The following is a 72089-nucleotide window of genomic DNA, read 5'->3' as shown; positions in this document are numbered from 1 at the left end:
GGGTTTTATCAATTTAAGATAGTTTTATCAATTGGGTTTTATCAATTTAAGATAAAAAACCTGGTAGTTTTAAGCATAAAATAATTTGCCCTTAGGTTCTTTTTAAAAAATACTTTTAAAAAATATAATTGGTTTACAAAGTTGTGTTTGTTTCTGGTATATAGCCAAGTGATTCAGTTATAATGAATCACTGAGGTCAGCAGTAAAGAATCTGCCTGCCAATGCAGGTGACCTGGCTTCAGTCCCTGGATTGAGATCTTCTGGAGAAGGAAATGGCTACTCACTCCAGTATTGTTGCCTGGGAAATCCTATGGACACTGGAGGCTGGCAGGATGCAGTCTATGGGGTCACAAAGAATCAGACATTACTGAGTGACTAAACAGCAGCAACATATATATGTATAAAAAATAGTTTACATGTGCTAATCCCAAACTCCCAATCCATCCCTCCCCCACCTCTCCTCTCCTTTGTTAACCACAAGTCTGTTCTGTATGTCTGTGAGTCTGTTTCTGTTTCATAGGTAAGTTCATTTGTATCATATTTTAGATTCCATATATAAGTGAAATCATATGGCATTTGTCTTTCTGACTTGCTTCATTTAGTATTATAATCTCTAGGCCCATCCAAGGTGCTGCCAGTGATATTATTCCATTCTTTTTTTTTTACAGCTGAGTAGTATCAGGGTCCATGGAGGAGGACATGGCTACCCACTCCAGTATTCTTGCCAGAGAGTCCCCATGGACAGAGGAGCCTGGTGGGCTGCAGTCCATCGGGTCAAAAAGTGTTGGACGTGACTGAGTGACTAAGCACAACACAGCACAGTATCAGGGTATCCATGTTCCATGCCATGTAACCTATCAGCCATGTATGACTATATCAGGATTAACACTTTTAAGATGACCTGGAAAGGGCTAATGGTAATTAGTAGATACCACTAGATTCATTCATTTTTTTTTTTTTTTTATTGTCAAACCGAAGGTCAAGTTTAATGACTTTGGTGTTAACTATACACATACTAGTAAGTGCTAAGACTTAAAATCTTCTGGTTCAGTTGTGACTCCAGACAGGATCCAGAGAGGAGTTCTAAAATCTCTTCTCTGGGTTTTATGGAGACTTTCTTTACTCTCCTGTGTTAGCCTCTTAAGGCACTGCATCATAGATTCATTCATTATCAAGAATTTGAATATGGAAATATGGAGAAAATTAGTTAATTGATAGCTAGAGGGGAAATAGACAACTGAGCTGTGCTGGTAGCAGAAAACTAGAGTGATGTGAGGACTGTCATAGTGGGGAGGATTAAAAGCTGACCAGATTTTCAGAGCTGTCCTGGTGGCTGAAAGATGGTTTGGTGCCTTGAGGACCAAGAGTGCTGTGGACTGGGAACTTGACTTTTTGTGAATTTCTTTGACGATTAATCATGTGCCTAGGATTCTTACTTTCTTCGTTTGCCTGTACACACTATCAATTAGATTCTTATTAATTAAAATAAATGTTCTGTTTATGAATGATGCACACATACAACCACACACACATGTACTTTATTAACTATTTTCAAATATTTTTGCTATATTCTAACCAAGATTTTAAGGAAATAGCCAGTAAAGTGAAATCAAGCACTCATGAAATCATGAGAGCAATATCTCTAAATTAAGATGACTAAGGAAGGGCTTCTCAGGTGGCTCAGTGGAAAAGAATCCACTTGCCAGTGCAGAAGCCTCAGGATATGCAGGTTAGATCCCTGGGTTGGGAAGATCCTCTGGAGAAGGAAATGGTAATCCACTCCAGTATTCTTGCCTAGAAAATCCCATGGACAGAGGAGCCTGGCAGGCTAATCCATGGGGTCACAAAAAATCAGACAGGACTGAGTGTGCATGTGAAAGTTAGTGAAGTCTCATCAATGTTAATTACTTCATATAGAATGGAAAAAATATAATAGTTATATTTTTTAAAATAATAGAATTGTGGAGTGTACATAAGTTAATTTCTAGATACCTTGAAATTTTAACTGAAGCCATGTCAAATAAAATCAAGCACATTTAATATTATATTAGAAAATATATAAAGAAGCTGGGGAGTATAGCTGCCTATAAAATGAAATTATAAAGACTTTAAGCTTTCATAAATTATCTGTTGTGTGGTAAAAAGAATAAACAATGCTTACCCAGTATTGACTATATGGCCTATACACAAAACTGAATTTTCCAGAAAAACTTTGTTAGACTATTCTTCATCAGTCACAGACACAGAATTGTATGGTGAGTCAGAAATAATCTTAGTTACTAGGACTTGAGAACTTTAAAAGCAAAAGATACTCAGATGCAGTGTTATCACTGCATATAACTTTTAAGTGCCAAAGATTTGAGAAAACACCAGGAAACAGATTTATGAATTATATCTCAGAACCACTGGCCAGTATATGGTCTGAAGTCACTGCAGTCCAAAGAGTCTGACAGTGTTGTTCCTCCTCTGTCCTCCAGTTTGTGAGTTAATCCCACCATATCCCAGCTTGCAAATTTCCCATCCAACTGGATTCAACTCTACTTTTCTTGGACTATCTTGATACATTTAAAAAAACACTTCTATTGAGTGAGGAAAAGGATTGTTGATTTAAATAGTTATAATTATGATCTTTAATATATATATATATATATATATATATGAATATATTCTCAAAATCTGGGTCTGCATTGCTTGGAAAACCTCTATGAAGACAAGGCCCCTCTGCTGGGCACATTTCTCTCCTCAGTGCTTAGCTCAGTAACCAGGCACATAAAAGATGGCCCATAAAGATTTGGTACATTAATAATACTTGAAAATAATTTTAAAGTTTCTCTGCCCAGTTCTCCAACCATGCCATTTTTAATCAGCTGTTCATTCTTTGTTTCTTGACCCTTAATGGCATGGTTTAGACTTACTGGAATCTGATGCATGATAGGAGGGATGATATGAATAATACAGCTGAGGAGATACTTTACAATCTGGCTTTCTAGAACACTGAAATGTACAACTTAATCAATATAATTCTCACAACACTCAAATGTCTTGGAAGTTTTTCAGGAGATTTAGTAGGTAGAGTTTTGATGATTTGCTGAAGTAGCAGTATGAGAGAGGATTAATATTTGAAAAAAATTGTTGATTGAAACTAAATGGAACTAAAGATTCCAGTGCAAATCCTATTAGTTGCAAAGAATTGTTTTTAATACACTGATGTTTTGTATAATATACTATTTACCACTGAATTAAAAATCAGACTTCAAGTAATAAGAAAAACTTTTATTTATATACATATGTTTTCTATTATCGTTCTTTATCTTTTAATTTTTGAATAGTTGCAAGGGCCTGTTTGCTGATTTGGTGGAATCCAAAATGCTTTTATTTAATTTCAAGAACTAAGTGAATTAATGACTATTTTATAGAAAGAAAAGAGAGTTTTACTTACAATTATTTTAACATTTGTTATTTTGTAGATAGTCTTCATGAATAGAAAATATATTTATTGTCTATGGAACTGTCATTATTAATATACTTTTATTATTTTGACTGAATATTGTTTCTATGTTTCACTGAACAAACTTTAAAGCCAAAGATTTTATTTATAACAACTTTAAGATAAAACTTAATCCCCAGAAGTCCTAAATGTTTGCAAAAGGAATCAATATATTTCTCTATAATCTATTTCTTTCCTCTTCTCTCTCTGCCTGTCTGTTTCTTTCTCCCTCTCTTCCTCTCTCTCCTAGTCTTCTCATTATGTTACATTCTGACTAAAATTAAAATGTGGATATTTAGAAGCAGTTTTCTTTACGTTAGAAAGTGAAGTCATCCAATGAGAATGACATGTAAGTAGTGTCCAATTTCACTTTAGATAAATCTTCTCCTTCTATTTTGCCAAACTGGTTTGGCTGCTAGGATTTGCGTTGACCCATCAGGTTAGTGGAGAAAACAAACTTCTAAGTCAGGCAAATGTTGGATATCTGCTTTATTAAAAATTGTCAAAGTTTTGATCTTTGACCTGGCTTAAAAAGTGTCTTTAAGTGATAACATTTGTTTTACATAACTTCTGTTTAAGTAATCTATTTTCTATAAATACTAGCACTGTTTCAGGTAATACAAAAATGGGCGAAAAACAGTTCTGATTCCTGACAACGGGAAATGTTTCCTGATTCCCAGTAACTTTCTACAATATGTAAGTGAAAGTGAAAGTCACTCAATCATGTCTGACTTTGCAACCCCATAGACTGACTATATAGTCCATGGAATTCTCCAGGCCAGAATACTGGAATGGGTAGGTGTTCCCTTCTCCAGGTGATCTTCCCAACCCAGGGATCAAACCCAGATCTCCCTCATTATGGGCAGATTCTTTACCAGTTGAGCCACCAGGAAAGCCCACAGTATGTAAGGCAGAAGTTAAACTACATTCTCTGTTTTCAGTAACAGCTCCTTAGGGGCATGGTTGATTGCGGAGCAGAGGAATGAATCATTGAACATTATTTAAATTCAGCCTGGGAAATGGATTTCTAAAAATCAGCTCACAGATCGAGAGAAGAGAGAAGAGAGAATAAAGGGGTGAACAAACCACGAAGTGAGGCATTCCTAAGAAGCTCCTTAACACTCGTATGTCTAACAGGCAACTGAAAAAAAAAACCAAAAACAAACAAAAAAAACACATATCTGTTTAACATCTAAGTTGGTACACTCAAAGTGGAACTTTTGGATCCATGGGCCAAATCTGATTTTTCCTGCTTCCCTTTGGCTCAGAAAATGACACCTTCATATGGTCAATTGCTTAAGCCAAAAATTTAGAAATTGTTCATTTCTCTCTTTCTGCCAGTCCCATATAGAATCCATCAGCAAGGTCTCCTGGCTTTACCTCCAAAATATTCTTCCTCCCTCTTCATTTACTGCCATCTTGATCATCACCATGCTAGGTCCATCCATTGTAACTCACTTGGATGCGTCACCTACTTTTGCTACCTTCCCTTGCCATCTGTCTTCTCAGCATACATAGTGATGCTTTCAGACTATCCTTGGATCATATCTTTCTTCCACTGAAAACCTTCACTGGCTCCGTATTACACTTGGAATGAAACAGAAACTCCCTGATGTGGTGGATTGATCCATACCATCTCTGATCCTTGCCAACATTACTGGCCTCATCTCACACTTCTGCTATTGTTCTCTGTACATTACTCTGATCTTCTTCCTCTCTTTCTCATCATGCTTGTTACTGCCTCAGATCTCTGATTGCTATTTTCTGTTTCTGCAACTCTTTTCTGGGTCATTTTTGTGGCTGCTGCTGCTGCTGCTAAGTTGCTTCAGTCGTGTCCGACTCTGTGTGACCCCATAGATGGCAGCCCACTAGGCTCCTCTGTCCCTGGGATTCTCCAGGCAAGAATACTGGAGTGGGTTGCCATTTCCTTTTCCAATGCATGAAAGTGAAAAGTGAAAGTGAAGTCGCTCAGTCGTGTCCGACTCTTGGCGACCCCATGGACTGCAGGCTACCAGGCTCCTCTGTCCATGGGATTTTCCAGGCAAGAGTACTGGAGTGGGTTGCCATTGTGGCTGGTTCCTCACAATTCAGGTCTTAACGCAAATAGTACTTTGAAGAGGTCTTTCCTGTCTGAAGGAAAGCTTATGTAAAGTAACTCCCTGTAACTTACTACTGCCTAAGTTTGCTTTTGTCAGCTTACCAGAATTTTGGCTATTCTGACTTTAGCTTACTTATTCATTTGTTCAATTTGTTTTCCATTTTTCTCCCACTGAAAACAGAGCTCGAAGGCAGGAACTTGTCACATCTCAGCTTCTAGAAAGTGCTGAGCACCATACTAGCATTCCATATATACTCAGTGAATGAATGATTGAATTCATGAGTGGACAAAATTATAGAAGGAAGTCCTCCTGCAATGCAGGAGATGTAGGTTTGATCCCTGGTCTGGGAAGATATCCTGGGGGAGGAAATGGCAACCCACTCCAGTATTCTTGCATGGGAAATCCCATGGACAATGGAGCCTGATGGGTACCCTCCATGGGGATTGCACATATATTGTTTAAATATTTATACAAAATATTTAAACAGGATAACATCCCCCCCCCCCAAAAAAAAAAAAAATCTGTGTGTGTTTACCCAAATGTCAGTTTAAGAAGTTAGAGACAGAATGTAGCTGATAAAAATACCTCAGTTGCCTTAAAAGGAGCTTGTACTCTGTCCAAAACAGAGAAACTCAGACCTGAGAGACAGAGCAAGAATAAAGGCTAGAAAGGGCAAAGGATGGATTTAAACATTAGATTAAGATGCATTTTCTAGCAATCAGATTAAGAGTTTGCAGAAACATGTCCCACCACTTTTGAAGTAGTCGTGGAGAGGCTTCATGTTATATTCTATTCTGTAAAGAGAGTGCCTTGTTGAATCCTTCAAAGATAAATAGGTAAAATGCCTCAGAACACCAAGAGAATCTAGAAAATAGGCAGTGTCCTAAGCAAAGGAGTATAGCAAGGGTACCCCCTTGTGGCAGGAGAATATGTATTCTAAATGAAGACCGTAACTAGAATTTGTTAAATCTTTCCTATCTTATACCCAGGTGGCGCTAGTGGTAAAGAACTGCTTGCCAATGCAGGAGACCTTGGAGATCCAGCTTGGATCCCTGCATGGTCGGGAAGATCCCCTGGAGAAGGAAACGGCAACCAGCTCCAGGATTCTTGCCTGGAAAATCCCAGCAACAGAGGAACCTGGTGGACTACAGTTCATGGGGTCGTAGAGAGTTGGACATGACTGAAGCAACTTAGCACAGTCATACCCAATATATTTGAATTATGAGTTAATTGAACCACATTCATTAATTTCATGTCATTATGTTTGCTTTTATTTCCTTTTCTCTCTTTTAAGCAAGTTAAAGAAATATAACACTTATAAGAAAAGTATACAAATTACATGTTGATAAATTGATCATAAATTGAACATACCTGTGTAACCAGCACCCAGATCAAGATTATACTAACACCTACAACATTCCCCTTATTTCTGCTTCTAGTCACTACTCCTGCCAGGGGACCACTATTCTGATTTTTAACACCATATGGTAGGTTTTGACTATACTTGAACATTGATAGATCATTCTTTCCCCACCTAGCTTCTTTCACTTAACATTATGTTTGTGGGATCCATCCAGGTATATTGTGTGAAGGTATCATTCTTTTGTTCTCATTGCTATACAGTATTTCATTTTGTGAATATACCATAGCATATTTATTTGTTCTACAGCCAATGGGCATTTGATAAGTTTTCAGCCTGGGATTATTACAAATGGTGCTGCTGTGAACATTCTTGTGCATTTCCTGTGATGAATAATGCATAGGAGAGCGCACAGGTGGTAGAACTGATGAGTGGTAAGGTACTCTCTGTTCTGCTTTCACTGATAATATAGTCCACTAATTTGCAAAGTGGTTGAACCAGTTTATACTTGTATAACCAGAATTGCTATTGTGCCACATTTTAACCAAAAATTGGTTGGTCTTTTTCATTTTAGTCAATCTGGTAGGTGAATAGTGATATCTTATTGTGGTTTTAATGTTGATTTTCTTGATGATTGATGACATTGAATATTTTGTATATGTCTATTCACCATTTATGAAGCACTAATTTTTCTATTGGTTTTTCTCTCCTGATTTTTAGGTGTTCTTGAAATATCCTCTATATGAGTTCTCTGTCAAATATATGAATTGTAACTCTCCCATCAAAAATTTGTGGGATGTATTTTCATTTTTATTGGTGTGTCTTTTGATAAGAAATCCTTAGTTTTTAATATTTTTCACTTCAAAGTCTGGCAATGTTCTATATAATTTTTTTTCTAAAAGTATGATTGCTTTACCTTTCACATTTCAGATTTGTAATCCATTTAGAATTGATTTTTAAGTATCCAAACCCCTATTGCTAACATGTTCAGTAACTGGAATATCATGTTTTACAGATTTTTAAAAATAATTTTTAATTAAACATTTTTAAAATTGGAAAATAATTAATTTACAAAGTTTTTTTTGGTTTCTGCTGTGCAAAAAGGCAAATCAGCCATAAGTATGTGTATATATATATATATATCCCCTCACTCTTTTTATATGTTTATTTTTAATTGGAGGATAATTACTTTATAATATTATGTTGGTTTTTGCATTTCTGCCATATATCAACATGAATCAGCCAAAGGTATAAGTATGTCCCCTTCCTCTTGAACCTCCCTCCCACCTCCCGCCTCATCCCACCTTGCTAGGATGTCACAGAGCATCAGATTTGAGCTCCCTGTGTCATATAGCAAATTCCCAATGGCTATCTAATATTACATGTGGTAATGCAGATGTTTCAGTGCTAATCTTTCAATTCACCCCACCTTCTCCTTCCCCCACTGTGTCCACAAGTCTGTTCTATGTCTGCATCTTCATTTCTGCCCTGAAAATCAGTTCATCAATAGTATTTTTCTAGATTCCATATATATGCATTAATATATGATATTTGTCTTTCTCTTTCTGACTTACTTCACTCTGTAGAGTAGGCTCTAGGTTCATCCACCTCATCAGCACTAACTCAAATGCATTCGTTTTTATGACTGAGTAATATTCCATTGTATATATGTGCCCAAATTTCTGTATCCATTCATCTGCCGATGGACATCTAGGTTGCTTCCATGTCCTAGCTTGCAAATAATGCTGTGATGAACATTAGGGTGCATGTGTGTCTTTTTCAATTATGATTTCTTCAGGGTACATGCCCAGTAGTGGGGTTGTTGGGTCCCATGGTAGTTTAAAAGGAATTTACATACTGTTCTCCATACTGGCAGTATCAATTTGCATTCCCACCAACAGTCCAGGAGGGTTCCCTTTTCTCCACACCCTCTCCAGCAGTTATTGTTTGTAGAATTTTTTGATGTGGCCATTATGACTGGTGTGAGATGTTACCTCATTAGGGTTTTGATTTGAATTTCTCTAATAATGAGCAACGTTGAACATCTTTTCATGTGTTCATTAGCCATCTGTATGTCTTCTTTGGAGAAATGTCTGTTAGGTCTTCTGCCCACTTTTTGATTGGGCTGCTTTGCTGATACTGAGCTGAATGAGCTGCTTGTATATTTTGGAGATTAAGCCTTTGTCAGTTGTTTCATTTGCTATTAATTTTCTCCCATTCTTAGGGTTATCTTTTTACCTTCTTTATAGTTTCCTTCACTGTGCAAAAGCTTTTAAACTTAATTAGGTCCCATTTGATTATTTATTTTTAAATTTCTGTTATTCTAGGAGGTGGGTCATAGAGGATGTTGCTGTGATTTATATTAAAGTGTGTTCTACCCATGTTTTCCTCTAAGAGTTTTAGAGTTTATGATCTTAAATTTATGTCTTTAATCCATTTTGAGTTTATTTTTGTGTATGGTGTTAGGGATTGTTCTAATGTCATTATTTTACAATAGCTGTCCAGTTTTCCTAGCACCACTTATTGAAGAGACTATCTTTTCTCCATTGTATATTCTTGCCTCCTTTATTAAAGATAAAGTGCCCATAGGTACATGGGTTTATCTCTGGGCTTTCTATCTTATTCCATTGGTCTATATTTCTGTTTTTGAGCCAGTACCATACTATCTTGATGACCATAGCTTTATAGTATAGTCTGAAGTCAGGCAAGTTGATTCTTTGAGCTCATTCTTCTTTTTCAAGATTGCTTTGGCTACTCAGGGTCTTTTGTGTTTCCATACAAATTGTGAAATTTTTTGTTCTAGTTGTGTGAAAAATTGCATTGAATCTGTGAATTGCTTTGGGTAATATAGTCATTTTCATAACATTGAGTCTTCCAGTCCAGGAACATGGTATATCTCTCCATCTGTTTGTGTCATGTTTGATTTCTTTCATCAGTCAGGGCTTCCCCAATGGCTCAGCAGGTAAAGAATCTGCCTGCAATGCAGGAAACACAGGAGATGCAGGTTTGATCCCTGGGTTGGTAAGATGGCCTGGAGGAGGAAATGGCAACCCACTCCAGTATTCTTGCCTGTGAAATCCCATGGACAGTGGAGCCTGGCAGGCTAAGTCCATGGGGTCACAAAGAGTCAGACATGACTGAGCACTAGCATGGATGGATCAGTGTCTTATAGTTTTCTGCATACAGGTCTTTTGTCTCTTCAGGTAGGTTTATTCCTAGATAATTTGTTCTTCTTGTTTCAGTGGTGAATGGGATTATTTCCTCAATTTCTCTTTCTGTTTTTTCATTACTAGTGTGCAAGAATGCAAAGAGTTTCTGTGTATTAATTAGATATCCTGAAACTTTGCTGTATTCAATGGTTAGCTCTAGTAATGTATCTTCTGCTGGCGTCTTTAGGGTTTTCTATGTGTAGTATCATGTCATCTGCAAACAGTGAGAGTTTTAGTTTTTTAACACTCCTTCTGGAGCCTCACTCTCCACATCCCACCCCTCCATGTCCTCACAGATAGTAGCATTATTTACATGGCCAGGACATGGAAGCAACCTAGATATTCATCCACAGATAAATGCATAAAGAAGTTGTGGTACATATATACAATGGAACATTACAGTTGTTTTCATCTTTAGTGTTAGAGTATTAGTCAAAGTACTATTTTTTGCAGTTACTTAGGTTAGTTCTCCACCCGCCCCACCCCCCCCCACCCGCCCTTCTTCAAAGTGGTTCCATTGAGTCAGCAGTGGGGGTGGAGCTCCCGGTCCGCTTTAGCCAGCATTTCTGGCAACCTGGCAGTGGGTCTATGTCCACACTGTCTTGCAGTGCCCCTCCACCAGGCCTGAGCTCCATGCAGTTCAACAAGGAGCCCTTCTGCAGGCTCTCTGGCAGAGATCAAGAACTGGCTCCTGTAGGAACACGACCCTCAGGAGGAGGTGGAGCTCAGAAGCTGGATTGAGGGACTCATCGGCCTGTCCATCGGCCTGACTTCCACAAGGCTCTGAAGAATGGGATCATCTTGTGCAGAAACACAGACTCACAGACATAGAAAACAATCTTATTGTTGCCAAAGGGGAAAGGTGGGGGAGGGATAAATGAGAAGTTTGGGATTAACAGTTACAAACTACTGTATACAAAATAGATAAACAAAGATCTGTATAGCATAGGGAACTATGCTCAGTATCTTATAATAACCTATAATGGACAAAAACCTGAAAAAGAATATATTATATATATTTGTATAATTGAATCACTTGATTCTGTACACTTGATACTAACATAACATTGTAAATTAACTGTATTGCAATTAAAAACACTAATTGTAGTATATACTTTTAAAAAAGAAAAATAAAGTATGAGAATGAATCAAATCATCCAGGATGTGAGAGTGTTGACAGAGAAGTGCATGCAGGTTTGTTATGGTTCCTTTTTTATAAGCAAGAGTAGTCAGCTCTCATTGACTTAAAAGAACAGCAATGTGTTACATGGATATCAACAGGGAAACTGGAAGTAAACTTGTCCAAGAGTCAAGGGAGAAGGGGCCTAGTCAAGCTCCTGTTACTGGAATAGTTTGCTTAGGTCACATGCCCTAACTGCTTTAGGATATACATTGTCCTGCTTCTGGATTCAAAGTCCTTGGTCCAATTCTAAAAATGGAGAGTTCCCCCTAATACCAGAGCATAAATTCCTGACACTCTGGTACAGCCAAATAAATATTAAAAAAAAAATAAAAAAAAAAAGGAAAAGGCAAAAAAGTGGTCAGTTTTATCTCAGTTTTGCTCTTTGAGATAGTCAGAAATCTATGCTGGCCCCCTCTGACCTATATCATTGTGTTACTGACTCCTTTTGAGTGCAAGAAAGGTCTGAAAATGATGGACTGTCACTTCCATGATTAATTTCTTGGCTTTAAAACAGAGATTATCTTCACTGGGTGGGCTCCATACAATCAAGTAAACCCTTAAAAGAAAGGGGCTCTCTCTGAAGAAGATTTGACACAAGGGAGATTCTGCTGCTGGCCTGGAGGATTCTGTTGCCACCATGTCAAGTAAGCCTCTGATGAGTGAGAAGACCATTGACAAGAAACTTGGAGCAACCTTTTGGAGCTTAGAGTGGCCTCACGCTGGCAAAGAATAGGGGGCCTGAGTGTTACACTTTCTCAGAACTGAATTCTGCCATTACCTGAAAGAGCTTTCCCAGAGAAAGAGGAGACCAATGCTGGCCAACACCTTAGTGAGAGACCCTGAGGAGAGAATCCAGTTGAGCCATGCTGGTCTCCTGATCCATGGAAACTGTATGATAATAAATGTGAGTTGTTTCAAAGCCTCTAAGTTTATGGTATTTGTTACAAGCAAGAAACAACAGAAGTTTTGTTTCTAAGACATTCAGTTTTGATTGTGCCACCCCTTGCTCTCAGAGTGTGAATGTTGTCTTTCTGATAAAAATTCAAGTTAAATAAGACTTTTTAGAACCCTGTGCTTCCCTGGTGGCTCAGATAGTAAAGAGTTTGCTTACAATACAGGAGACCTGGGTTCAGTCCCTGGGTTGGGAAGATCCCCTGGAGAAGGGAAAGGCTACCCACTCCAGTATTCTTGCCTGGAGAATTCAGTGGACAGAGGAGCCTGGTTGGCTACAGTCCATGGGGTTGCAAAGAGTTAGACCCTACTGAGCGACTAACACTTTAAAACCCTGATCATCTCTCTAGCCTTGTTGCCTGCCAATCTGATGTCACTCCATTCCAGTCAGACTAAAATAATTGGAGGTCTCATAACACTGCACTCTCTCTTGCTTCACTTCTTCCTTGTAATTCCTGTCTCAATCTAAACTTTGATCTTTTAGCAAGTGTTTTACTAGTGCCCTAAGACTAGTAGGGCTTTCCTGGTGGCTCAGAGGGTACAGCGTCTGTCTACAATGCGGGCGATCCGGGTTCAATTCCTGGGTCGGGATGATCCCCTGGAAAAAGAAATGGCTACCCACTCCAGTATTCTTGCCTGGAGAGTCCCATGGATGGAGGAGCCTGGTAGGCTACAGTCCACAGGGTTGCAAAGAGTCGGACAAGACTGAGCGACTTCACTTCACTTAAGACTAGTAGGGTGAGGCCACCATTATCCTGGTCCCCAGACAATCTAATTCTTATTCCTCCGTTAGGTAGGTAGAATAGGGAAAAGGAGTCCAAAATGGCGGTGGCTAAAAGACAAGAAGGGGAAAAGCCCACGAAAATAGAACAAAGGAAGGACCAAGGACCGGAGTGAGGACCTCAGGTAAAACAAACAGCACTCCTGGCTGGCCCAATTTACATAAGACAGGCCCAGGGAGAGAAAAACATATAAAAAGAGGAGCCAAATCTAGCTCTCTCTCTCTCTCCCACGTACTGGGGCACTTTCTCTTCGCGTCTTTGGATCGACATGCCCTCATGCCTCGAAGATGGATTTTTCTGCTATCTTCCAAATACAATAGAGATATAACACTGAGCTGTAAGACTGATTTGTCTAAGAGCTATAACATGGTCCATTCGAGACCTGAGAGCTATAACACGGTCTGTCCAAGACCTGAGAGCTATGACACAGCAAGGGGGCTTTAATGTCCGTCATTCCAAATCTTTGTTGTGATGAGACAAAGAACCGAGGAGCATACACTTGCGTGACGTCTACAGTGCCGTGACTTGGATTTAACCTGGCTGAAACAACCTGCAGAGGCCAAGCACAGCAGGAGCCCAACTCAGCGAAGCTCCCGCGGTAGAAGCAGAACGCAAAGAAAACCCAGAGCAGGGGAAGGCCCATCGTGCTGGAAACCGGGACAGTGAAAAACAAACTCAGCAGAAAGCTCACAAAGCTCAGTCTCAGATTCCAGAAGACCTCCAGTTAAGGTAGGAGGTCCTCACTCCTATGGCTGGAGGGACATGCCTAATGAAATCTTAATTCCTTTACAATCTCTCATTTCTTGTTTCCTTGAACCTCCCGCGAACAGGCGGGCAGCAGTGGGCACAACTGAGGGACTCTGGAGAGGCTACTCCTCAGCATGTCCCAAAGGCGCTATCTGCTGAGCCCCAGTAGCTGTGACACGTCGAGGGGGCTTTAATGTCTGTCACTCCAAATCTTTGTTGTGACAAGACAAAAACTGAGGAATATACACTCGCGTGACACCTCCTGTAGCCCTTGGCACACTGACAAAACTGTCGGTTTACCTGCCTGCCTCCCTGAGTACAAGGCATGGTCTCTGAGGGCGGAGGTTTTATCTTACTCAGCATTTTGCTTTCCAGGGTCTAAGTTCATGTTGAATGAATGAACTTGTAAATGGGAAAAGAGAATGCGCACTGCCTTACATATGCATTCAGGAAAAGCCCAATCATAATCTGTTCGTTTCCGTGCAGAGAGTATGGGTTTTGAATACCAGCTGACTGCACCACTCTATCAGTTCAATCACTTTGGGCGAAGTCTCTGAAGTTTCATTTTCATACTTTTAGAAATATGGATGCTAGTAAAGTTTACTGTATAAGATTGAAGAAACTAGGGAAATGTATGTAGCCCCATAGATCAGTGCCAAATAGATAGTTAAATGAGCAAAAAATTTTAAACTATTAGTTTTATTGTAATTTCTTATTAATAATTGCATTTCATGCATGCCTAGATGTGGGCTACTGAGGGGACCAAACATCTTTGCACCTTTTTCTTGTGCTGAGCAGATCTCTCTGTCTCTTTTTTCTTTAGGGAAAAAGAAACTTAACAGCAGTTGGCTTGCTGTTTCCTGCTCATTTGCTGCTTTGAGTTTCACTTTCCTTTTTCAGGAACAGGAAGCCACTGATCTCAACAGAACCTTTAGTCTCCAAACTCTGGCTAGTCCATAAGTGTGACAGAGCAGTTAACACTCCATTAAGCCTTGTCCCATTCTGAAAAGCTGGTAAGTGACTTGCTGCCATCCAACGTTTCCTAACTGTGGGCAAAGAAATTTGTTTGTTTTTCTTTCTTTGAAGAAGACTTCCAAGTGAAATTGCTACTAAGATCATGCTTTTTGCTTTTGTTGGTTTTGTTTTTTAATGAATATTTCAAATACAGGGAATACAGAGAATACATAAACTTTACTGTAATCTTATGCAGTTCTGGTTTTTTAAATGATTTGCTTTATTAATAAGAATGGTTTTTTCTTGAAAACTTCAAGGCATTACAGATCTCACTGAAATTATTGATGAATCTCTCTTATATTTTCTTCACTTCCCTTACTTCCTAGAGAGAAACTGTACCCAGACTTTGTCATAAATTATTGTCATGCTTGTTTTTCTGCTCTTTTACTGTATATATGTGTGTATTTAAATGACCTCCAGTATTGCTTTGTAAATTAACAGTTTATTTATGGTATCATACTAAGATTCTCATTCTCCACTTGTTTCTTTCCAGTCAATATGAATTCTTTGAGATTTATCTGCGTTAAGACAAATATGTCTAATTCAGTTAGTTCAATGCTCTTTAGTATTTCCTTTTATGAATATGCAAAAACTTGTACATCCAATCTTCTAACATTACCATAAACAATGATGCTATGCACATTGTTTCCAAAATGATGCATGGTCATCAGGACAATGTAAATATTCTTGAATTGCTATATCCTGGTCATCTGTTTCACTGAACTTTTGTTTGATGTGAAGTGATATCCCATTGTTGTTTAATTTACAGTTTCTTGTCACTAGAATTCTTGAACATTTTTTCATATAGTCCATTAAATGGACTTATAGTCCATTTAAGTTACTTCCACTTGTGAATTTCTTGTTCACATACTTTGACTACTTTTCTATTAGGTTGTTTGTGGTTTCTTTATTGTTCATAGGTGGGATAGTATTTGTAAGATATATGATGTTTTAAGGTTGCATTTGTTGTACCTTTTATTGTAAAATATTTTAAGTTTTAGTGTAGTTAAATTTATTTTTCTTTCCTTTATAGTTTGTACTATTGGTATCTTATTTTAGAAATCCTTCCCAAAGCAAAGGTTGTAATGACAATATCTCATACTTCCTTCTAAAATTTTTTCACATTTAGTGCTTCATATCAACTGGAATTTACTTTTGAAAATGTTATGAGATTATGAGGATGATATGACTTAATTAAAAATTGTTTTCCTATAGAGCTATTACCTCCCCTTCAAGCTGAGTAAACAGTTGTGTTAAGTTTGTATTTGGTTTAGGTTGTTCTTAGTTTCTCTTTCTGCTTTATCTCATGTTTATTTCTTTGAAATTGTACCCAGCAGTAAAGTCTCCACATGTAAACTTGGCATTCAGCTTTGTTTTCCAGGGCACCCCAGCTATGAAAGTGGGTCAGTCTCAGGGCTCTTGACTATCTTAATGCCATGGTCACATTTTCCTAATTATCGTAATTTTATGTAATTCTTAACTTGTTCATCTTTAAAACTCTCTTGGCTATTCTTTGTTCCTTGAGATATCATGGGAACTTTCAGATTATCTTCTTACATTCAATCGAAAGAATGTTCTTGGGCTTTTGATCACCCTTGCGCTGAACTGAAAGATACATTTTGGAGGAACTGACAATTTTTAAGAAGGCTTTTGTCATCTAAGAAAATTGGATAGGTATTCATTTATTTGGGTCATTTTTCATGTCCTTTATAACATTCTTCTTGTAATTATCTCTACAGAAGTTGTTTGTAGCTTTAAAAATTTTTTCTTCCAGGTACATTATTTTATTTGCTGCTTTTGTGAATAAATTTTAAAAATCCACTTCTTTTTTTTCTTTAGGCTTGTTAATATTTTGCTGAAGATTTTAAAAAATATTTATTTATTTTTAATTGCTTGATGATTGGCTTACAGTATTACACCTGTATTTAGGAGTGAGACTAGCTTGCAGTGTTCCTGCTTGCAATGCCATTGTAATGTGTTGGTCTATATTCTCTTGAAGTGTTTTTTTAAGATTCTAATGTTTAGCACTCAAAGTTTGGTTTGGTTATTGGACCCACTTATCTTTGCAATTTATTTGTGGGAAGTCTTTAATGGTGAGTTTTGTTTTTTAGAATAGCTATGGGACTATTCTTTTTTTTTTTTTTCCTATTTATTTTCATGCAGTTTTGGTAAGTTTTTCTCAGAATTGGCCCATTTCAAATTTGCCTGTTTTCAAATTTATTTTTTTAAAAATTGTTCGGCTTAAAAAATGTTTTTACTGTTTGTAGCATATGTCCTGATATTCTTGTCTATGTTCTTGATTTTGGTACATTGCTCCTCCCCCCAACCATTTTTTGTTTATCAATATCAGCAATGTTTTACCGACTTTATTATTTATACTTTTTGAAAACTAACATTGGTTCTGTTAATCTTCTCTTTGTATATTTATTTTTGCTTTATTAAGTTTGGCTTTACTTTTACTATTTACTTCCTTTTGTGTGTGTGTATAATTGGCAACTTTCCCCTGACTTGTGAAGCTGAATTTTATATTATTGATTTTCAGCCTTTCTTCTTTTCTAATGCATATATTTAATTATAAACACTTTTTACAGCATGTTTTAGCTTCATTTCACAAGTTTTGACAATAATTATCATTTATTCAGTTTTCTAGATCTTATTCAGTTTTCTTATTGATCAGTGGACTTCCTAGTACTGAGGGAAGTCACTCAGTCGTGTCTGACTCTTTGTGACCCATGGACTGTGTAGCCTGCCAGGCTCCTCAATCCATGGGATTTTCCAGGCAAGAATACTGGAGAGGGTTGCTATTTCCTTCTCCAGGGGATCTTCCCGACCCAGGGATTGAACCCGGGTCTCCTGCACTGTGAGCAGACTCTTTAACATCTGAGCCACCAGAGATTTCTTTATTTTCTAATGTATTAGGGAATCTATTTTATGTTTGAAATGTTTTGAGACTTACTTGCTTTTTGAGCTTTGTACGACTACTTTGATATCTGCCATATTCTTTCTTTCTCTCATTCTTGGACTTTAGTTGCATAGATATCCTCTCATTTTACTATACTGTCTATTCTCTTTGGTCCTTTGTTCTTTTTCCTTCTCTTTGTCTCAATTTTTCATTTGATATAGCTTCTTCCAACTAATTCTTTCTTTCAAGTGTGTTTAACCTTCAATTTATTTTTCAGAAATAAATTGAATTTATTTCAGATATTTATTTTTAAAGTCTAGAATTCCCTTCAATTCCCACCCCATTCCATTTTCTGTCAGACGTTTAATCTTATCTTTTACTTATTTGAATACACCAAGCTTGTATGCTAAGTTGCTTCAGGCATGTCTGACTGATATCGACCCTATGGACTATAACCTGCCAGGCTCCTCTGTCCATGGGATTCTCCAGCAAGAAGACTGGGGTGCACCACCACAGCCTCCTCCAAGGGATCTTCCTGGCCCTGGGATGGAACCCACCTCTCCTGCAGCTCTTGCCTTGCAGTCGGATTCTTTACGGATGAGCCACCAGGGAAGCCCACACAAAGCTCAGTTGTTTAAAAATCACTGTGGGCTTCCCTGCTGGCTCAGAGGTTAAAGTGTCTGCCTGCAATGCGGGAGACCTGGGTTTGATCCCTGGGTTGGGAAGATCCCCTGGAGAAGCAAATGGAAACCCACTCCAGTATTCTTACCTGGAGAACCCCTGGACAGAGGAGCCTGGTGGGCTACAGTCCACAGGGTCGCAAAGAGTCGAGCATGACTGAGCGACCTTATTTTCACTTTCAACTCAATTATCAGTGTGGATTTCTTTCTATTTTCTGTTTTTTTCTCTTGGTTTTCTATCATGTTGTTTTGTCTGCTCTCTGGTGTTTATGATGAATGTGAGACATTGAATATCAAGAAAATGTAGACCTAAAGTTAAGAAAATTTTCTCTTCACTCAGACAAAATTTATTTTGTATCTGTCCTATATAGCTAGAGACACTGGCAATTCTCATTTGTCTTAATCCTATTATAGATTAGATTGAGAAGACGAGAGATGGAATTAAGTCTGTTTCAGTCCACTGGTGGTTCTTCCCTGTTCAGTTCAATTCAGTCACTCAGCTGTGTCCAACTCTTTGTGATCCCAGGGACTGCAGCATGCCAGGCTGCAGTCCATGTCCATCACCAACTCCTGGAGCTTGCTCAAACTCATGTACATCGAGTTGGTGATGCTGTCCAACCATCTCATCCTCTGTCATTCTTTTGTCCTCCTGCGTTCAATCTTTCCCTGCATCAGGATCTTTTCCAATGAGTCAGCTCTTCGCATCAGGTGACCAAAGTACTGGAGCTTCAGCTTCAGCATCAGTCCTTCCAATGGATATTCAGAACTGATTTATTTTAGGATTGACTGGTTTGAACTCCTTGCAGTCCAAGGGACTCTCAAGACTCTCAACACCACAGTTCAAAAGCATCAATTCTTCGATGCTCAGCTTTCTTTATAGCCCAACTCTCACATCCATACAAGACTACTGGAAAAACCATAACTTTGACTAGACAGACATTTGTTGCAAAGTAATATCTCTGCCTTTTAATATGCTGTCTAGGTTGGTCATAGCTTTTCTTTCAAGGAGCAAGCGTCTTTTAATTTCATGACTGCAGTCACCATCTGCAGTGATTTTGGAGCTCAAAAAAAATAAAGTCTCTCACTATTTCCATTGTTTCCTCATCTATTTGCCATGAAGTGATGGGACCAGATGCCATGATCTTTGTTTTCTGAATGGAGAATTTTAAGCCAACTTTTTCACTCTCCTCTTTCACTTTCATCAAGAGGCTCTTTAGTTCTTCTTTGCTTTCTTAGATAAGGCAGGTAAGATGGTCTGGTATTCCCATCTCTTTTAGAATTTTCCACAGTTTGTTGTGATCCAAAGGCTTTGGCATAGTCAATAAACCAGCAGCAGATGTTTTCTGGAACTTTCTTGCTTTTTTGATGATCCAGCAGATGTTGGCAATTTGATCTCTGGTTCCTCTGCCTTTTCTAAATCCAGCTTGAACATCTGGAAGTTCATGATTCATGTACTGTTTAAGCCTGGTTTGGAGCAGCTTCTGAATTTGACAGATGCAACAATGCCAAGCTTACCTCTCTGCAGTCGCTTCTTTTCCAAATCTTAGCCAATAATATAATTCTTTACTGCTTTGTTTTCTCTCCAATGCTTTCAAATATATTTATATCACAGTTACCCTTGTTTTTAATTTTTCTTATTGAAAGTAATGGCATGATGGCTAGTGTTCTAGCCTTCATGGACTTTCCTATCTATTAAATCCTCTCATGTTTCAATTTCTTTCTTTGTGCACTGTTTTTTGAATTAATTTCTCATTTCTATAATCAGATTCATGGATTGGTAAAATATGCCCTCATTCCAGGCATCTATTTTTGTAAAAAAGTGTCTATTTGAACACTGTCATGAGCTTTGTTTATGACTGTTTTTGCCTTATGTTGGCAAAGTTGAGTGACTGTGGTAAAAACAATATGACCCCCAAATCCTAAAATTTTTACTATGTGTTACTAAGAAAAAGTGTGATGATCTCTGCTCTAATTCATTAATTTTTCTCTACTTTTTAAATCCAGTCTCTAGTTTGTTTTTCCTATTGACTTAAAAAAATTAATGATATTTAAATGTCCAAATTGTCTACTTTTCATATCTACCCATTACTGTTATATATATTAAAATATATAATATATATGTATATGTATACACATTCAGTTCAGTTCAGTCACTCAGTCGTGTCCAACTCTTTGTGACCCCATGAATTGCAGCACGCCAGGCCTCCCCGTCCATCACAAACTCCCGGAGTTCACCCAAACTCTTGTCCATCGAGTCGGTGATGCCATCCAGCCATCTCATCCTCTGTCGTCCCCTTCTCCTCCTGCCCCTAATCCCTCCCAGCATCAGAGTCTTTTCCAATGAGTCAACTCTTCGCATGAGGTGGCCAAAGTATTGGAGTTTCAGCTTTAGCATCATTCCTTCCAAAGAACACCCAGGACTGAGAATGGACTGGTTGGATCTCCTTGCAGTCCAGGGGACTCTCAGGAGTCTTCTCCAACACCACAGTTCAAAAGCATCAATTCTTTGGCGCTCAGCCTTCTTCACAGTCCAACTCTCACATCCATACATGACCACAGGAAAAACCATAGCCTCGACTAGACAGACCTTTGTTGGCAAAGTAATGTCTCTGCTTTTGAATATGCTATTTAGGTTGGTCATAACTTTCCTTCCAAGGAGTAAGCGTATTTTAATTTCATGGCTGCAATCACCATCTGCAGTGATTTTGGAGCCCCCTAAAATAAAGTCTGACACTGTTTCCCCATCTATTTCCCATGAAGTGATGGGACCGGATGCCATGATCTTCGTTTTCTGAATGTTGAGATTTAAGCCAACTTTTTCACTCTCCTGATTCACTTTCATCAAGAGGCTTTTTAGTTTCCACTTCACTTTCTGCCATAAGGGTGGTGTCATCTGCATATCTGAAGTTACTGATATTTCTCCCGGCAAACTTGATTCCAGCTTGTGTTTCTTCCAGCCCAGTGTTTCTCATGATGTACTCTGCATATAAGTTAAATAAGCAGGGTGACAATATACAACCTTGACGTACTCCTTTTCCTATTTGGAACCAGTCTGTTGATTCATGTCCATTTCTAACTGTTGCTTCCTGACCTGCATATACATATGTGTATGTATATAGTTCTTTACACTCCAAGTCCAAATAACATGTTTTAATTGGGTCAGTGACTAAAGAATTCACCGAAACTAGTATAGCAGAAATCACAATACTGTACTGCTCTCTGAAACTATTAAAATTTTTTTTTCCTACTAGATACAGAACAATGGCAGTGACAACCACATTGACATGGAATGAGGAAAGAAGTTTTCAAAAGCTGCTTGGAAATGTTTCTCTGAGACTTCTTTATAAGTCTAGTGTCCATGGAAGAAGCACTGTAGAAATGCAGAATAGGTGCCGTTGTCAAGGACCCATTGTAACAGTGATTTATCATTCCAACAGTATTTTTGGTGTCTTTACACTTGGGCATAGTTCTGACATGTCTGAAAGTTTTACAGAGCCAAATGCTTCCTTCTTTTTTTCACTTCAAAAGAATGAAACAATGGAAATGAAAACTGTAGTTTTAAATTCAACAGTGACATTTTATCGTAATAACCTGACATTTTGTTTCTCTAGTTATTACAATCAAAAATTATCTCTAAATTTTGAAGAAAGTCGCATTTATATACCTAGAATTTTTGAGGAAGAATTAATTGTAAAATCTCACGCAAAGTCCACATTTTTAGAATGTGAAGTTTTTCGAGTTGAAGGTATGTTAATTTGTACATTACTAAGTTCTGATTCCAGTCTTTGTGTTTGGTAACTCATAATTAATCTACAAGAACAAGAAAAAAGAAGACAGACAAGTGAATTTCATATCACACATTTTTTAATAACCTCCAAAATGAAACATGGAAGGCATATAGGTTATGGGGTTATCACCCAGAAAATATAGGCAGCTTTGGCCAAAGTAAGTTGAGAAGTATGAATGAAGGGATGGAGACGGAGAGAGAAGTTTCATTATTTTGACATGTGACACTTTTTGAGTTAGCCCTGGGACTCCTAGGCATAATTATACGAGTTTGCAGAGTGACTTATACAAAGAAGATACTTTTAGCTCCCCTTAATCTCATTATACTGCCAACCCTAATTCCTAACCAAACAGCTCATCTGGGTTATGCAAAAAGACTCAATGCCCTATTTAGAAGTTAGACTTGGTCACATTTAATCAGACAAGCTTAAAAATTGTTATGCCGTGTTTATTTCCTTTAGGAATTAAGGATGAGGCAGGCTACATAAACAGGATAACAAGAGCCACACAGTAAGTTAGTTTCTTGAACTATCTCTTACTCATTTCATTTAGATCAACTGTATGAATGGCACTGACAGTGAGATTAAAAATCATGTTACTTGGAGTGATAAAAATCAGTTACAGTGTTCCTGACATAATGTGTTGAAAACAATTTAGAACAGCAACAAAAGCAAAACCACTACCAGCTAAAACTTTTTAAGATCCACGTGATGGCAGTTTGACTTCATGTTTCACTTTGGTTCTGTTAGATTCAAAGTTTTCCAGAGTTGAGAAGACTATTTTAGATAATTCCTCTGAATCCTTATTTTGAGAATCAAGTTTTCAGAAAAACCTCAGAAAATTTTAAAAACAAATTCCCCTCTTCCCACTTATAGATAAACACTTGCATTGCATATATTTTATTTCTGTTTCCCCTTAATGTAACATTGTCACTGAAAATTCATTTTCAGTGTTGTTATTTCTTATTATACTTATGGGGTCTAAGGCTAATAGTTTAGAAATTATTTGGTTGCTGGTTAGTTTAACTTAGTCAGATATAGATAAGTACATTTTCTTCAAGCACAAAATGTATAACCTTAGACCCTTTCAAGTTATATGAAAGAAGATGCTAATATCAAAATAATAAATAAGTGTTAAAACATGCTTTTTAGCAGGAAGACAAGCTCAGCAGAATTATATTGTTCCTTATGAAAGTTTGGCTGTTGTATTTAACAACAGTACTTTTCCAGGCACAGAAATAGTCTCCTAGCAGATGTCAGAGCCTACAGTCCCTATGCAGACTTGGTTTCAGAAATCCGTATTCTCTTGCTGGGTCCAGTTGGGTCTGGAAAGTCCAGTTTTTTCAATTCAGTGAAGTCCATTTTCCAAGGCCATTTGACTCGCCAAGCCATAGTGGGATCTGATGTCACCAGCATTACTGAACAGGTAAGTTATTTCAGGATTTCCTGAGGATTTTGTTTTATAGGTTACAATTATGAGGTCTGTTAATTTCTTTGGCACTTTCTTCAATAGCTTAACCTCCTAATCTATGAACAATTAAATGCTAAATCAAATGTAAAACAGGAATAACAATTGAATTAGAATTTTCCCCCATGAGTTATATTAGACAGAGAAGCTTTCCATTTTAATGGACATAAGCAGTTTTAAGAAGAATGCTTTTTGGTATTTGAAAAAAATAATAAATGTTTAAAAACTTTGTAGAAATCTTTGTCCGAAAAAAAAAAAAAAAAGAAATCTTTGTCCGTTTTATTTGATATATATATATTTACTCATGTCCCACATGATTTTGCCTGGATTGAAATTATTTTCTTTTTTTTGTAATAAAATAATGAAAATTATGTATTGTAACACTTTTGCATTATATGAGATCATTTAATAGAAAATGATCATGAGAAGCAAAACCTTCATGAGGTAAATCAGTCTACCAACGCTCCTATAAAGACTATCTTATTTGTAAATAAATATATTTAAGGAAATAAGTACTAATGCCATTTTTAAAACTGTTATGCTAAAGATCTTTGATTTACAGTGCAATATTTATCTAGAAGCTTCCATTCTATGCTTGTCAATATTATGTAATCAACAAAAAGAATAAAGGGAATTAATAGAAAATATTAATGTATTGAATATTATCTAACTCTAATTAGAGTTAATTTCTTTCAAGTTGAGGTACCAATAAACCCCATTCACTTAGATCAAAATCTCCAGTGGAATTGCTTTAGGCATTTTTATGAAGCAATGGGTGCTTTGACTCCTTCACAAATGACAATAGGTTACAGAGGAATTCTCCACCTCCTGGTTTGGACTGAAAGAACTGAGTATCATTTGGTGTCTCTGAGAAGACCTTTTCTTTGTGATTCTTCCCAAATCTTCTATAGTTGAGTCTATGTTGAAAGTGTATTTGACCAATAAATGAAATTTTTTCAGAGTTATCCTGAAAAATAGTCTTGGGATCAGATGGAGTGTGTCTAGAAAAGAAGCTTTGTTAAAGTGAAAAGTGAAAAGTGAAAGTGAAAGTTCCTCAGTTGTTTCTGACTCTTTGTGACCCCATGGACTGTCCATGGAATTCTCCAGGCCAGAATACTGGAGTAGGTAGTCTTTTCCTTCTCCAGTGGATCTTCCCAACAGGGATTGAACCCAGGTTTCCTGCACTGCAGGCAGATTCTGCATGCAAAGTGCTCCTAATGCATGTCAAAATATGGTGGTTGTAAGCTGAACTTTTCTCATGGAATATCATATTTGATTGAAAAGACAACTGAAAGACTTGCTTATTTATACTTGGATATTTGGTAGACATTTTGGGGAAAAATGCACGAAATGAGGGTATCACTTCAAGGATAACAACCTACAGTGTTTGTTGTCAAAGATAACATTTGAGCTTTTAAGAAAAAGAGCATGAGGAAGTTTGTATCCACTACTTTGAGCTTGAAGACTTAAAAACTTAAAGACTTATCTAATGAGATTAATGATGGTATTAACAAATATGATATTGTAATATTGTACAATGAAATGTACCAATATTTGGAAGATCCAGATAAGCCAGTGAACCAATACTTTCAAATGACCAATGCATCAAGTTACAAAATCATGGATGGATAAAAAATATATTCAAAGTGTAAAATAGATCAATGAACTTAATGTCATAGTTTGAAAGTATCACAGATTTCACATTGCAGGGAACCTTTGAGAAATTATCACTTGTTCAGCTTTGATGTATTATTAATGAGCAATGTCCAGAATTCTCTGAAAGCTGTTAAATTAAATACTCCCTCCTTGCCTACTACCTGTATGTGTGAGGTCAGATTTTTCATATACTTCAACCCAAACAATATATCACAAGAGATTGAATGCAGAGGCAACTATGAGAATCTTGCTGTTTTTTATTGATTCAGACATTAAAAAGAATTGCAAAAAGTATATCAATCCCACTCTTTTCTATAATTTTTTGAAAATAGTTTTTCCCTAAAATTGTTAGATTAATATATAACAGGTTCATATTATATTTTTAAATAATTTAAGAAATACTAAAAATGTTTGTTTTAATTTCTAGTATGTTGCACATAAATAGATAAGACCTACATGAATAAAATATCTTTGGGAGCCTCAATAATTTTTAAGAAACTTAGTTGATCTTGAGACCAAAATGTTTGAGGACCACAGTATAAATATTAATGGGTTTTTCTTACTATTATTACATCTTGAAGGCTAGTTGAAGAGTGAACTTTTATATTGCTGTGTTTTGTTTTACAGTATAGGATATATTCTATTAAAGATGGAAAAAATGGCCAATCTCTGCCATTTATGTTGTGTGACTCCATGGGGCTGGATGAGAAAGAGGGAGTAGGCTTATGTGTGGATGACATACCCCACATCTTAAAAGGCTGTGTGCCAGACAGATATGAGGTAAGAATCCTTCAAAGTCTAGAACATTTCAAATCATTTTCAGCAATGCTTTTCATTGATATTTTATCACATGCATTTCTAATTTTTATAAAGTGGTTTCAACACCAACCAATACTACTGTATTTTAAATTAAAAAATATTTATGTAAAGAAAGCAGATAACTTCTATTATTTTCTACAGCATTAAGAAATATAACCAAAAGGCAAGATTTTACTCATATAGGTTCCAGGAAAAGGTCAGGAGGAACTGTGTTTATATTACTCTTTGCAATGATTCTAAATACTAGGAAAGGAGTAATATAATCTCTTGCACTTTTATAATCACTTAGACAAAATATTGAAACAACTACTCTTAGTTGATATGTGATGTTACATTGAAGGTGAGCAGGCTTCACTACTTAAATACAGCCTAAATACCTGATTTCAAAGGTTGGCTCTGCTACCAATTAGGTGTGTACCCATAAGTAGGTTACATGCTTGTCTCTGTGAGTTTTTTTTTTAATGTGGGAAATGTAGATAATGATAATGCTGATCTCATAGGTGGCTAAAAAGATTAAATGAGAAGATAAATTCTAAGTTCTCAGAAAGTTAAACATTATTGTCACCTTTCTTTTAGGTATTGGGTGCAATAAAATTAGCCTCAATTTCTAAGCAGTGATTTCCTTTTCCTCAATTGTGCTTTGAGATTTGAAGAGACTGAGACTTGAAATTAGCTTTTAAAGTTTAAAAATAAAATAAAATTTAAAAAATAGCACTGTTTGTACTTTTCTGAAATATTTCCATTATGGATAATTAAGTTGTAATTATATATATATATATATTTTGCCAAAGCAATGAAGTGGGTTGTATTATTTTTTTTAATATAATGATGCCATGCTAACAGTGGAGAGGAAGTATGAAAGAATGCTGTGAACTAATCTGGGGCAGGAGTGTCTGGGAGAAGGGAAGTTTTTGTGTTGGAAGTTAGTGGCGATCATGCTTGAAACATGAATTGTATCTGAAAGAATTCAGCAGAATTCTTGTAAATGAATGAAAGCATTCTCTTAAATGTTACCTTATATTTCTATAACAGTTTAGTCCCCAAAAACCAATTACACCCAAGCATCCTACTTTCATCACCTCTCCGTCACTGAAAGACAGGATCCACTGTGTGGCTTATGTCTTTGATATCAACTCTATGGACAATCTCTCCTCTAAAATGGTGGCAAAGCTCAAACAAATTCAAAAAGAAGTAATAAACTGCGGTGAGTTTCAAAACATTTTTACTTTGAAATAAAGATACATCCACAGAAAATTGCAAAAAGAATACAGCAAGGTCCCATGTCCCCTTCTTCCAATTTCCAGAGTCCCAGTTTGGTTGGTGGCAGTAGCAGATAGAGATCATTCAAAGGCTTTACTGAAATCCTTAAAGACTAGAATGGCTATGATTTTTTCATCATGTGTGATTTTCCTATGGCTAGATAGAGGAATTACCTCCCCATATTAGGTGACTAGACCAGAAAGATTAAAACCAGGAGATACAACACTCATAAGGCATGTTATAGCTCTGTTATTTTGTTACATGGGTAGATTCCAGTAACTACTGCTACATACAGAACTATTCCATCGCCATGAAAGTCTTTGTCATGGTACCCCCCAACCCTCACCAGTTAATTTTTGGCAGCAATTAATCTCTCCTTTATCTCCATAAGTTTTGAGAATGTTATACAAATGGAATCCCAACAGTATGTCTGATTTGAGGCTGGGCTTTCTTCACTCAGTCTAATATCCTTTGAATTACATAAAAGTTGTTATGTATATTAGTTGTTCATTTCTGTTTATTGTTGAGTACTAATTCATGGTATAGATATTCCATAGTTGTTTTAACCATTCTTTATTAAAGGACTTTTTGATTACTTCTGTTTTTGGGCTATTGCACATAAAGCTCCTTTGAATATTAGTGTGCAGGTTTTTGTGTGGATGTAAGTTTTCTTTCTTCTGGGATCATTCCCCAAAAGTGTGATTGCTGGGTCCTATGCTAACTCTGTGTTTAATTTTTTAAAGAAAACGCCAAACCACTTTTTAGAATTACTGCACATTTTCTATTTTTACAATATATGAGAGATCCAGATTCTCTGGATTCTTGCTAGTATTTACGATTATTGCTTTTTTTTTTTTTTATTTAACTTTTCTAGTAGGTATATAATGATAGTTTACATCGCCCTAATGGTGGCTCAGCTGGTAAAGAGTCTGCCTGCAGTGCAGGAGACCTGGGTTTAATCCCTGGGTCAGGAAGATCCCCTGGAGAAGGACATAGCAAGCCATTCCAGTATTCTTGACTGGAAAATCCCATGGATGGAGGAGCCTGGCAGGGTACAGACCATGGGGTTGCAAAGAGCTGGACACGACTGAGGGACTTCACTTTAATGATTAATTACACTGACCATCTTTTAATGTACTTATTTGCTTGTATATGTCTTCTTCAGTAAAAGATCTCTTCATGTCTTTGACCTGTTTTCTATTTGGACACTTTGTTTTTTTTACTGTTGAATTTTAAAAGACCCGTAAATTCTAGATATGATTCATTTGTCAGATATGACATATGGTTTGCAAATAGTTTCTTCCAGTACTCAGTTGTCTTTTCAATATCTTAGCAGAGCCTTTCACAAACAAAATATTAAAAATGTTGGTGAACTCCTATTTGTCAATTTTTTCTTTTAAGGATCATGTTTTTCATTTTGTGTCTAAAATCCTTCGCCAAGCTTTAAGTCTTGGATTTTTTTCTGTTTTCTTCTAAAAGTTTTATATAGTCTTAACATTTTACATTTAAATATGTAATTAATTTTTAGTCACTTTTTGTGTAGGATATGAAGTGTAGGTCCAGGTTTATTTTATTTTTGCCTATGGATATTCAGTTGCTCCAGGACCATTTGTTGAAAAAACTGTCATTTCTCAATTGTATTGCTTTTGTACCATTATCAAAAATCCATGTCCTCACTTCTGTGCATCTATTTCTGGGTCTCTATTCTGTTCCCTTGATCTATATGTTCATTCCTCTACCAACATCACACAGTCTTTATCACTGTGGTTATATAATAATAAAAGCTATAGGTCTTAAAGTGGGTAAAATAATCCCTTCCACTTTATTCTTATTTGTCAAAATTATTTTATCTATTCTAGTTCCTTTACATTTCTGTAGGAATTTTAGAGTTACTTTGTATATTTCTACAAAAAAAGTCTTAATGGGATGTTGATTGTTTATTAGTTCTAGGAAGACTTTTTTCATCATTAAATTCTTAGGATTTCATTTCATCTCAAATGGGGACAATTTTATTCCTTCTTTCTTAACTTGTATGTGTTTTATTTATTTTTGTTTATCTTACCATCCTGGCTCGTACTTTTAGTTGAATAGTGATGAGAACAAATACCCTTGTTTTGTTTCTGAACTTAGGAGAAGAGATTCAATGTTTCATCACGTTAATGTCAACTAATGACATTATAGTTTTTAATAGCTGTTCTTTATTAAGTTGAAGAAGTTCTTCTTTATTTCAACTTCTCTGAGAGTTTGTTTTTTTTTAAAGCATGAATGGCTATTGAATTTTGCCAAATGGTTTTTCTCTATAGATTGATATGATCATGGGAATTGTTTCCCTGTGTAGTCTGTTTATGTCATGGATCATATTGACTGAATTTGAATCTTGAGCCAACTTTGTCTCCATAACACAAAGCCCATGTGTTCATGGTGCATAATTCCTTTTATATATTGCTGAATCCTATTTGATAATATTTTATTAAGTAATTTGGCATCTACATTTATGAGGGATATTGGGCTGTAGTTTTTTTGTTTTGTTTTTTAATTTCTGTAGTGTTTGCCAAGGAGAAGGCAATGGCACCCCACTCCAGTACTCTTGCCTGGAAAATCCCATGGACGGAGGAGCCTGGTGGGCTGCAGTCCATGGGGTCACTAGAGTCGGACACGACTGAATCACTTCACTTTCACTTTTCACTTTCATTCATTGGAGAAGGAAATGGCAGTCCACTCCAGTTCTTGCCTGGAGAATCCCAGGGACGGGAAAGCCTGGTGGGCTGCCGTCTATGGGGTCGCACAGATTCGGACAGGACTGAAGCGACTTAGCAGCAGCAGCAGCAGTATTTTTCAGGGTTTGGTCTCAGGTAATATTGGTGTTATAAAATGAGCTAGGAAGTACTCTTTCCTCTTTCATTTTCTGGAAGGGATTGTATAGAATTTTTTTTTTTTTAAATGTGTGGTAGAATTCTCCAATAAAACCATCTGGCCCTGGAGATTTCTTTTTCAGGGATTTTTAAAACCATGAGTTCAATTTAAAAATAGTTTTAGGGCTATTAAAATGATCTATTTCATATTAGATGAGCTATAGTGTAGTTTGTAGTATAGTTTCAGTCTATTTCATCTAAGTTGTCAAACTATGCATGTAGACTTGTTCATAGTATCTTCTCATTCTTTTTATGTCTTTGGGGTCTAAAGAGATATCCCTCTGTCCTTCTTGGGGAAATAGCTGTTAGTAAAGTAGAACTTTGGTTCAGTTACAACCAGTTATTTACTTTGATCTCTATGGTTTTAGGGAAAAGGCAGGGTCCTTAGTAGAACTGTGAAATCAGTGTACTTCACGTTCACAAATGCTCTCAGACAACTCTCCTTGCTTTCTCTCTTCCTTGGGGTTCTTTTTCAGTCTTTAAGATCCAGCAACCACTTCCCCCCCACTGACCAATTTAAAACACACTGTTTGAATGGGATAGTAGCTGATTGCAACTTAGTATGATTTTAATTCCATTTAGAAATAGTCTCTCATGTTGGAAGAAATAATGTCTCCCATTATAAGAACTTCAGGTCCCATATTGAGATTTCTTGGGAATATTCCATTCTCCTGATCTTAAATTTACCTTACAGAGTACTATTTTCACACATATTTAATTATCTTGTTAATACACTACTGTTTATGATGTAAATTAACTGATTTATCTACTTGATATAGGTGTAGCACAAGTAGCATTACTTACTAAAGTGAAAAATTGCAATGAAGTTCTTCAAGACAACTTCTTAAAGATGAATAAGGCTATGATTTCTCAAAGCCAGGTAAAGAATACTTTTTGCAACTAGATAGAATTGTAATAGTTTTATATTTTTGCATGTGTGTGAATGCTCACACTACATATTCACAGGTAAATGAAGAAATGAATCAATTGGCTGGTTGATTGAAGTTAATACCCTACTTTAAAATAATAATCTGAATTATAATTATATTCAGAAAATAATATTAAGCCATTGTGTTTACTGTTTCTTTCTTAAATTATATTTAAATTCAGTCAAATTTTAGATATAAGACTTACGTTTACTAAATTCTTTTTTCCACAGATACAGAATGTCAGCAAGATACTAGGCATTCCTCTTTCTAGAATATTGGTGGTTGACAATTATGCTTCAGAGAGGGAGATGGACCCTGTAAAGGACATTCTGATCCTCTCTGCACTGAAGCAGATGTTCCGGGCTACGGATGACTTCTTAGAGGATTTGCCTCTTGAGTAAACAGGTGATCTGGCCCCATCCTGCTCCTCTCACAAAGTTTTTGGAAAAACACTAGCTATTTCTCAGTTGGATGGTTGGTACCCATCTGCCTGCAGTAGTCCTGACAGCCATGTAACAATATTGCTTTGTTCTCACCCTTTTTATGTTTTGTTTCCAGATACAACTGCAGGAATGTTCCAGCTCTGCATCAGTTGACTTGATTCAGACACTTGGCCCAAGCTGGAGTTGCCAACAGCCTCTTTGAGATTCTGCCTCTACTCGAGTTTTGCTTTCTGTCCCTGACAATATTTAGCTGATGTTTCCTTCTAAGATCAGCCATACCTCAAGTACAAAGGTCAACCTTGAGCAGTAGTGGGCCAACATATGTCCTATTGCAAACCATCTTTCGTATTTATGCAATATTTACAAATTAATTTCTATGACATCTTTGAATATATCCTCAGAAAAGTTAACTATTTCCTTACTTACTTGTCTTAATTGTTTCAATACTTAATTTAAAACTCAGTGTCAGTACTAACCACACTGAGCATAAAATGGTTAGAGATATCTGCTTCTCTAAATAGTGAGCTTTTCAAGAAGCAGGGTTTGGATTTTGCTTATCTTTGTATTCACAGAAATTCGCACACTGCCTGGAAGGGAGCAAGCATACCTGCTCTTAAGCATATCTCCCGATCTCCCCAGTGTGATAATGTATATTTAAAATTTTCTCCTTATGGAAAGGAAGACTGTGAGAGAATGAAATGCTGGAGATAAATAAAGGAAGGAGAATGTATCACTTAGCTCTGGATGAAAATATGAATTTAAGTTAATTAAAAGAAACAAGTGTTCCCAAGAGATTAACATTTCATTTCTGTGAGAAAAAACAAACATTTTTCCTCTAACGAACCCGTGCCTGTTTTCATTGATTGAATTCCAAACCACCCTAGCCATATTTCCAAAGTAGAGTGATCAAATAAGGTTACTGCTGCTGCTGCTGCCGCTAAGTCACTTCAGTTGTGTCCAACTCTGTGTGACCCCATAGACGGCAGCCCACCAGGCTCCCCCGTCCCTGGGATTCTCCAGGCAAGAACACTGAAGTGGGTTGCCATTTCCTTCTCCAATGCATGAAAGTGAAAAGTGAAAGGGAAGTCTACTACTGCAAGTCAATTATAAGGTTCTTTTATACAAGTACTCCCAAATGATTCTAAAGTTCACTGGATAGCTGAAGAAATTAGAACTATTAATAAAGAAAGATGAAGAATCAGGTTTTCTCTCTTTTTACTTAACTCCTTTCAATTTTCTGTCTTTGTCAAATGAATATGCTTTGGATCAATAGTTCTTTGTATTAATACAATCCAACTTAGAATTATTATCTTTTGGGGGAAGTCCTGGGTATTACAAGGGCAAGAATTCCTTCAGGGTAATTATGGGAAAAAGAATATTTCCTAAATCAAAGCTACAGGTGAAGCCATGTTCTAATGAATGTCCAGAAGCCATAGTTCAATGGAAGAGATGGATAGGTTCTTTAGAAAATATTTGGGAATAGAATGGTCATAAGTATTGAGGAGTAGAGCCCAAGTAGATGTTGGGAACAAAATTAGAGTGGCAGACAGGATAGTTATGATGTGGATATAAGGCACAACAGGTCTGGAAAGTAAGGTATGTTTGCCTCCATGTATTCTAGGGAGAAAAAAAAGCCATAGCTATTGTTGGTTGGAAAAGACCGAAGGTGACTCAGGACCCACCATTGATTTCAGTAACTGTAGGGCCATACTTCATCCTTCTCCAGAGTGGAGTCAGCAAAAATCTGGGCAGAGGAAAGTTTCTCTAGATGTAAAATTAGATTCAAAATGGAACTTTATTTGAAAGGATAGCATGGAATACTGTTATGAGGGAGAAGGAGATGCTGAAAAAGATAGGAAGTAATGGAATTATGAACAGATTTAAGCAATGAGGGACTGTCTAGGTGAGCCAACATTGTTTGAGAATGTAAATACTGAGGTTTTTTCTTTTTTTCTATAAAGGGCAGTGTTAGATAATTGATGTCACAATTCTGAATCCTCTGATTTTACACTACTTTGGGAGCATTTAAACCCCCAATGGAGCTAAATATTTATTTGGAGTTTAGGCTGGAAAGGATTGGTGATGGCAGGAAGCCTCAAAAGGGGTAAACTTCTCTTTAACCTGAGAGAGGACTTTCCCTGACATTGTAGATTCTGCTGATCTTTCTCTACCATCCTGAGAGATAGTAGGACTCACCATTTTGCTGCATTTTAGAAGCCATTCAGCATTTTTTAAACTTTACATAATTTGCAATTCATTTAGTTGTATAGTCCAGCCAAAATTGCTAAAATACTTCTTAGCAAAATAGTGCTAAGGGGCACAGTAGATAAAACAAGGGGAAATATAAGGTAGAATATTGTCTTAAAGTGAGGGGGATGTTGGTGAGACAGTTTAAGTATCAATGCTAGAAGCTTTGTGTGGTAGGTGGGGTAGGTGGATGCCACAACATGTTTCTTAATCTACATGTCCATCAATGGATGGATAAAGAAATGAAATATTATTCAACCATAAAAGAAGAAAATTCTGCCATTTTAGACAAAATAGATGGGCCAGAGTATTGTGTTAAAAGAAATTAGTCATATAGGGGAGACAAATACTGCATAACATTTCTTAAATGTTAATGAAATGGTGGTGGCCAAAGGCTGAGCGGGAGGGAAATGAGATGTTCGTTAAAGGATACAAATTTTCAGTTGTTGCTTAGACAGTAGTTATTAAATATTTTCACCACACATACAAAGAAGGTAATGATTTGAGATGAGATGATGGATATGTTAATTAACCATATTGTGGTAATCATCTCATAATATATGTTTATTAAATCATGTTGAACATCTTAAATTTACATAATATTTTATATCAGTTATATCTTAATGAAATTTGAAAAAAAGTAAAAACAAAAGTAATTATTTCTGACAGAAATTTGTAGCATTGTGCAAATTCATCCAGCATCCACCTTAATAAGAGGGGTAGGTACAGTGGGTGATGTGCAAGCCTGTGTCTTCTTTAGAAAACTAATCTTAAAAGATTATCATGTTGCTTCTTCATAAAAAAGGGAGGCTAATAACTAATTGGCAAAACTGATCGGGGGACTCAAGTAGGCCTCAGATGATTCAGATACCGGCTGATGATTAATCATCTTGTAGGGACATAACTCCATCCGATGCTAAAGTGGCCACCTGATAGCAAGGCTGATCAAAGTCTTTGTGTTAGTTGCTCAGTTGAGTCTGACTCTTTGAGACTCATGAACTATAGCCCACCAGGCCCCTTTGTCCAAGGAGTTCTCCAGGAAAGAATACTGGAGTGGGTAGCCATTCCCTTCTCTAGTGGATCTTCCTGACCAGGGATCAAACCTGTGACTCCTGCATTGTAGCAGATTCTTTACCTTCTGAGCCACAGGGGAAGCTTGATCAAAGTCTTAAGGCATTCCTAAAGCTGTGAGGAAACACAAGCTGGAATCAAGATTGCCGGGAGAAATATCAATAACCTCAGATATGCAGATGACACCACCCTTATGGCAGAAAGTGAAGAGGAACTCAAAAGCCTCTTGATGAAAGTGAAAGTGGAGAGTGAAAAAGTTGGCTTAAAGCTCAACATTCAGAAAACGAAGATCATGGCATCTGGTCCCATCACTTCATGGGAAATAGATGGGGAAACAGTGGAAACAGTGGCAGACTTTATTTTTTGGGGCTCGAAAATCACTGCAGATGGTGACTGCAGCCATAAAATTAAAAGACACTTACTCCTTGGAAGGAAAGTTATGACCAACCTAGATAGCATATTCAAAACCAGAGACATTACTTTGCCAACAAAGGTTCATCTAGTCAAGGCTATGGTTTTTCCTGTGGTCATGTATGGATGTGAGAGTTGGACTGTGAAGAAGGCTGAGTGCCGAAGAATTGATGCTTTTGAACTGTGGTGTTGGAGAAGACTCTTGAGAGTCCCCTGGACTGCAAGGAGATCCAACCAGTCCATTCTGAAGGAGATCAGCCCTGGGATTTCTTTGGAAGAAATGATGCTAAAGCTGAAACTCCAGCACTTTGGCCACCTCATGTGAAGAGTTGACTCATTGGAAAAGACTCTGATGCTGGGAGGGATTGGGGGCAGGAGGAGAAGGGGATGACAGAGGATGAGATGGCTGGATGGCATCACTGACTCAATGGACGTGAGTCTGAGTGAACTCCGGGAGTTGGTGATGGACAGGGAGGCCTGGCGTGCTGCGATTCATGGGGTCACAAAGAGTCGGACACGACTGAGCAACTGAATTGAACTGAACTGAAAGTTGTGAGAATTTGGATGTCCCCAAATCCCATCCTTAATGTGATGAATGTCTGGGCTAATTTATGGAGGAGAGTAGATTAAATACATCTGATTTTTGCCCTCAATCTAAGCAAGATGGAATCAAGCCTACAAAACCACTGCAAAAATTTTCTCTGATGCTGGAGAAAATGCAGGACACTGGGGTTGGTCAGACAATACTTAGGATAATAGTCAATATCTAGCTGCACACCCCTCACATGGATAGATTCAAGCTATTTCAGGCCCCAGGAAGAAATGTTGGTGTAAGCAAAACTGCAAGTACAGATGGCAGGAACTCACAAGAGGCAGGGAAAAGACCAACAAGCTGAGCTCAACAGAGGTGGGAAAATCATTACAATTTTTTAAAACAATTTATTTCTTTGGAGTATTTCATGAGAATGACAGTCTGATATTGATAAAAAAAATGCAAAGAAAACCACACATAGTTAAGTTTTTGAGAACATTTGTGTTCTATTTTTGTGTTATGTTGTAGAAGCAATTCAAATGTGAATGGATCACTATAATTTCAATAAGCTTACTATTAATATGATAAAAATACAGGTGTGTTATTCTGAGTGTATCAGACCTTGTTCTGCCTGATAGGCAATCAGTGGTTCTATTTTCAGTGTAGATTTATAGAGGGAGAATTGTCAAGTCCCCATGACTGACGAGTCCAGGGAGAAAAAGTAGCTCATCTGCATGGTCAGACTTCAGATATTTCAAATGGGTTGCACATGCAGCTAGAACAAACTCTTAAAATAACTATATATATATATATATATATATATAGTTATTTGACTTCCCTGTGTATATTTCACCCCTTATTTCCCAGAGTCATGCCCATTGTCCTTTTAAGAATTAAGATTATTTAGAACAGGGGTTAAAAACAAACAAACAAACCTGAAACAGTGATCTGAGTTTTTTAAACTTCCATATAGACTCTTGGGAGTCCAGGCCATGAAAGGATCTGAACACAGAATTTATGGAATTGCTATGTACTAAAAAGGTAATAGAGGGACTCAGTTCTGTCGAAACTACAAGGTAGTCACCGATCCTGGGAAGAAACACTGGCTATAACACTGGTAGAAAAATCAAGAGAAATAGAATTGAAGAGACCCAGAGGAAGGGTGTCATTAGCAAAGGGGGAAGTTCTCGGTACCATGTGAAAGTTAAGACACTGACTAGAAGCCAGGGCAATGTGTCCAAAGTCTTCATTCCCATTTGAAGAAGTCCCACACTTTACATGGTAAAGAAGAAACTGTATCTGACAATCTTGTCAATGTGGCCTGTGAGCCTTTCATTAATAATGGCTTGATTATAATAATGTAACCTACAGATAATCTAATCATCTGTAGATTATCCAACAGAAGGACACATTTCTGTTCTAGAATGTGAGGCTGAGGCTCAGGCTATCTGAGGCTGTCTGAACAGTTGGAGCATAGCTTTTTATAAAGACTTGAGACACTCAAAATACTCCAAACATATAGGGTTGATCCTTGTTGCTAAAAGGACCAGTGGGAGTATGCAAGGGGTGGGGATAGAAGGCACACCAACATAGGCTTTTGGGTGAGATCTATCCCAACCCTGAGCTCATATTTAATATGTGTTAATATGTTTTTTTAAAGTCTCAAGGAAAGGAAAGCTGAGAATATCAACTTTTTGAAGGTGTTGATTCCTTTAAATGACATAATTTATGAGCAAGGGCTGTCTAAGTTACTGGGTTATTGTATGTGTGTATAAAGAAGGCAGAACACCAAAGAATTCATGCCTTCAAACTGTGGTGCTGGAGAAGACTTCTGAGAGGCCCTTGGACAGTAAGGAGATCAAACCAGTCAATCCTAAAAGAGATCAACCCTGAATATTCACTAGAAGAACTGATGCTGAAGCTGAAGCTCCAGTATTTTGATCATCTGATGTGAATAGACGATACATTGGAAAAAGCTCTGATGCTGGGAAAGCTTGAGGGCAGAAGGAGAAGTGGGCATAAGAGGTTGAAATGGTTGGACAGCATCACTGATTCAATGAACATGAACTTGGCAAACTCTGGGAGATGGTGAGGGATGTAGAGGCCTGGTGAACTGCAATTCATGGGGTTGCAAAGAGTCGGACATGACTGGCAACTGAACATCAGCAATGTGTGTGCATGGGGTGGGTTGGAGGGCAGGTTTGAAACTACATCTTGATAAATGTCAGTTCTACAGCATCTTGTATATGGCAAAACCAATACAATATTGTAAAGTTAAGTTAAATAAAAAAAGAAAAAGAATATGAGGTTAGTGCTGACTACCAAATGATTTCTCCTGCCATCTCCATGTCTTATTTTCTTTATTTTTACAGAGCTAAGCTTTATTTATTTTGGTTTCATTGATCATACAAGGAATGTGTCAAGTATTACCCTGAGATTCCCATCTTTCTAATTGAGCTGACAGCTATCTTCCAGGTGATATTAGACCCCCTTGCTCCAGTCTGAGTTCTTAAGGCAGTCTTCAAAATGGAAGAAGAGAGGATCTTCTGCTTTTATGAGCCTTTCAGGGAACAGAGGAACCTGAACATAGGAGAAGTTCAGACCATGGTTACACTGCACTTAACCCTCACTAATCTCTGAAAGCCTTTTGTTTTATCAAATAATCTCCTCTTGAGGCTGCACCTCCCATCACAGCTTTTCAGAAACCTTCCCATGTTTCTTTGCTGGAGTAAGCTCTAAAGTCTTTCTTATCACCAACAGCATATAAAGCAGTGGTCCCTGATGCACTAAGAGCTCAGGACTTTCAGGACTGGCCAGTTTGACAAGAGGTCCTCTCTACTGAGCATGGAAAGAGGGAAATAGAACTGCTTACCACTGAGCAATTCACTGAGGCCAGGGCGGGAGGCCTCCCTCTCTGTTGCTAGCACAGACCACAGCCTCACTCAGCTCTGTGGACACAGCTTTTCTGAAGATTCACTTCTTTATTTGCAGCAGAGCTACCTTCTCTAACAATTTCCAACCTTTCCCTAACAAGAGATAGTCGCCACTACCCTAATGCCCTCTGCCACAGTGAGACGAGACTATCCCTCAAATTCCCAGGTCCTGAGAGACAGAGTGAGTCTTTTCAGATGTCTAAATGCAGGAGGCTCTGAAGGAAAGTGTTCCACTATTTGATGCAGCCAATCACTTTCTCATTCTTCATGTGGCTCCTGCGATAACTTACTCTTCTAGCTTTTCTCTTTTCTGGTCACACATTCTTAGTCTTCTTGGATAGACCCTTTTAATAAATATGATCTTTAGATGGATTTCCCTGGTGGCTCAGATGGTAAAGCATCTGCCTACAATGAGGGAGACCCAGGTTTGATCCCTGGGTCGGGAAGATCCCCTGGAGAAGGAAATGGCAATCCACTCCAGTACTCTTGCCTGGAGAATCCCATGGATGGAAGAACCTGGCAGGCTACAGTCCATGGGGTTGCAAAGAGTTGGACACGACTGAGTGACTTCACTTTAGATGTTGGGGACAGGGGCAGGTCTTGGTCTATAGGACTGCTCTCATTAATTTAAAGTCACTTCTAGCTTTCTAGATAGATAAATATAGACATTGCTGCCATTGTTTTGTCACTATGTCATGTCCGAGTCTTTGAGACCCGTGGACAGTGGCCCACCATGTCCTCTGTCCATGGGATTTCCCAGGCAAGAATACTGGAGTAGGTTGCCATTTCCTTCTCCAGATATATAGACGTAGATTTATGCTGATGATTTTCAAATTCAGTGTTCAACTTGGTCCTCTTTCCTAGTCTCTGATTTCATAAACCCAACTAGCTGTATTATGCACTTACAGATTTCAGTATAAGGCAGAATATATGATATCCGCTCAAGAAATCTTCCAGTATACACATCTCGACAAGTGGTTCCATCATTTATCCAGTCTCAAGACAAAAATCCGTGAGGGCCATTCTCCTTTGTCCAAAGGGTAAATTCTCCTTTGTCCTCCGTTCCTGCTCCCTTCCCATCACAACTAGTCCTACAATAAGTTCTCACAGCTTTTTTGTCATCCTTAAATGTATGCTGATTCTTACCACTTTTCATTGCTTCTCTCACTATCGCACTAGGCTATATGATCTTTAGTTCTCACCTGATAACTGCAATAGCCTTCTTGCTGCCCTATATTTTTTCTCTTTTTAGAGTGATCACCGACATTAATCTCTTCCATACCTACTTTACTGCTGCTATATTGACCTCCTTACTGCCATCCAAGGTTTTGCTTTCCCTCCTCTGCCTACAATGCCCTTCCTCTGGATGTATCCAGGGCACTCTCCCCACCTTCATTCAGTTCTCTTCTCCAACACCATCTCCTCAGACACTCCCTTATCATATGATCTAAAGTGGCAGACACCCCCTCATCATTCTTCTCTCTCTTATTCCCATTTATTTTCCTCACAACTTTTTTCTCTAGATAACATTTGTGTTGGTTACCTGCCTTCTACAGACTATAGTTTTATGAGGGCAGGAACTTTTCTCGTCTACTATATCCTTAGCCTCCAAAACAGTGGAGGCACATAGTAGATATCTGATGAATATTGAAGAAAGAACGAATGAAAGAATCTCAGTTCACGACACAAATAGGAAGCTTAGCTTGCACAGCTAGAGACTCTGGAGTAAACAGGTAATTAATGGCTTTTGTAAAAGAGTATCTTTCTGACTTTTATTTTCATGTTAATGAATTATTTAAGTATATCTGTGTATGTCAGTGCCTTTAAACTGTGGCCAGGCAGTTTAACTGTATTACAGACTTTTTTACTATACAGGGGAAAACAGGATAATATATTGTTTGGAACTTGTAGACTTCTTTAGCAGCTATAATAAGATATAATTGAGATACATAAAATTGTGTCAAAACCAATCAAATTATATACTTCCAACAGACGCAATTTTTAGTATGTACCTGTGAAACCCCTATCACTCTGCTTTCACTTAGATTATGGTTCAAATCTTGGCTCTAAAATTTAGCAGCAGAGTGAATTTTGGCAAGGTATTGAACTCCAATCGTTTATTTATCTGAAAACTGGAGGCAAGATTAGTATTTTTCCCACAAGATTATTGAAATGAATAAATGAGATAACATGGATAGTGCCTTGTAAATAATAAGTATATGATAGCTTATGGTACTTTTTTGGCTAAGTAAGAATCCCATCCCCCACCCATGGGATTCTCCAGGCAAGAATACTGGAGTGGGTTGCCATTTCCTTCTCCAGGGGATCTTCCCGACCCAGGGATCGAACCTGGGTCTCCCGCATTGCGGGCAGATGCTTTAACCTCTGAGCCACCAGGGAAGCCCAAGTAAGTAACACCTAAAAGCTATCTAAAATATTTTTATTTTATAGTGCTTTTTAAAATAGAATAAAAAACTTAAATTCCTCTTTGGGCCAGGCAAACAATTAAATATTTTCAGAACCAGGATTGGTGGATTTATGAGGACAATTGGAAATGGAATGATATAAAAACATTCAAATTTAAAATCTACCCCCACTCCCCATTCCCACCAAGAAAAAAAAAAAAACAAAAAAATGCAAGAAGGAAAAGGAATTGTGTTGGCCCTACAAAACAAATCTGCAGGTTGTGTTCAGCCTATAGGACACAAGTTTGTGATCCCTAGCACTGTGAAATCAGAGAAGGGGTTTTAGTGTGAAATTTACTTTATTCAGTAAATATTTTACAAATGACTGGTTTCATTGAAGAGACAGTATTGGAGAGGAGGCAAACAGAAAAGTAGCGGGACCAGTTAGGAAACTGTTTAAACACTCTACATTTGTTGGTTTAGAATATATTGATAGCAGAGATGAAGAGAAATGAACATATTTGAGATGCATGCTGGAGGTAGAATAGACATTGCTTTTTTGTGTGTCCATATACAGAAACTGAATTGTTCTTAAAAATTTTTTTAAGTCATTAAAAAAAGTAGTGAGCTATTAGGCTTCTTTCCTTCAGACTTCAATTCCTTGATTCTTCTAATATAATTTTTATATGACTTTACTATCTAAAATTAACTGGATCTCTTTATGCTTGCTTACTAGAGGAAGTGAGCACACAGCCAACTGGGCTGGACCTCACTAAGTTTCAGTTTCCTGTTCTCTGCTTCTCTAAAGCCTCAAGGTTGTTGGGAAAGTTTTTGCTCTCACTTTGTGCCTGCCTAGCTGTCAGACAGAGCAGCTACCCTCAGCTTCAGCCCTTGAAGAGATCCTCCACACAGGTAAATGGCCTTCCACTTTTTCTAGCCTCTTGCAAACGGTAGTCTTTTTTTTTTTTTAATTAAAAAAGAAATCATTTAGAATAAAAAACTAGCTAATGACTTTTCTTGCTATTTATTCACCCTCTGTTTACATATTTCATTTGTAATGCAAAGTAAATTAAGAAGCATTAATGCAAATGTTTTTGGCAGTGCAAAAATTTCAATATTTAATGGAAAATGTATTTGATTTTCCACCAGATTGAGAAGTATGGAAGTGGCAACTCGTTTGACATGGATGCAAGAAAAAAAGCTGCAAAATTACTTTGGAGAAAAGCAGTTTAGCCTTCTCTATAAGGCCAGTGTCCATGGATTTTCTACTGATAGGTTGCTTCAGATATGCTCTAAACAAGGACCTACTCTAACAGTGATTTACAGTGAAGATCAGATTGTTGGGGCATATATGCAAAAGGACTATGGGGAAGGAAACTATTTAATCGCTGTTTTTGTCTTTCAAGAGACTACAATTACAGAATGCAAAGTAGGACCATTTAAACTACCTATGTTGTTTGATAAAAACGTTGATGGAAATCTTGAAGTCAGTATACATCTAAAGGAAAAAACAATGTATTTTAATATAAATGCAATGGAAAAACTTGGACTATCTCAAATTTATATTTCCTTCCAAGACTGTGAAGTTTTTCGATGTGAAGGTAGGTTTAACCAGATAACCCTTCACATATGGAGGATTCTAGCTGACCCATTCCTGTAAGGACCAATAATTTTTTATATTTGTTCTTATCTTCAGGAAGCCCAGGCTGAAAACTGGCCCAAATTGTTTTCTACAACACAAACATGGTCAGAAATTGCATATGCAGAGTTCTCTGGAGTGTGGGGAAGGGGTAGGGAGGAGGAGATAATGTGGAAGGAAGTGAGAGAGAGAGAGAACAGAAAGCAAACTTGAAGACTGTGAGACTGTTAGAAAGAAACCAGAGCTTGAACTTCTCTTGGTTGGTAGTCAATGCTTTCTGCTGCAATTTCGTATTATATCCATCATATCAAAAGAACAAAGTTAGTTTGCCCATTGTTTTACTAAAGACATAAATTGTTTCTTGTATTTGCTGTTACAACCAATGCTCCTGTATTATCTGTATGCATATAAGTACACAAAAATACTTCTTTATGGTAATGTCCTGATAGTGGAGTTGCTGTTTCAGAATTATGTGCATTTGGATAGATACCTTTGCATTTGGATAGATACCTTCCAAAAGCTTCAGTTGTCTGTGCTACCCACAAAAGCGTTGTAGAAATGCCTGTTTATGTGTCAGATACTGCCCCGGACTCTAGAATAATACTATGCTGCCTTTTAGCCTTTAGCTAGTTATATGTCAATATATCAATTTGTAATATAGAAATGGCTTCCAGGTGGATCAGTGATAAAGTATCTGCCTGTTAATACAGGGGATGAAGGAGACTTGGGTTGGATCCCTAGGTCAGGAAGATCCTCTGGAAAAGGAAATGGCAACCCACTCCAGTATTCCCATGGATAGAGAAGCCTGGCGGGCTACAGTCCATGGGGGTCACAAAGAATTTAACTTGACTGAAGTAACTTAGCACATAATTCTTAGCCAGGAACATACTGTTAAAGATATTCAAGAGAAAAATACCATCCTTGTAGCAAATATCACTAGTTTATTTCCCAGGAGACAAGACTACCAGCATATTTATAAGAAAATTAGACCTAGTTACTTTTTTTCTTTCCCTGGTAAAGAGAGTGAATGTATCCTAGGTCAGTTGTTTTAACTTCTACCTCCCTAATGATCCATCCATAGTATTATATATAGTAGTAATTTTCTCCTTTTTATTTTCCTATAATATTCATTGTAATGATTCCATCACACCATAAAAAAGATCAAGTCACTTTTGGTGACCATTTGGGTTTTCCAGTTTGGGGCTAGTACAAATAATATTGCTATAAATATTCTTGTATGTCTTTTGGTTCATGTATATATATAATTTTTTTTGAAGAATATAAGTATGAAATTGCTGGGTCATCAGGTATGTGTATATTCAGTTTCAGTAGATACTGATAAAGTTTTCCAACATTGTCATACCCATTTTCATTACCACAAGCAGTGTATGAGACTTTCTGTCTCTCTAAAACTTTCCCCAAATCTTTTATTACTGATTTTGCAATTTGTAGCCATTCTGGTCGGAGAAGGCAATGGCACCCCACTCCAGTACTCTTGCCTGGAAAATCCCATGGATGGAGGAGCCTAGAAGGCTGCAGTCCATGGGATCGCTGAGGGTCAGACACGACTGAGCAACTTCACTTTCACTTTTCACTTTCATGCATTGGAGAGGGAAATAGCAACCCACTCCAGTGTTCTTGCCTGGAGAATCCCAGGGACGGGGGAGCCCGGTGGGCTGCCGTCTCTGGGGTCGCACGGAGTCGGACACGACTGAAGCGACTTAGCAGCAGCAGCAGCAACAGCAGCAGCATAAATGTTCCACACAGTATTATTCTTTTGTTATTTAGAGTTACCAGCATCATTACACCTAATCCTTTCAGTTTTAAATCCACCAAAAAAGAGTAACCCTTTCCTAGAAACAAAAGAATGCTGAGCCTGAGTCTCACTGGTTCAGTGAAGACCTAAGTCTGCCCTTGAATCCTTTACTGTGCTCTCATTGTTTATGCACAAGTACTACATTCCTTTTTGCACCAAGAAGAAAATCAATTGGATTGGAATTTCTAAGCGGCCCAACAGTTAACAGTAGGTTTTAGAGAAAATCCGGTGCCTGTGGTTTTTTTATTTGTGTGTCTTTGTACATTATCCCCTTCAGATCTATTGGATTTATGGAGGAGAAGATATTTTAGAGTATTTCAAATCTTTCCCTAGCCTGTCTATGCCTCTAGGCCTTGCTTCTGATCAGAGAGGCCCCAGCTCGTATCTCTTGTGTTGGAGTGGGTCACACACTATTGCTAAATAATTTGGTGAGAAAAGATATTGCAGTGCCCACCAGCTCTGAACTCCAGAGTCCAGAGTCCAGCTCTGGACTCTTCAAATGAAATACATTAAGGAGATTTCCTGTAGTTTTCTACTTGCTTTTCACCATACTGTACTGTTCCCGCAGAAAGGCAATTTTTGTATTTTTTTCTAGTGACTTCATTGACATTCATTCAGTTTCAATTATTCAACAACCTGTAATATTCATTATTCTTTGATTATTTCTCTAGATTTATTGGACGAAAGGAAGATGAGTGGACTTACTGAGTAAGTCAATGTTTTAACTTTCTATTATTCTGTTCATTATCTGAGACTTATTCTACTATCCTTTCCTCCTGTAAGTCTCTTTAGTAATGTCCAACTCTTTGTGACCCTATGGACTGTAGCCCACCAGCCTCCTCTGTCCGTGGGATTCTCCAGGCAAGAATACTGGAGTGAATTGACCATGCCCTCCTCCAGAGGATCTTCCTGATTCAGGGGTTGAACCTGTGTCTCTTATATCTCTTGCATTGGCAGGTGGGTTCTTTACCACTAGCACCACCTGGAAAACCCTATTCTACTATACAGTCTGTCAATAAAATTGGTAGTGTAAATTATAGCATATAATTTGTGCATCATGAAGAACAAACTGTATCTATAATCATAAAATATTTCATAATTTCAATGTTAAAGCAAAAAGATCACTGAGTGGATGAAAGGCATTTCTAATGTTTTTATATACTTAAAGGGAAATTATTATTTGCCTGAATGTCTATATTTTTGCTAGAATTCTTAGAGCTACAGTTTTAACTATTTCAGGGCAGAGGTGGTTGGCAGGGTGGGAATACTTATGATGAACTTCAAGAACATGTTAGAAACCATCTACTTCTATAAACTTCAAAAGTCACATATTGTGTTGTGGTTTTTGAAGTCTATTATTGATAATTTATCTTCTTGTTTAGCATAATTGATGTTTATTCCAAGATTTATATATACTTAAGTCCAAAAGTCTTTATGTTTGATTGGTTTTAGTTAAAACTGTTATTTTTACTTGTAGGATTTGAGATAAGATAGTTTCATGTCTTCTTATACAAGTTGCTAGTTAGAAATAAATAATAACGTATAAGAAGAAAAGAGACTGAATTCTAGGAAAATTTATGGTAGAGTCTTAGTCAACTGTTAAACTTGTCTTATCTAAACAGGCTCAAGGAGAGCTTATTGTGTGCTATCAGAAATTACATACCATATGGAGGCCTGGTTCACAAAGTTCGCATTCTGCTTCTGGGTCCAGTTGGAGCTGGGAAATCTAGCTTTTTCAACTCAGTGAGGTCTATTTTCCGAGGCCATGTAACGAACCAGGCTTTGGTGGGTTCTGATCCAACTGGGACATCTGAAAAGGTGAGTCCATGCTAGATCACTCAGCCTTTGCTTTTTTGTTCAAGTTAACTAGATTTGAAATGTCTTTTGCTGATCAATTTCATTACACATAGCATTCATTTCAATTTACAGTGTTTTTTTTTTTTTTTTTTTTTTTAATGAGCTCTTAAAGCTGCTTTTTTCCCTTTGCAGTACAGAACATATTTCATTAAGGATGGGAAAGATAACAACACTCTGCCGTTTATTCTGTGTGACACAATGGGGCTGAGTGAGAAAGAAGGCCTGGACATGGATGACATACCCTATATCTTAGAAGGCCATTTTCCTGACAAATACCAGGTATGATTTAGCTAATTATTGAGAATGTATAATTGATACTTAAAATGTTTATTTTTGCCCACAGTTGACAATATCAGACTCTAGTGCATTGGGATTTACTGTATTAAACTATACTTGTTCATGATCCTTTTCTGCTTTTTGATATTTTATTTTATAAAGAATTAAAACATCCAAGGGGCTTCCCAGATGGCGCTAATGGTAAAGAACTAGTCTGCTAATGCAGGAAACTCAAGAGACCTGGGTTCTATCCCTGGGTCGGGAAGATTCATTGGAGAAGGGCATGGCAACCCACTCCAGTATTCTTGCCTGGAGAATCCCACGGACAGAGGATACAGTCCATATGGTCACGAAGAGTCAGACACAACTGAAGTGACTTAGCACACAAAGCATCCAAAGGATTCTTCTGTCATAGCTGTTATAACAATGAATGCTATTTATGTTCACTTGCTTTTGGTTATGTGAAACAGAAACCTAACTACATCAATATACTCACATGGGTGATTTTTCTTATGTAGCAGGAAGTCTGAATGTAGGCAGTTTTGGGACAGTGTGGCAGGTTATTAATTTTAAGAGTCCTTCTGACTTTTGTTTCTGAGATCCCTCAGCATAAGGCATAATGTTTGCCCTCCCAACCCCACATTCATATGTTGAAGGCTTAATCCATATTGTGCTGAGGTTTGAGGGTAGAGAATTTTGGAGGTGATTAGATCATGACAGTGAAGCCCTCATAAATGCAATTAGTATCCTTGTAAGAAAGGACACAAGAGATGACCTCTCTAGAAGCCATATGAGGACACAGCAAGAAGGTGGCTCTCACCACACACCAAATCTACTAGCATTTTGATCTTGGATTTCCTAGCTTCCAGAACTATGGGAAATAAAAGTTTTTCTCTGTAACCTGTGACAGCAGGCCAGGATGACTAAGACACGTGGTTTTAATCTTTGTGTTCTCAAGATGATCATGCTAAGCACTGTCAATATTCCAGGCAAGAAAAAGGAAAAGATTAAAGAGAAGAACTACTTCAGTCAGCCTTTAAAAAAAAAGTTCCCATTCCTTTTTATAAATATTTAGATAATTAAGTTAATTATCAGTTCATCTTGTTCCAAATGAATAGTCAAATGTGCCAACATCTTTCATTGAATGTATTTGCATATTTTTCATTCTAAATATATATATTAATTTTTATTCCATAGTTTGTCCTATTAATATATATTTAAATTCCATTGTGATATCATTTTTGTTATATTGTCTAATTGTTTTAATTTCCATGGCAATAAATTGTGTCTTGATAACTCACTGGATACATCATTCATTATTCATTTCTCACAGGTTTTTGACTATTTCATACATACAATTTTTCAGATGAACTTGTTTGTACTTTATTTGGTTGTTTCTGTGTTTGATTTGTTGGTGCTTTGATTGGGATGAAGTGAAAATTTTATATTACATGTTGATATACATCTATGCACATCCAGTATTTTTATCCAGAAACAGAAAATACTTTATTTTTAAATTCATGCAAGATTCTTTCATTCTTTAGTGTCAAGTTATCTTATAGAGGTAGCTAAGTTTATTTTAAAATATCCTTTAAAAGAAATATTTGTTATAGAGAACGTTAAACCTATGTAAAAGTGGATAAAACTATTTAACAAATTTTCATTTACATAGCTTCAACAATTTTTTATTTATATCCAATCTTGATTCATCTATGTCTATCCACATTCTTCTCTCCTGTATTATTTGGAAGAAAATATGAGACGTCATAACATTTCACCCATAAATGGATATGCCTTTAAATATATGTTGCTGTTGTTGTTGTTCATTTGATAAGTTGTGTCTCATGCTCTGGGACCTCATGGACTGCAACACGCCAGGCTTCCTTGTCCTTCACTATCCCCTGGAGTTTGCTCAAACTCATGTCTATCGAGTCAGTGATGCCATCCAACCATCTCATCCTCTGTTGTCCCCATCTCCTCCTGCCCTCAATCTTTCCTAGCATCAGAATCTTTTCCAATGAATCAGTTCTTTGCATCAGGTAGCCAAAGTATTGAAGCTTCAGCTTCAACACTGGTCCTTCCATATAAATATTCAGGGTTTATTTCCTTTAGCATTGACTGGTTTGATCTCCTTGCAGTCCAAGGCACTCTTGGAAGTCTTCTCCAGCACCACAAATTGAAAGCATCAATTCTTCAGCACTCCCCCTTCTTTATCGTCCAACTCTTACATGCATACATGACTACTGGAAAAACCATGGCTTTGACTATATGAGTGTCAAAAAAAGTAATGTTTTTCCTTTTTAATATGCTGTCTAGGTTTGTCATAGTTTTCCTTATAAGGAGCAAGTGTCTTTTAATTTCATGGCTGCAGTCACTGTCCACAGTGATCTGGAGCCAAAGGAAAAAAAAACATGTAACTGCTTCTATTTTCGCCCCCCTTCTGTTTGTTATGAAGTGATGGGACCGAATGCCATGATCTTAGTTTTTGACTGTTGAGTTTTAAGCCAGCTTTTTCACTCTCCTCTTTCATCCTCAAGAGGCTCTTTAGTTCCTCTTTACTTTCTGCCCTTAGAGCGTTGTCATCTGCATATCTGAGGTTGTTGATATTTCTCCTGGCAATCTTGATTCCATCTTTGTGATTCATCTAGTGTGGCATTTGCATAATGTACTCAGCATAGACGTTAAATAAGCAGGGTGATAATATACACCCTTTATGTTCTTGTTTCCCAATTTTGAACCAGCCCGTTGTTCAATGTCTGACATGCATACAGGTTACTCAGGAGACAGGTAAGGTGGTCTGGTATTCCCATCTCTTTAAGAATTTTCCACAGTTTGTTGTGATCCACACAGTCAAAGGCTTTAGCATAATCAGTGACACAGAAGTAGATATTTTTCTGGAATTCCCTTTCTTTCTCTATGATTTAACGAATGTTGGCAATTTGATCCCTGGTTCCTCTGCCTTTTCTAATCTAGCTTGTGTATCTGGTTCACCTACTGCTGAAGCCTAGCTTGAAGGATTTTGAGCATTACCTTGCTAGCATGTGAAATAAGTGCAACTGTACAGGAATCTGAACGTTCTTTGGCATTGCCTTTCTTTGGAATTGGAACGAAAACTGACCTTTTCCAGTCCTGTGGCCACTGCTGAGTTTTCCAAATTTGCTGACATATTGAATGTTGCACTTTAACAGCGTCATCTTTTAGGATTTGAAATAACAGCTGGAATTCCATCACCTCCACTAGCTTTGTCCATAGTAATGTTCCCTAAGGCCTACTTGACTGCACATTCCAAGATGTCTGACTGTAGGTGAGTGACCACACTGTCGTGATTATCTGGGTCATTAAGACCTTTTTGGTATAGTTCTTCTGTGAACTCTTCCCACATCTTCTTAATCTCTTCTGCTTCTGTTAGGTACTACCATTTCTGTCCTTTATCACATCCATCCTTGCATGAATTGTTCCCTTGATCACTCCAATGTTCTCGAAGAGATCTCTAGTCTTCCTGGTGGCTCAGATGGTAAAGAATCTGCCTGCAATGCAGGAGACCCAGGTTTGATCTCTGGGTGAGAAAGACCTCCTGGAGGAGGGAATGGCTACTCTTCCCAGTATTCTTGCCTAGAAAATTCCATGCACAGAGGAGCCTAGCAGGCTACAGTCCATGGGGTTCCCAAGAGTTGGACATGACTGAGAGACTAATACTTTCACTTTTATTTGAATATATATATATTTTAAATTTATTATTAAAATATATATTTAATTTATATTTAACATGTCAAATGTTTTATATATGTATGTATATATGCATATATATATACACTCATGGCACATATGTGTCTTTTGTTAAATATAGCCATTATAGGCTTATCACATCTAAAAGTTATACTTGTTCTTAATTTGCAAACTATTACCCATTTCTCTTTATCATGCATCTTTTTTTGACAATTTGTTAGAAACATTATTCAAATAAATCTCTCCAGCCTCTTTTAGTCTGTATGTTCTGCCTCTATATCTTCTGGTATTCTTCTTCGAAATTAATTTTTTAAGAAATCTAGTTGTTTGTTCTCTAGACTAACCTATAGTATGAACTTTGCTGTTTGTTTCAATTGATGTGGGTTTCCAAAACCATGGGAAAAATTCCAAAACCATGCCTGGGGCATGTTTAAATTCAGCTTGTACTTCATAGGTGGTGTTGTGTTCTTTCATGAAGAGGCATACAACTTTGGGTTTTCTCATTTTTATAATATAAGGTAGCCATTGGTGTTCAATGTCTAGATCCTTTACTGCAGTGTGAAAATAGTGATATTCTCTTTCTGTCACTACTTCATTTCACATATGAAAAAGAAGCTTCCCCTCTTCTATTACTAGATTATTTAGTGGTAGAGCTTGTATAGGAAAGGTAGAAATGTATGCTCCATTTTTTCTCTTTTTCACAAACTTTTGAAACAATAAGTTAATTCTTTGTATCTGCCAACAATTACCATTTATTATTTTATTATCCATATGAACTCATGAATTGAATATACTTGATATGCCTCTATTTACTATGTTTTTCTCCATTTTGATGCCAAATGTACCATTTTTGACAAGTGGAGACCTCTACATTTTGGATACTGAGTGGTTTTTTTTTTTTTGATAGAAACCTTAAAAATCTTCTATATTTCTTATTTATGATATACTAGATATTCAAGCCACATTGTACATATTTCCAGTTCTAGATTTTAAAACAATGATTTCTCTAAGGAGTCTTTGCTTGGGTCATTAGAACTGTTGATTGCTTCTTAGTTGGCCACTGGTTCTTGCCCTTTTCTGTAGACAGGGCTAAGATACACACACATACATATATAATATATGTGCTTATGATAAAATATAGTATGAATTTATGAAGAAACTTTCCATTCAAACTCAGGGCTAGAGAATTTTTACTTAATCTCTTCTATCTTACATAATCCTAAAGGAAATTAACTCTGAATATTCATAGGGAGGGCTGATACTGAAGCTGAAGTGCTAAAACTTTGACCATCTAATGTGAAGGGCCTATTCATTGGAAAAGACTCTGATACTGGGAAAGATTGAGGGTAGGAGGAGAAGGGGGGTTGACAGAGGATGAGATGGTTGGATGGCATCATTGACTCAATGGACATGAGTTTGAGCAAACTCAGGTAGATAGTGAAGGACAAGAAAGCCTGGTGTGCTGCAGTCTGTGGGGTTGCAAAGAGTCGTATATGACTTAGCCACTGAACAACAATCTTACATTTGTATCTCATTTTTCCCAAGCAGAGAATCCCTATTCTCAAGTGCATCAGAGGTGGCAGAATATCATGTCACCACTCATTTGCTTTATTGCACATAATATTCACTGTGGTCTCAGAGCAAAATTCCTATTACTACTATGAACAATCTAATCATGATCATATTTAATACCAACATAATATAAGCACTATCAAAGCTGGAAACAATTTATTCTTTTAGCAGATTTTTATTTTCAATTTAGGAAATATGTAGCAGAAATATACAAATGACTATGCTTTCGAGTCAAATTATTTATCTCTGTGTGGTTATGATCCCACTGGATATAAAAGCTTATTTGTTTAAAGTTAAGGATAGCTTTTAAAATTTAGTTTTATATTTATGTTTGTCATCTATACAAGGTCAAATCTAGAAAAGGTGTACTCAAAGAATCCATCTTTTCTCTGAATACATTCGTCCTCTTTTCTTATAAGTACTCATATAAAAATTTATAGTTTATTTGTGGTTTCTCCTTTCTTAGAGAGGTGATAGAATACTATATGTCACTGATGAATCAGATTTTTGCCACTACAAATAGTCCGGAAGTTAATAGCCTTGTATATAGATTACTTTGTATTTTGCCAATATATATATGGGACAGATTCCCAGCATAGGAATTGCTAGTTCAAGAGTAAACACATCCTATTTTGAATCACTTCCCTGCTTGTATTCTGCTGATACCAGATTTCTTTCTGAATGCTTTCACTTCCACCTTTATCCACATTGCTTCTACTATCTCGAATGCTTTCTACCATCTTCTTATTCCCTTTATCAGACTAACTCTCCCCCAGCATTTTAGCTTTCCGAGTATATGACCCTTCCTCATAGAAGCTTTACCTGATCATGTGAAAGGACAGCTTTCTAATTGCATAACAACTGTCTTCTCTACCAGATTGTTAGCCCTTTAATGTTAGAGACATGCCTGTGTTGTTCAGTTTCAGTCACTTGAACTGTGCTTGGTGCAGAGTGTGTGCTTATAAATACTCATTGAATTAATATATTGCTTTATGTTTACTTGACAGTTTAATTCCTTAAAACTAAGGCCAAAAGGCATTGGTAACCATACAGTCTGCCCATTGCTGAAGGACAGAATTCATTGTGTGGCATTTGTGTTCAGTGCCAACTCTGTTGGACAGCTCTCCCATGAGATGGTGGAAAAGATCAAAAGAATTCGAAGGGAGTTGATTAAGTCTGGTGAGTCTCTTTCCACTTTACTTCTAAGGGAAATGATTATATTGTTGGGTGGTTTGGGGACAGAATGAAGAACTTAAGAAATTGCATATGTGAACTTGTGTGTGCTAAGTCGCTTCAGTTGTGTCTGACTCCTTGAGAGTCTATGGACTGTAGCCCACTAGGTTCCTCTTTTCATGGGATTCTCCAGGCAAGAATACTGGAGTGGGTTGTCATTCCCTCCCCTAGGGGATCTTCTCAACCCAGGGGTTGAACCCACGTCTCTTATGTCTCCTTCATTGGCAGGCAGGTTCTTTACTACTAGCACCACCTGGGAAGCCCTCATAGGTGAATATTCCCCTGGCTAATCAGTGTGATTCAATCAAATTAATCCCTCACAAACTGAGTGACTTTGTGCCTCAATTTTCTGATCTATAAAATTGTAGTATAATCATAGAGCCTACCTCAGAGATTTATTACAAAGATTAAACAAATCAATATAGATGAAGACATTACTATAATCCTCACTGCCTGCTACCTTGGCATTCTAGCATGTGTTTATTTACCAAGAATCCTAAATTCCCCCTTGTTTCTTAAAGGATTAGAAAGTGGAAAAGAACATTTCAGTAAGAGAAAGATGTAGGAAAGTAAGATGTTGAATAGGGAGAGGTAGCATCAAAGCTTTGGAGAAGGTAAATAGGATTAGGGAATTAGGGTGCCTTAATAGTTTTTCTAGGCTCTGTTATTCATTCTGTTTGCACATGAGACAATTTGTCACAACTTTGATTAAGTTAGAAGCAGGAATGATTGATTTACTTGTTCACTGAAATTTAAAAGCTTTCAAGGGTGGTGTGCAGGGAGGTGATTGCTAAAATCCCATCTTCTTCTTGAGGCATCTTTCCCCCCATCTTGTGTGTTAGAGTTCTTTTGGTTTTCTCTAATCTCCATAAAAACACAAATGTTTGGATAGGATGTAGAATCAATCAATAATGCTATAGCACACATTATAGTTACCTCTTCCAAGAGGTGGTTTCTTTTGAAGTCTTGTCTTTTCCCATAGGAGGCAATGAAGGATATTTCCTCTGTTAGACGAATTTCAAGTATGAATGAGTAGTTAAGGGGGCCTTTTTTTGTGGGGGATTCAGAACCTTCTCAAGTCTCTGAAATTGCTCCATAGATAGCATATTGCATAATTGATAGCTGATTAAATGAAAAATATTGGTGTTGTCTTTAATAATGAAAATAATTTGGATCTTTTTGGCATAGATGTGGTCCATGTGGTGTTGCTCACGCATGTGGATACCTTGGATCTGATTACAAAAGGTGACCTCATAGACGTATACAAATGTGTGCCTGTGAAACTTCAGGTAATGGGTGATGCAATTTGCAAACACATTTTCTGGGGTATTATGTCACTCTAATCACATATTACTGTGTATAAAAATAAAAACAAACACCTACTGAGTTTAAGAAGAATTAAAACAATTGCTTGAGATAACTCAGGCTCATTTTCCAATTTTTAAAAATTAAATATATATTTATCTTTACACTGACACAGATATTTCCATTCACTACAATTTAATTCAGTTAGGTTCTATTCAACTTATATAAATTACCTTGATGATCAAGCAAATATGATAGTCTCCAATCAAATACACAGATAATAAAAATAATTTCCCTGCACTAAAAAGCATATAATTTTGTAGGAAGAGGTAAAGAGACTGGGGGATGTGGTAGGATAAGAAGAAATTGACAAAAGGATATGATGTGATTGAGTGTGATAAACAGAAATGATTAAAAATAAAATGTTTTGAAAGTTTAGAGAAGGGAAATTAGTGCATTAAAAGGGAGGGGGATGATTTCATTACTGGGGTGGGACTGAGGAGGAGCATTTCAAGAAGTGAAGGGACCAAAAGGGGAAAAACTGAGGCCCTGGATAAGTCAATGCATCAATAAGGGAAAAGGTAGTGTGTATGGGAAGCATGGTACTGTTTAGTTTAGGGGAGGGCTGAATCCTTGGAGTGCTAGAGAGAGGAAGTTACATTTGCATGAGATGATTCTATTAATTAGGTGCATTATATGGAATTACAGCAATGTTTTTGAAAGAGCAATGGTATGACCAAAGTTAAGCCAATAAACATCTGCCACCCATGTGCAGAATAGATTGGAGTCGAGGGAACCTGGAGGTGGGAACCATAGTTGGGAGGAAATAAAGATGGTTAATATTTGTTGAGCACTGCTGCTGCTTGGAGGCTTCAGTCATGTCTAACTCTGCGACCCCATGGACTGTAGACTGCTAGGCTCTTCTGTCCATAGGGATTCTCCAGGCAAGAATACTGGAGTTGGTTGTCATGCCCTTCAGGGGATCTTCCTGACCCAGGGATCGAATCCAGGTCTCCTGCATTATAGACATATTCTTTACCACTGAGCCAACAGGGAAGCCCATTGAGCACTAAATATGTGATGTATTTTCTTATTCAATACTTTATAACAACTTTATGAGATGGGCACTGTCATGACCACATTTGATAGATAAGGAAACAGAAGCACACAGAGTAAAGCAATTGCTAGTTTACTGATGGTGCTAGGAGGTGACAGAGTCCTATTTTGAACCTAGGAAGTGTGGTTCCACAAATAAACTAGGCTAAGCCTGAATTAAGCGTAACATTAAATTAGTCTAGTAAAACCGACTTATCCCGAGAATAACCTTTAAAAGGAAACTGAAAGGGAACTTCCCTGGTGCTACGGTGGATTAGAATCCACCTGCCAATGCAGGGAACACGTGTTTGATCCCTGGTCCAGGAAGATCCCACACGTCCTGGAGCAACCAACGCCATGTGCCGCAACTCCTAAGCCTGAGTGCTGTGACTACTGGAGCCTGCGCCCCCTAGAGCCCACACACTGCAACTGCTGAGCCCACGTGCTGCAACTACTGAAGCTCGCGTGCTTAGTGCCTTGCTCTCCAACAAGATAAGCCATTGCAATGAAAAGGCTGCACATTTCAACTAGAGGGTAACCTCCACTCGCTACAACTAGAGAAAGTCTGTGCAAAGCAGCAAAGACCTAGCACAACCAAAAATAAATAAAAATTGAAAAGAAATTTAAAAAGGAAATGATAGAGTTTAATATAAGGTGTTAAAATGCTTGAATTTCAGTGTAGTTTGTATGAAACTATTAGGTACCTTTCACTTCTAATTCATATTTAATCTATTATGTGTATTCTAAATGAAAATTAGCAATGATATTAGAACTTGACTTGTGAAGTTCTTGAAGAAACCCCTTTATGGGGCCAGATCTCTGTCTCTACATTCTCCAACAGCAAAAGCATTGCCAAGTTCTTACTTTATGTTAGTACTTTCATAATTTATATTGACATAAAATTGTATTTTGCACTGTTTTAAGATTTCTGGGCTTTACATTCTCTATTGCAGCTAGAGGCAGTTCACAGAAAACTTGGATTCCCTCTTTCTGACATCTTTGTGGTTAGTAATTATACCTCAGAGTGGGAACTGGAGCCTGTCATAGATGTCCTGATCCTCTCTGCACTGAAAGAGATGCTGCGGGCTGCAGATGACTTCTTAGAGAATTTTCCTCTTGAGAAAACAGGTAGATGTGTTTGATGGTGTAAAAGCGTAAGGTGTCCACTATGTGGCTACTTCCAGTTTGGGTGTATACTGGACCTACCCTACTTCTTCCCCTTCTTGTCTTGTTTTAAAATGAAAATTTGAAATGATTCACCTCTGTCTTAACAGACCAAGCAGTATCCTTTTTCTCTTTTGTCAAAGTGGGCGTTGCTGCTTGGGACTCAAAAAGGGATTGACTCAGCATTGTTTCTGATCAGATGTGATCTTTGATTATTAGTCCTTCATTGGAGCTTTATACTTATGCCTGTTTTTTGACTTGACTTTTCAATGGCTTTCCCTCATCAGAGCCTGTCTTAATGCAGTGTAATCAGTTCTGGGTAGAGGTGGCTGCTTTTCCTGTTTATGACTTCAGATTTTAGTATTATGTGTATTTCCTGTTATCAACCTGTGTATAGTACATGCTGCACTGTTCCAATCAAAGATAAGGCAGGAGTGTTAGCCTAAACTCAAATCTTATTTCAGTTTGTGAGAAATCAGAGTATCATATTATCTCTGGCTCTCTCCCTTGCAAACTCCTGGGAAACTCTCACATTACTATGTTTGCGGTTCTGACTTTGCCATCCTGGTTTTCCCATTCCTTCTCTTCCTTATGGGGTATGCACTCCCAAAGTCAGGGTTGGCTTAGACCTGCTGTAGCCCAGTGTTTCTTCTTCCTACTGGTTGCTTTTTCCTGCTGCTGCTAAGTCACTTCAGTCCTGTATGACTCTGTGCAACCCTATAGACGGCAGCCCACCAGGCTCCTCCGTCCCTGGGATTCTCCAGGCAAGAATACTGGATTGGGTTGCCATTTCCTTCTCCAATGCAAGAAACTGAAAAGTGAAAGTGAAGTCGCTCAGTCGCGCCCGACTCTTAGCGACCCCATGGACTGCAGCCTACCAGGCTCCTCCACCCATGGGATTTTCCAGGCAAGAGTACTGGAGTGGGTTGCCATTGCCTTCTCCGTGGTTTCCCCTGGATAACCCATTAAGAGTATGTTGTTTTCTTTTACTCAGAGATCAGAAGAAAGAAATAATCAAATGTGAATAAAGAAAATAAGTGAGCATGTTGCATATTAAAGCTTTTAATTTCATCATAGAAGAGTGAAAAGTGTGAAATGAGAAAACATGGGAAAAAAGGAAGCAGTTGAACCTGAGGGGGATATTTTATTTAAATCTAGAATGAAATTACACATACAAAATCATAATACCTATAAAGAGGAGCAGCACAATTTAAATCATTAATTGTATAAAAGACTAATAATTTCTTTAAAAATTATGTTCTGTATCTGTGAAAAATTAAAGTTTCTGCTTGTAAAACTGAAGTCTAACTTGAGTGTGTGCATACGTGTGTGTATGTGGTATGTGTGTGTGATTTTGGAAAAGATTATTCTAATATGACTTGTCAACATCTTCTGACCTTCAGCCGTATTGTCTTAATTTTTGCCTTCTTATGTTATTTCTAAAGTGCTTGATTCTCTTTGGGTCCCTGTTAATGTTGTATTCTTTAACCTAAAGCCATTTTTGTTTGAATATCTGAACACTTCTTCAAAGATGTAGCAAATTAATATTACATAGAGATTTCAGTTCATGTAGCAATGAAAATTAAAGAGCTATAACTATATACAGTAGTATCGATAAATATTAAAAGTATACTATTGACCAAAAGGAGAAAGATATGAATGAATCTATACATGATGAATAGATTTATATAAATCTCACAGAAGTGCTAAGTAAAACAAAGGGAATGATAATCTTAAAAATGATGGTCATAAAAATGAAGATGGTGATTTTATTTCAAGTGGAGAGGGGCTCTATGTAATATACTGTAATTTATTATCTGTTCTATTAATACTATTCATAGGCCTGGGGATTATCTCCAATTTGGGACTGTTATGAATAATGCTACTTTAAAGATTCTTATACACATCTTTTGAGGCACATATAAAAATTGTCCCTGAGATGTATAACTGAGAAATTTCTAGCTCATTGGGTCTGTCTACATATCTTCAACTTTATTGGAAACAATCCAAGTGTCTATTGACAGGTGAATAAGTAAAAATATGTGGTATATCCATGCAATGGAATACTACTCAGCAATAAAAAGAAGGAAATATTTTTACAGGCAAGTGTAGGAGACAGGAAGAATAAAAGAAAAGCAGGCCCCGGCAAGGGCCGCAAAATAAATTTGTAATTATTGATAAACTGGATGCTATAAGGCATGAGACTCTTGGAACAAGTCCGGAGGGAACAGTTCATCATCTTGAAAACAAGATATGATCCTGCGACCCCAGACTGTTTCTCAACTGGCGTCTCAGAGTCCCATGTTTTACGTATCTGATGGAAAATCTATAGATAAAATATCAGTCTTAGTTACTGATTTGTTATTGGTTACTGTTTCTCAATTACTCAAGGGTTAATGATCATTTTCTTCTTTGGCCCTGAAGGCCACAAGAGTTATAGCTTAACTCCCCGCATATTCTTCCCTTCACGGCTGAAGGCATACTAAAGCTGGCTCGGATTCAGTTTCGGCACCTTCACCTTGGAGCAGTGTTGGCCCCCCGATCCTCGCTTTTCTCTGAATTCTTGTGTCTTGTTTCTCATTCTCTCCCCATGTCGCGCTTTCGGAAACCCTGCTTGTCGAGCTGGTCTCGACAGGCAAAAACATACACAAATCAGGTAGACTATTTTATTTCTTTACCTCCCAAGGTGGAGGGGTGCCGAGGTCCAGCCCCGGCTGATTCAGGGAGTTCGAAGGGAGATGGCATCGACGATTAATTTAAATATTCATCAAAGATATAAAGAGTAATAGAATGAGGATAGCTCAGTAGGAAAATTCAGTGGAGAAAAGAGGCTGAGTAGCTTGGTTTACGCGGAAAATCAATATAACCTGTGACATCAGGTTAGCTCTGACCACGGAGGCTGCAGGCGCCCTCTCGAATAGCGGAAGGTGCCCCAACTTAGGCACCTTCTTGAGTGGGTCTTAGAAGCCCAGGCAAATAAATGGTCATAGAGGACCTCTGCGCTCCAGATGGAGACTCAGGCAGAAATTGAGAAAAAGAATGACAGGGGGAGACCAAGCTTCGGTGAGCAAGGCCCGTAGCTTTATTTTCAACAGGGGCTTTTATACCCTAAGTTGCTCATAGAGGATAATAGGGGATGTGAAATCATGCAAAGTCAGCAGTCTTTGATACTTATCGAAACCAGGGTTTCTTTCCTGCAAATTTATCGTATACAAATGGTTTAGGTGATTTACATCATCTTCTGGCCAGAAGGCCTATTAACATTTTATGACTCTTGACAAAGGTTTGTCAACCGTAAGACTTATTTTCTCTAAGAGTAATTATTTTAAGGTTTGGTGCCATCCTCCGAAGGTGTTAGATAAAATTGCATTCCTGTAGGGCAGAGGTGCAGTGGGTTTACAACAAAGGAAAGAATTTATTGCCTTAAGGGTCTAAAGTTGCTAACACCAAGGCCACTACTTATTTTTTCTACATACCAACTATATTAATTAATACACATTTAAGGATACAATACAGGGGATGTGGAAACTTGGCAGCAAGCATTGGCTCATCAATGAAATCTTTTACTAGTTTTATTCTCACAGTTTCTAACTCTCTGAGAGGCTCTAAGCTATTTAAATATCTTAAGCTTCCCGTGCCTCTCAGGGCGCCTCTCACGGCTTGGAGACTGTAAACAATTGTATGCATAGCTGTAGGAGTCCGGGTAAACTTGTCAGGCGAGTTAGAGAGCTATCTGAGGGGTTTGGATTTAAACACTCCTAATACCCAGGAACTTTATTAACTGGAGCTGTAAGTTAACTCTATCAGAGAGAGTGAGATGGTGGTGGGGGACAGCCCCCAGTAAAGTCAGAGGTGAGAGCACAAGGCAGTAAAGTAGGCAGACTCTGGTTTTTGGGGGTAGATGCTCGAGAATATCCAGGGGGACTCCTGAGGCTCGATCCCGCCTTTGAGAATGCCGAGCCTCCTTCTCATGACCTTTGCCACGGGCGGAGCTCCTCACGCTGGCTCCAGCAGAGGGGGTTTGTGAAGAGTAAGTAGCCACCTGGTGCTTCTGCAGGAGCTAAAAGTGTCCTTTGTTTTGATCAGAATGGTGGTGAAATGGACATTTGCTTTAATAACATTTTTAAGTTGAATATTTGTATTTTATTGTACTTTCCTGCCTGTATTGTATATTCCATACTAACAGAAAAAAATTAATATCATAGAAAACTTTTGGAATTATGCAGAACTGGGTCTAAATCCCTATTATGCTACATAATTTGCAATCTTTTAAAAAATCTTTAATTTCCCATCTTACATAGATATGTCATAAACTCTAAATTAGATAATATATGTAACTAAATCATTAGATAATATATATAATTAGATAATATATACATATAAATAATTAGATAATATATGTAACTATATTAATATGTATGATGTATAATATGTATAATATATATGTAATTAATAACATACGTGAATTAGGTGATATTCATAACTACATTAATCATTAGTGTAGGCACTTAGAAACATAAACCCAGATACTGAAGGACATTGCTAGTCTCATATTACAACAAACCAATAATCAACTATCAATCTCTCTATTGTAAATTTAATTTTATTGTAGTTGAAAATAAACATAAGATTTGGACTTGGTAACTCATAAAAAATGAAAGAGACAAAATTGAATTCAGTTTTTTTTTTCTTTCTTTTTGTTTGTTTGTTTGATATGCAGTTTAAAGAAGGTACACCTTTAGCTTTAGGAGCATACGACGTCTCGGATTCAAAATCTGAAACAGTCAACGGAAACAAACTAAATGTTGGGTCATTTCTGCCCCCTAGTGGTCAATGCTCTAAATGGAGAAGATGCTGCTGCTGCTGCTGCTGCTGCTAAGTCGCTTCAGTCCTGTGTGACCCCATAGACGGCAGCCCGCCACGTGGTGAAGGTCAAATTTGGAAACTCAAATAAAAACTAAGGCTTGTTGAAATGGAAGATGATTTTCTCCTGGTGTTGAATATATGACAGCATTTGGAAATGCTGAGTTCTGTGCTAGAATATTTTTATTCCTGGCGTTATATCAGACATTATTCATGTATGTTTGCAAACTAAGGTATTATTAACATATCCTATTTTAGCATGTTTAAATAGAAATTTGAATGTTAATGCTCAAGGCCTATGGTGATCAATAAACACATAAAATGGGAACTTTTGTCTTTTGCTTTAAAACAATGTTATTCCCAATGACATTACTTTTGGATAATGAGGTTCGAACCCACTTACACATGAGTTAATTTGTGCAGGCAAATTACATTCATGTAGAACAGAAGAAACATTATGCTTCAAGAGTCATGTTCCTTCAATGTGAATTTATATTTGATTTAGTATTATTCAATAGGAAAAAAGAGTCTGCAAATTAGTTACTATAGCACATTGCTCCAAAAACATGACGATGTGCCCTGGTTCCCTACCAATGCTTCTTTCAGAGATTTATGATGAATTCCTTTGCCTACACAGCATTATGTCCAAACTTCTTAGGATATTTTTCCTAATCTGGACATTCTTGATCTCAAACACTAAAACAAGTGCTCCACTGAGTGACTTCCTCTTCCTAACTGTTTTATGCATTGTCCCATCTCCATGCGATTGTTTATACTTTGGGGAAGTTATTTAATTTCTATGTCCCTTGTTTTCTCATCTGGCAAATGGGAATAATTATAGTACCTACCTCAGAGAATTGTTTTGAGGATTAAATAAAAGTATACTTAAAATACTTTTTGAAGTGTCAGAAACACAGTAGACAGTAAATGTTGTTGCTGTTGTTGTTTAGTTGCTAAGTCATGTCCAACACTTTTGTGACCCCAGGAACTGTAGCCTGCTAGGTTCCTCCATCCATGGGATCTCCCAGGCAAGAATACTGGAGCGGGGGTGCCATTTCCTTCTCCAGAGGATCTTCCAGATGCAAGGATTGAGCCCATGTCTCCTGCATTGACAGGCAGATTCTTCACCACTGAGCCACTAGGGAAGCCGAGGCAGTAAACAAATGCCTATTGCTATTCATGTTTCCCTTCTGTAGTATTTCATCTTGTATACCTCTCTACCACCTGCCAATCAGGAATTGATTTCTCTGTCATTTGCATTCTGCTGACTCTTTGTAGACACTGTTCAGGCATTATCACACTATATGTTATTTAGCTACACGGTCATGTATGGGCACACTGCTGTTTGTGGTCAGTTCACTTAGTATAGTTTCTGTGAATAATAGATGGTCAGTAATGTTTGAAGGAATTAAATGAAGTGATTAGAAAACATGTGAAGACTTATGTGGATGTGAACCTGATTCCTGAAAACGTAGCTGAGAATAACATCAAAAAATCTACAGCTGATTCTTGAGCAACACATGTTTAAACTGTGGGTCCACTGATAGTAGATCTTTTTCAGTAAATATACTGGACAAAATTTTGGAGATTTGCACTGCTTTGAAAAAATTACCAATAAACCATGTAGCTTAGAAATGTAAAAAAAGTGAAGAAAAAGTAGGTATGTCATAAATGCATAAAATATATGAATATTCTAGCCTATTTTATCATTTATGGTCATAAAATACATACAAATCTATAATGAAAACTTAAAATTTATCAAAACTTATGCATTAAAACACGTAAAAACCATACTTGGCACCATTCATAGCCGAGAGAAAAGTAAAAAACAATGTAAAAAAGTGTAATGATGCAGTGTTAAATCATAACTGTAAAATTAGCTGCAGTACACACTGTACTACTGTACAGGCAACTCCTGCTGCTGTTTAGGTGAGCTTAGGTGTTGTGAGGGTCTGTGTAAAATGCCACGTGATGCTCATCATCTCCGTATGTGCAGTTCCTCTCTCTAGTAAACTGTGCATCACAGTAGAAAGTGATCTTTTCAGTTCTTGTGTGGTTTTCATCACGTTTAGTTCTATATCATAAACCTTGGCTAACACCATGGGACCCATATGAAGTGCCGCTAGTGAGGTTGGAAGTGCTCCCAAGAAGCAGAGAAAAGTCATGACGGTATTACAAGAGGAAGTTTAATTGCTGGATATGTACCCTAGATGGAGGTCTGCAGCTTCTGTTGCCTGCCATTTCAAGATAAACAAATCCAGCATAAGGACCATTGTAAAAACAAACAAACAAAACAACAACAAAAACAAACCCCAAAAAGGAAATCCATGAAGGCATAACTGCATCTACACTAGCAAGCAGGAAAACTTTGCACTTTTTGCAAAATATCTTTTTATCCTGTATTGAAAATGCAGTTTTTATGCGGGTGCAGGCATATCTATAGACTAATATGTTTCAAAAAAAAGTGAAGTTATTATATGACAATGGAAAGCCAAAGGAAGGTAAAGGATCTAAAGCTGTAGAATTTAACAGCGAAGGATGGTTTGATAATTTTAGAAAGATGTTGGCTTTAAAAATATCAAGATAACAGGAGAGGCAACTTCCACTGACCAAGAGGCAGCAGACAATTTCCTGGAAAGAGTATCTCCAGGAGTTATTAACATTTATTAATACAGAAGGGAAATGTGCACCAGGATTTAAGGCAGGAATGGATAGCCTAGCTCTCCCATTTTGTGTAAATGCAGTCGGGTTTATGATCAGAACTGCCTGTATCTATAAAGCTGCTAACATCTGAGCCTTGACAGAAAAGTATATACACCAGCTGTTAGTCTTCTGGTTGTACAGCAAGAAGTCCCAGACAATGAGAAGTATTTTTCTGGACTGGTTCCATTGATGCTTTGTCCCTGAAGTCAGGAAATACCTCTCCCATAAGGCACTACCTTTTAAAGGTCTTTTGATATTGGACAATGTCCCTGGCCACCCAGAACCTCATGAGTTCAGCACTACAGGTGCTGAAGTGGTCTACTTGCTCCCAAACACAGTGTCTCAGATTCAGATTCCAGATTAGGGCTCCTAGGGACTTTAAAGCTCATTACACATGGTACTCTATGGAAAGGATTGTCAATCCTGTGGAAGAGAACCTCGATGGAAACAACATTATAAGAGTCTGGAAGGATTACACCACTAAAGATGCCATCGTTATTGTAAAAAAACCTGTAAAAACCATAAAGCCTGAAACAATAAGTTCCTGTGGAGAAATTGTTTCCAGATGTTGTGCATGACATCTCAGGATTTATGACAGAGCTCATCAAGGAAATTATGAAAGAGACTGTGGATGTGGCAAAAAAAGATAGGGTGGTGTCTGTGAAGGGTTTCAGAATATGGATCTTGGAGAAATTCAAGAGCTAATAGACACCACACCAGAGGAATTACCAGAAGATGATTGAGTGCTTCTGAACCAGTGCCAGACAACGGAGAAGATGTACAAGAAGCAGTGCCAGAAAAAAAAAAAACAAACAAAAAAAACTAACGTTAGACAAAAGTCAGAAGGGTTCTGACTTTTCAAGACTGCTTTTGCATTCTTTTATAACATGGATGATCCCTTCTATGATTTGGGCACTGAAGTGAATGGTAGGAGGATTCAGTCTGTATAGAAACATTTTGAGAGAAATGAAAAGCGAAGTCAGACAGAAGTTATGATATATTTCCATAGTTACACTAAGTGTGCCTGACCCTCCTGCTGCCCTTTCCACCTCCTCTCCCTCTTTGGTCTCTGCCACTCCTGAGACAGCAAGACCAACCCTCCTCTGCAGCCTACTCAACATGGAAATGGCAAGGATGAAGACCTTTATGATGATTTATTTCCACTTAATGAACAGTAAATAGTCATCATGCTGTACAGTTAATAAACTTATCTGTTGTGTATGTTCATGTAAAAATCAAATAACTGTAGGACAAAAACCATAGGAGATATTTTTGTGTCATCATCATCGTCACCTAAGTGTTCATATTCTGTTAATTCCTCAAAATAATTTTTGTATCAGAGGGCATATTTTGGGGTGACATATCCTGATTTCCTTCTGTTGAAAGAGGAAGCTGCTACCTCTGTACATAGGCAGAGAGGACAATGTGGTGAGATGGTGTTACCAGAACCAAGAAGCCAAAGCTTTCTGGAGGAAACTGTAACCACAGTGGGAGCTTCCTGGTGAGAAGTGAAGCTGCAGAGGGTGGACTGTCCCATGGAAGCTGAAGCCATAAGAAGGACTTAGTTGCTGCTGGAGGTCACACCCAAGGGCGAGAAAGGAGCTGACAGAGCCCCCATCTCTGCACTACAAACTGCCTTCTAGTCTCCAGCTGGCAACTCCCACTGGCCAAACTCAGCCATAAATCAGATGATGTGGAAGCCTGGATGAAACTGCAGGAATGGGCTTGTCTGTGATGTGGAGTGGAATGGGATGCAAGCCTGAGGAACAGATCTGGAGGCAGAAGTGCAGCTGACCCTTCTCTAACTTTTCTTTCCCACAAATTACATTCCTATCTCTGAATTTCTGGTTATTCCTAAACACAGGATGCATATTCATGCCTTTACTACTATTCCTGCAGCACAGAACAAAATCTCTATGCTTTTTATCCTATTAAAATTTAACCAATTGTTCAAAGTCCAACTGGTATACCACACCATTTAAAAACATTTCTCATACTGTCAGTTAAATATTATATTCCATTGGTTCTTTATCTTTGCTTATGCTTCTGTTGCAGCAGTAATTTTTGCCTTACAGTAGGGCTTCCCTAGTGGCTCAGATGGTAAAGAATCTGCCTACAATTCAGGAGACCTGGGTTCAGACTTTGGATCAGGAAGATCCTCTGGAGAAGGGAATGGCAACCTACTCCAGTATTCTTGCCTGGAGAATTCCAGGGACAGAGAAGCCTGGTGGGATACTGTCCATGGGGTCACAAAGAGTCAGACAGGACTGAACAACTAACACACAAAGTGTTTCATGTGTAGGTCCTTTTCTCTCAGTATTGCAAACACATTTGGCTATTGCTATTTCTTTGGAAGGAATGATGCTAAAGCTGAAACTCCAGTACTTTGGCCACCTCATGCGAAAAGTTGACTCATTGGAAAAGACTATGATACTGGGAGGGATTGGGGGCAGGAGGAGAAGGGGATGACAGAGGATGAGATGGCTGGATGGCATCACTGACTCGATGGACGTGAGTCTGAGTGAACTCCGGGTGTTGGTGACGGACAGGGAGGCCTGGCGTGCTGCAATTCATGGGGTCGCAAAGAGTCAGACACGACTGAGTGACTGAACTGAACTGATGAAAAGTTCCCATGGGCTCAACACTTACTTTAGTGCTCAAATTAGTGTGAAAACATTGCCTAATATGGTCTTACCTCTACTTACAGCTCAAGGACCCTGGTATATAGTCTATCTCTTGACACCAGGCAGGACTTCTGTTAACTCAGAAATGGGAGGAAAAGGACTTTCTTCCTGAGGCATGGAGAATTTGAAACTACAATGGATGTCAAGATTTTGTCCTCCCTCTCTCTGGAGAATTCACCATCCTAGGACGGAGGAGCCTGGTAGGCTGCAGTCCATGGACTGAGTGACTTCACTGTCACTTTTCACTTTCATGCATTGGAGAAGGAAATGGCAACCCACTCCAGTGTTCTTGCCTGGAGAATCCCAGGGACAGAGGAGCCTAGTGGGGTGCCATCTATGGGGTTGCACGGAGTTGGACATGACTGAAGCGACTTAGCAGCAGCAGCAGCATAAGTCTAATTTGCTTAGGGGGAAAAGTGCATTGAGTTTCATTTGAAAGATCATTTTCTCCTAAAGACAGAAAGGTTTCTACTTCTTTTTCAAGACAAGCCTGCAGAGGGTGAGATGCTTTTCCTTTACCAGTGGTTATGATTTATTAACACAAATGTTAGGCTTGGTCAGTATCTGCTGTATCTGTATGTCAAACCACATATTTTGCAGTGCATCAAATAACAACTTCCTCAGCACAGTGGGAGGAGATAAATTCACCTGTTTAACACGATTCTTTATTGAACATCTATGTACTGTAAACTGTGCAAGTGTCTTGAGAAGGGTCATTCTGCACAAAGTTTAGTCACAACGATAGCTGGATGGCAAGGCAATTCTTTGCAGGGATGTGGACTGGGGCTGTTGAGGGCTCTTGATTTAAAACGGCACAATTTAACTGCATCATAGCAATGTCAAGAACATGCATTTCAATGTATCATTCTCAGTCATTCCAAGATCTCAATATCTAGAAGCTTGCAAATATTTTGTAGTCTCTGCAAACTTGAGATATTCCTGAAGTCTCAAGCTATGAGTTATTTAGACTTACTCCTTTACTGTTCTAGTTTTGCTCCTTCTCCATGCATATTTTGTTTTTAAAACATTTAGCAGTCATCTGGGCTACATTTTCTTTGCATTCCATATGCATGGAAAACATGCTTATCCTGAAAATCATGTAAATCGTGTTATAAGAATGGGCTCCTAGTTGTATTCAAGAAAATTGATTCCTTCCAACCTTCATGATTATTATTCATGAGAATCCCCATTGTGTAGCATATTTTCCCCAATTCTAGAGTTTGGGAAGTGTAGTATTAAAACGGGACTCTGGAAGCATACAGTCAACATTTTGCTTTGTTGTTAAGTAGCTTTAAGATTTGAGTTTAATTTCTTTACTTCTGTAAGACTTAGGTTTTTCATTTGTAAAGTTAAGAGCTTGGACTTCGCAAGATTAATTCTAAGCCCTTTTCCAGGTCTGAGATTCTATTATATTATAATGATAAAAATCCTGATGTAAATATTTGCATATATGGGACAGGCAGTTAAAACTCTATAAAGTATATCCCTCTGACACATGAAGTTCTAAGCAATTAAACTTGATTTTGAAAGTATCTTCGCTGTACGAGTGGTGGGAGAAATCTTTAAATAAAGACATTGGGCCCTGTAAGTTACAAACTCTTTTTCTGTGACTTTTCTCTCACCTTTTCATAGTTTCCTATTCAAAACAAGTTTTATCACCATTTGCAGCCAAGTAGAATCAAAGTAGGATATAAAAATCGATCCATGTTTATACCATTTTCATACATCATTTAAGATTACCACATGATGCACCAAATATCTGTAATTGGTTCCAGTTTCTCATTTATGGGCTCCAATGACAACACTGTATGTCCAGAGAAGTGAGAATATCATTTCATTACTTCAACCAGATCGAGTCCGTGACTAAGAAGAGATAAGTTCATAATTGGCAATGAGAGCTGGGAGGGGGGTGGAGAGGAGAATGACAGTCCATGGGGAGAGTGAGAAAAAGGCAGAGCAGTGGGAAAGAGAATGGGAGAAACAGAATCTGACTGCACTGAGAAGGAACAATCTCCCAGGTCTCTGGAAGCTCCCACCTGGATCGCTGATCAGTATGTTGGCTGGGTCACTCTGTTCAGCTGCTCATTTCATGTTTTCTCTTTGTTTTCTTTTTCTCTTTGTTGCTGTTAGTCACAAAATGAATTGGTTGCAGTAGAGCCAGGATCAGTCATAAAACCACAATACATTTTATTTTCCCTGCACAACATTTATTATTGCTGTTTTCCCTTAATGTCAGTTATTGCAGAAATTTAGAATAATATACAGGATTAAGAGGCTTTCCAGGTGGCTCACTGGGTAAAGAATCTGCCTCCAATGCAGGAGCCGTGGAGAATGGGTTTAATCCCTAGATTGGGAAGATCTCCTGGAGAAGGGCATGGCAACCCACTCCAGTATTCCTGCCTGGAAAATTCCATGGACAGAAGAGCCTGGCAAGCTACATCCATGGGGTTGCAAAGAGTTGGACACAACTGAAGCAACTGAGCATGCATGCATGCACAGGGTTATGAAGCAAAAAGTCACAGGGGCTAATTGTAATCCATTGACTCTTTGAATCATCACTTATTAATTTATACTATACTTCGTTCAGTTCAGTCGCTCAGTCATGTCCAACTCTTTGCTACCCCAAAAACCACAGCACGCCAGGCCTCCCTCTCTGTCACCAACTCCCAGAGTCCACCCAAACCCATGTCCATTGTGGCAGTGATGCCACCCAACCATCTCATCTTCTGTCGTCCCCTTCTCCTCCTGCCCTCAATCTTTCCCAGCATCAGGATCTTTTCAAATGAGTGAGCTCTCCCCATCAGGTGGCCAAAATATTGGAGTTTCAGCTTCAACATCAGTCCCTTCAATGAGCACTCAGGACTAATCTCCTTTAGGATGGACTGGTTGGATCTCCTTGCAGGCCACGGTGGTCTCAAGAGTGTTCTCCAACACCACAGTTCAAAAGCATCAGTTTTTCTGTGTTCAGCTTTCTTTATAGTCCAACTCTCACATCCATACATGACTACTGGAAAAACCATATTCTTGATCAGACAGACCTTTGTTGGCAAAGTAATTTCTCTGCTTTTTAATATGCTGTCTAGATTGGTCATAACTTTCCATCTAAGGAGCAAGTGTCTTTTAATTTCATGGCTGCAATCACCATCTGCAGTGATTTTGGCGCCCCCAAAGATAAAGTTTGACACTGTTGCCACTGTTTCCCCATCTATTTCCCGTGAAGTGATAGGACTGGATGCCATGATCTTAGTTTTCTGAATATTGAGCTCTAAGCCAACTTTTCAGTCTCCTCTTTCACTTTCATCAAGAGGCTCTTTAGTTCTTCTTCACTTTCTGCCATAAGGGTGGTGTCATCTGCGTATCAGGGGTTATTGATATTTCTCCCGGCAGTCTTGATTCCAGCTTGTGCTTCCTCCAGCCCAGTGTTTCTCATTATGTCCTCTGCATAGAAGTTAAATAAGCAGGGTGACAATATACAGCCTTGACATACTCCTTTTCCTATTTGGAACCAGTCTGTTGTTCCATGTCCAATTCTAACTGTTGCTTCCTGACCTGCATACAGATTTCTCAAGAGGCAGGTCAGGTGGTCTGGTATTCCCATCTCTTGAAGAATTTTACACAGTTTATTGTGATCCACACAGTCAAAGGCTTTGGCATAGTCAACAAAGCAGAAATAGATGTTTTCCCGGAACTCTCTTGCTTTTTCGACGGTCCAGTGGATGTTGGCAATTTCATCTCTGGTTCCTCTGAGTTTTCTAAAACCAGCTTGAACATCTGGAAGTTAACGGTTCACATATTGCTGAAGCCTGGCTTGGAGAATTTTGAGTGCAGTTGTGTAGTTTGAGTATTCTTTGGCGTTGCCTTTCTTTGGGATTGGAATGAAAACTGACCTTTTCCAGTCCTGTGGCCACTGCTGAGTTTTCCACATTTGCTGGCATATTGAGTGTAGCGCTTTCACAGCATCATCTTTCAGGATTTGAAATAGCTCAACTGGAATTCCATCGCCTCCACTAGCTTTGTTCGTAGTGATGCTTCCTAAGGCCCACCTGACTTCACATTCCAGGATGCCCAGCTCTAGGTGAGTGTGAGTGATCACACCTTCATGATTATCTGGGTTGTGAAGATCTTTTTTGTACAGTTCTTCTGTGTATTCTTGCCACCTCTTCTTAATATCTTCTGCTTCTATTAGGTCTATACCATTTCTGTCCTTTATTGAGCCCATGTTTGCATGAAATGTTCCCTTGGTACCTCTAATTTTCTTGAAGAGATTGCTAGTGTTTCCCATTCTATTGTGTTCCTCTATTTCTTTGCATTGATCACTGAAGAAGCCTTTCTTATCTCTCCTTGCTCTTCTTTGGAACTCTGCATTCAAATGGGTATATCTTTTCTTTTCTCCTTTGCTTTTTGCTTCTCTTCTTTTCACAGCTATTTGTAAGGCCTCCTCAGACAGCCATTTTGCTTTTTTGCATTTCTTTTTTTGGGGGATGCTCTTGATCCCTGTCTCCTGTACAATGTCATGAACCTCCGTCCATAGTTCATCAGGCTATCAGATCTAGTCCCTTAAATCTATTTCTCACTTCCACTGTATAGTCATAAAGGATTTGATTTAGGTCATACCTGAATGGTCCAGTGGTTTTCCCCACTTTAATCAATTTAAATCTGAATTTGGCAAAAAGGAGTTCATGATCTGAGCCACAGTCCGCTCCCGGTCTTGTTTTTGCTGACTGTATAGAGCTTCTCCATTTTTGGCTGCAAAGAATATAATCAGTCTGATTTTGGTGTTGACCATCTGGTGATGTCCATGTGTAGAGTCTTCTCCTGTGTTGTTGGAAGAGGGTGTTTGCTATGACCTGTGCGTTCTCTTGGCAGAACTC

At 37.8% G+C, this 72089-nt stretch overlaps 2 protein-coding genes and 1 non-coding gene across 5 annotated transcripts; 2 read left to right on the top strand and 1 right to left on the bottom strand.

Moving 5' to 3' along the window:
• Positions 1-1049: 1049 nt before the first annotated feature.
• LOC113890623 lies at positions 1050-1167 on the bottom strand. The gene has a single exon (XR_003510580.1). It is a non-coding gene; the product is annotated as a small nucleolar RNA SNORA26 (small nucleolar RNA).
• A 13544-nt stretch (positions 1168-14711) lies between these two features.
• Positions 14712-32887, top strand: IFI44L (interferon induced protein 44 like). The gene is made up of 9 exons (XM_027536799.1): positions 14712-14831; positions 21666-22159; positions 22662-22710; positions 23430-23625; positions 25951-26103; positions 27175-27346; positions 31094-31194; positions 31474-31648; positions 31802-32887. Exons 2-8 carry the CDS (start codon positions 21676-21678, stop codon positions 31642-31644), a joined length of 1326 nt encoding a protein of 441 aa, XP_027392600.1. The 5' UTR covers positions 14712-14831; positions 21666-21675; the 3' UTR covers positions 31645-31648; positions 31802-32887.
• Positions 32888-42082: 9195 nt separating this feature from the next.
• On the top strand, positions 42083-62159 carry IFI44 (interferon induced protein 44). 3 transcript variants are annotated; one of them, XM_027536795.1, is made up of 9 exons: positions 42084-42197; positions 42435-42886; positions 45412-45448; positions 46363-46558; positions 46730-46876; positions 53179-53350; positions 54593-54693; positions 56758-56932; positions 61796-62159. In XM_027536795.1, the coding sequence occupies exons 2-9, from the start codon at positions 42445-42447 to the stop codon at positions 61873-61875; spliced, it is 1350 nt and encodes a 449-aa protein (XP_027392596.1). In that variant the 5' UTR covers positions 42084-42197; positions 42435-42444; the 3' UTR covers positions 61876-62159. The 3 variants fall into 3 exon arrangements, with proteins under 3 accessions (XP_027392599.1, XP_027392596.1, XP_027392598.1); XM_027536797.1 differs by having other exon boundaries at positions 42086-42197; positions 61689-62159; XM_027536798.1 differs by lacking the exon at positions 56758-56932 and having other exon boundaries at positions 42083-42197; positions 61689-62159.
• The last annotated feature ends 9930 nt before the right edge of the window (positions 62160-72089 follow it).

The sequence above is a fragment of the Bos indicus x Bos taurus genome, chromosome 3 (assembly GCF_003369695.1).
Source record: "Bos indicus x Bos taurus breed Angus x Brahman F1 hybrid chromosome 3, Bos_hybrid_MaternalHap_v2.0, whole genome shotgun sequence".
Taxonomy (NCBI): Eukaryota; Metazoa; Chordata; class Mammalia; order Artiodactyla; family Bovidae; genus Bos; species Bos indicus x Bos taurus.
Note: the sequence above shows the minus strand (reverse complement) of the source record. Positions and strands in the feature narration are given on the sequence as shown.

What these genes read in the sequence shown, in the direction of transcription:
- IFI44L (XM_027536799.1), top strand. Translation starts at nt 21,676, where the DNA reads ATGGCAGTGACAACCACATTGACATGGAATGAGGAAAGAAGTTTTCAA. An exon ending in AAAAGAAGTAATAAACTGCG is followed by an intron (nt 27,347 to 31,093) that starts GTGAGTTTCAAA and finishes TACTTGATATAG; the next exon opens with GTGTAGCACAAGTAGCATTA. An exon ending in CTATGATTTCTCAAAGCCAG is followed by an intron (nt 31,195 to 31,473) that starts GTAAAGAATACT and finishes TTTTTTCCACAG; the next exon opens with ATACAGAATGTCAGCAAGAT.
- IFI44 (XM_027536795.1), top strand. Translation starts at nt 42,445, where the DNA reads ATGGAAGTGGCAACTCGTTTGACATGGATGCAAGAAAAAAAGCTGCAA. An exon ending in ATTTTCCTGACAAATACCAG is followed by an intron (nt 46,877 to 53,178) that starts GTATGATTTAGC and finishes TTTACTTGACAG; the next exon opens with TTTAATTCCTTAAAACTAAG. An exon ending in TTTTCCTCTTGAGAAAACAG is followed by an intron (nt 56,933 to 61,795) that starts GTAGATGTGTTT and finishes TCTGCCCCCTAG; the next exon opens with TGGTCAATGCTCTAAATGGA.